At 44.1% G+C, this 55,203-nt stretch overlaps 1 protein-coding gene across 1 annotated transcript; it reads left to right on the top strand.

Annotated features, from left to right (window-relative positions):
• Window positions 1-14,754: 14,754 nt before the first annotated feature.
• Window positions 14,755-44,661, top strand: TFCP2L1 (transcription factor CP2 like 1). Its single transcript, XM_058028115.1, has 15 exons — window positions 14,755-14,816; window positions 18,990-19,141; window positions 31,691-31,767; window positions 33,337-33,442; window positions 33,690-33,796; window positions 34,377-34,529; window positions 35,278-35,388; window positions 37,109-37,200; window positions 38,537-38,585; window positions 38,682-38,775; window positions 39,640-39,730; window positions 40,314-40,414; window positions 41,385-41,527; window positions 43,908-43,959; window positions 44,398-44,661. The coding sequence occupies exons 1-15, from the start codon at window positions 14,755-14,757 to the stop codon at window positions 44,433-44,435; spliced, it is 1,428 nt and encodes a 475-aa protein (XP_057884098.1). The 3' UTR covers window positions 44,436-44,661.
• The last annotated feature ends 10,542 nt before the right edge of the window (window positions 44,662-55,203 follow it).

Below are 55,203 nucleotides of genomic sequence, written 5' to 3'. Positions count from 1 at the left end.
TGTGACTCACTGAAATGGAAATGTTCTCCCAAAAACTGCTGAGTTTGATAAAATTGCTAAGGGATCCTGCTGGCTTCCCTGACAGCTTGGCTCCCTGCCCTGCATTTGGAGTAGCTGCTGGGAGGGAGGTCAGTCTTGGCAGCCAAAGGAATGCGATGCTCAGGGCTCCCAGGGTGAAGGCTCTGCACAGGCTGTGCCAAGCCAGGGCACCCTGGTGGCACCTTCAGCCTCCTGTCCCCCAGCACTCTGCCTTGCAGCTGCCCCTGGTGCTCCATGGGGTGTCCTCCACGGAACATATCTGGTTTCAGACACCAAACTAACCTTTTTCTCCTCACACATTTTGCACCCCACCTGCAACCCAGCACCTCTTTCCCTGGGAGGATGGAGAACACCCACCCAGAGTGGCAGGGGTAGTAATTTATTCCTCTCTTGCAAAAGTCCAGCTCTTCTGGCCAACAATAAGAAATAAGTGGAGGTGGGTATTTGCCCTGAGGAGCCAACCCAGGTAAGCAGAAAGCTCCAGTTGCTTTTGCATTCCACTGATGATGGAGAAGCACCTCCAGTCCGACCCAGTTTGGCTCCCAGCAGCACCAGCCTGAACTGTGCTCACCTGAGCCCTCAGGCTCCCAGAGATGGGGCCCTCACCTTCCTCCTCACTCAGCTGTGCCCTCTTAGCTGTCATGGGCGCTCCCCATGAAGCCCAGAAAGGGCTCCTTTTGCTGCTCACTCCTTTTGCTGCTCACTCCTTTTGCTGCTCACTCCTTTTGCTGCTCACTCCATTTGCTGTTCACCACTTCTTGCTGCAGCTCCCTGTTTTATACCTGCCTGCAGATGGTCCCTGCTAAAGGACCATGGTGGGATCTGTCTCTGAAAGTTTAATGCAACTTTTAAGAAGTCCCTGGAGGTTTTCCTTCCCAATGAGTTTCTTCACCATGCTGGTAAGCCCAAGCTGCTCCTGTCAGCTGTGGGCTGGGAGCCAGGAGGTGGCATCGCTGACTTCTGCTGCTGAGAGGAGCCTGTGCCCTACCCTTGGCTATGCCTTGGTGGTCAGCCATGGGTGACAGATCCAGGGTTTCCTCTGGGACACACTCTGCTTGGTGGGAGGTGGAGACAGGACAGCCCTTTTCTTTCTGAGCTAGAAGTTGATATCAGCCTGCTCCAAAATAATGCTTGGAGCAACTGGAAGTGCTGAAAAGGAAACCTTGAAAGGGATCTTGGAATAATCTGTGATACCTCTGCAGCCAGGGCAGGGGTCCTTGGCTCTCCTGAGAGCCATCAGGGTGGGGAAGGGATGCAAGCTTCACTGCAACAGGCTTCAAAAAGGCAAATCCCTGTGATTGCCCAGCTCCTGCCATGCAGCATGGGTGCCAGAGGCCCCCTGCATCCCTCTGGGACATGTCCCCAGCCTGGAGCACTCCCTGGAGGGCAGCACTGCCAGGATGTGGGAATGTCCTCTCAGTGGCATTTTCCCTGCAGTCATTACCAGCGTGTGTATCCTCACTCTGTTTTGGCTTTTGGCAATCACTGTGTTTTGGGCAAGTGCTAAACATTAACTTAGATTTGTACTTAATAACTTGGTGGTGTGTTTGGAACTCAGTGCAGAGGGAGTTCAACCCCTTCTCCTGGCCTTGCCAAAGGTTTAGGGATGCCAGAGCAAGAGAGTCACTGAGTGCACACCATCATTCCCTGAGCACACACCTATGCCTGGCTGACAGCAGTCAGGTATCCACCAAGCCTTGTTTTCATCCATCAAAAATCTTTGGTTTCCATGATGATCATAATCAGGAGGACCTCACTGATTTGAGAGCAGGGTGAAAAACCTTCTCAGCAGAAATCAGAGCCCTGGAGGGGACCGGTATGTACAGGAATGGCATTAACAACTAATCCCCTCTAATCCAAGATGACATCCTTATCACATGAGGGCATAAAATGCAATTAGACTTATATAGTGCTATCTCCAGAGCACTAAGCAAATATTAACTAATCCATCTTCCCAGTGCTCCTGTGGTGACAGCCCAGTTGCCCTGGATGTGCAGATGGAGAAACAGCAGCATGGGATGCTGCACTAACCAGGTCCCTTTCAGGAGAAGACCCCTTGCAAACTCTGCATCTAGAAAAAAATTAGCAAAGCAGTATACAGTCACGGGGAGATCTTGTGGGGACATGGGGCACATCTTCCTTCAGGGCTCCTATTATCAAGGGGATGGTGAGTTTCTGCTTTTTTGCTGTTTCTCAGCACTTCAGGATCCCTCCACAGCTATTACATATCTGTAGGGAGTTAAAACACTTGTTCAGTCATGGGCTTCCACCATTGCTGAAACACATTCAAATTTTATCCAACCATCCCTTCAGCTCTGTTTGTGTTAGGGTTTGTTTCTAACCTTATGTCCTGGATTCCCCCATTTCATGGATGCTGCAGAAGGCACCTTTGCCAGGGGGAGCTCCCCTCCCTTGGCTCTCCCAGGGTAACTGGCCCCAAGGTGGGAAATGCAGCTGATGGTCCCTGCCTGTGTAGGGTGATGCCACTTCCCTTGGGACTAAAGCCAGCATGCAGGCTTTGCACCCCGAACCAAGCACTGCCACCCTTGGTGCCAAGGGTACCCGGGGGTGGGCAGGGAGCTCTGCCTCAGCCCTGGTGCACCAGGCCTTGCAAGGTTTTTCCTTTAGAGCCTGATTCCCTTGCAGCTGCAGTGGGGGATGTGATCCTCTTATCACTGTTGGTTAGCCTTGGGTGCCCTTGACAAAGAGCTGCTTGTGGTGGAGGAAGACACTTAAAAACAGCCACCACGTTTCTCAAGGCCTTGGGATAAGATTGTATTTCTTGGACTGGCAGTGCTGTGCTTTAAAAGCAATTGGATGCAATTGAGTATGAAGCACAAATTCCTTGACCAGTCTCTAAAATCAAAGACACCCACAAAAAGGCCACTGGCATCTGACGGACAGAAAATTCAATAGGTGCCTCTTTGGTGATGATGTTCCCTTGACTTGAGGACATCACTTTTGAAGCTCAACGCACATTTACTAGAGGGCCTGGAAGAGCTGTGTAGTGCAGGGTGAGAAGACACAGTGTGTGTCCTTCAGGTGTTCCCCAGCTCTGGGTCTCCTCTGCCTGCTGAGAGCTGCTCCCACACCCTTCAGGAACCACTCAGTGAATGTTGTGTTTTACTTTCCCTTGGGTTCTTGGGACTGAATGAAACAAAACAGTGAAGGTTAAGACTCATGGGTTTGTTTGCTTTATTAATAAGGTCCCAGATTTTCTGGAATAGAAAAGAAGACGCTATATGCAGAAAATGTCTGCAAACTTTGTCAGGAGGGAAAAAGTGCCATCAAGGCAGGAAGATGTGGAAGTAGTTCATGGAAACCTGTTCAGGCACTGGTCTCTTTGGAGTTGAGACTATGCTGTACCCTCTGTGATATTCACACCTCACTAGGCTGAGAGCAGAATCCATCCCAAGCCCTCCCTTGGCTTCTTCTCTCCCTGCTCTCCACACTGTGCTGGCACCACCGCTCCACACTGAGACTCAGATCCAGGGACTGATCCATCTGAGAAGCAAAATGAAGACCAAAAAAGGTATTTTTTCCTCTCCTGAAGAAAGAACAATTCCCAGAGGGAGCTGCTCACTTCCTGGCACTGCTGGTACAGGTGAGGGAAGAGGGACAGTGTGCCTTGCAGGTGGGTGGAAGCTGCATGGGGAGGCAGTGCAGCTCTCAGGGCAGGGCTGTGTCACCCCAGACCCAACTAGGGACACCTCAGTTGCTGAGAATTGGGTGCCAGAGCAGGCTTCTGTCTGCTAAGGAGCTTCTGCTGACTCTGTTTAGGGTGGCCAAAAATCTCTGTGCTAAGAGGTTGCCTTCAAACCATGATGCAGTTAAAACCCACAAATGTGCAAATGTTAGCATGCTCCAGAGTAGGGAGCAATCTTTGCCCTTTTAGAAAGCTCACCTGACACTTCTTTTCTAGCTTTATAGTGCTGCCAGTGAACTGCTGGAACATGCATGACTTGGCCAACGTGTCCTCTAAAAGCCATTGAAAATGTTCCCTTTCCTTGCCTGGGGGCCCTGGCTCCAGAGTGGAAGGGTTTCCTCCCTCTGCTTCTGGAGCTCAGGCTGCCCAGATTAAATCATGTATTGAAAAATTCCATAGCAGCTTCCGACCTCAATGAATAGCATATTCAAGGCCACTGGAAGGCTCTTGCATTTGTGTAGCTCAATGATTTTCAACCATTATTTTTATTTCCAGTAGAGATGGGAATCCCCCAAAAGTCCCATGTATAGCCAGCTGGCCTGTGGAGTGCAGTCACTCTCCACTGGAGGGGAAATGACACGAGGAGCAACCTGGGCCCTTGCAGGGTTGAACCTGCTGCAGCATCACCCCCTCATCCAGCAGGAGCCAGGGGATTGCTCTGCAGCTGCTGGCATCTAAATCCCCACAGGTGAGGGGCTGCAGAGGAAAACCCCTCTGGTCACATTCATCCACACCCAGCTGTGCTGGGCTGGAGCTGGCAGAGATGCACCATCACGCTGGAGCCAGCAAACAAGGGATGGTCTGCAGCAAAGGAATCCCACAGGTGAAACAGAGCCTCAGACCACCCCAGGGGGGACAGCAGGAGAAGAAGTTACCTTTACTAAAAGCACATTTCTTTTCACTCCAGGGTCACTGTCTGATTGTTCCCAACTCCTGCTGCTGAGCTGGGATAACACCAGGTGTGCCACCCACAGCCTCTACCAAGAGACATCTCTCCATATCATCGTGTTCCTCACTGCTTGATTCCTACAGCTGGGCAGTTAGCAAGCTGCTCAAGGAGGCCATCCCTCCCCTTTTGTAAATATTATTACAATCTGGCCTTTTCTCTGGAATTCCCCATGGACTCCCTGTCATGCTGTACACTGGCACCAATGGTTCAGCCAGTTCTTCAATGCAGCTTATGTTTGCATGGCTGGATTAAAACTTTGTAAGTTTACTCACTGCTAAGGTTAGAACAGGCCAAACAATAAACCTGCAGAATAATGTATTTTATGCTTTTGAAGAAAAAAAGCACAAGAGGCAGGTATAATGATAAAATCAAAATGCCAGCCACTGCAAATAAATGGAAACTATTGAAAAGCAGCTATGATGATTAGATATAAATCTGACTGCTTGACACTACTAAGTAGATGATGTCACTTTGGGTTTATTCTATTTATTTATCATCTAAAAAACGGTCCTGTCTCGCCATTAATAATCCCCATGACTGCTACTGCCCACACCAGGTGTTATGAGCTGGCCATTGCTGGATGCACTCAGCTTCCCCTTCAGTGTTACCACCTCTTCTTCTGTCAAGAAGAGACCCTTCCCAAAAGAGATTTATAAATTGTGACCAGGTTCCTTATCCTTGTTTTGATAAATGAAACCAGATGTTTAGAAGGATTCATCTGATTCATCTTCAGTGTTTATAGCAATGGGATCACACTGACACAATCCAGGGAACTCAGGGTGCTCTGCACCCTATACTAAAAATATATTTATAATAACTCAAATAAGGAAGGCAGAGCTACAGTGAAACTACTACAACCTTAGCCTATTTCACACTAGTATTTATATTTTTCACGTCTTCAGTCTATCCACAATAATCTGTCTTCAAGCCCACAAATTTCTTTTACAATGGGCAACATGCATCTATAGCATAAGGCCCTTGATTGAATTATTCTGTGGTAACACAGCTGTTTAGCTGATACCTTATAAACAGACATGTCAGGAGGGATTATTCCATTCCCTGCTCAGGGTCAGCTAAGAGCAAATCCACGTTGAATTTCAGTGTCAGAGGGACCCCTGCCCTGAGATGAACCAGCAACACTGTTTTATGGACAGAGTAAGGCTGCATTTATACGAACACATGCAGAGGTTGGGCAGTAACTTTGTGTCATCCTGGTTCTAGAGAGGGGAATGAAGATGGTTTGTGTGTTAGACTTTTTAATCTCAGTTAATTGATTGCTGATTCATTTGAGGCAGTTAATGATTTGGAGAAGTTGATGGGATGTTTGTCTCAGGACATAATTATTTCTGTCATTCCTTCCTCAAGCTGAAACTAAATGTTGGTTAATTGGCACTGATTGATTAAAGTGGAACAATAGAAAAAATTCCCTCTGAAAGTCTGCGCTTGTCTTTGCTATGAAATACGGGAGTGCTTCTAGCCTGAGACAAAATCCTACTGAAGTCAGCAGTTTCTGCTCTGTACAGTAAGCTTTAATTTTATCCTTGGTATCTGTTGTCCCTTTAGTCCGGCTGCTGTGGGACAGTCAGACCTAGAGGAGGCAAGAACTGGGTTATTTTTGCCGTGCTGTAGCCAGCAGTACTGAATATTGTGCATCTGAACTGCTGCTGACCTCCACCAACTACACCATGGGAAAAGCTGCAGTGATGGCCCCCAGGAGGGCTGTGCAGTGAGGCTGGCTATTGCACTGTGAAAACAAACCCACAGGCCCTCTTTGGCAAGTGCAGGTGCAGCAGTTCTGTGCTTTGGTCACTGGGATTGTCTTATTTGAGGGTATTCATTCAAATAGTCTGTTTGTGCCCTCAGATGCTATCCCATTCCTTTCTGGGAAGTCTTTATCCACAGCACAAGTGGGCAGATGATTTGTGTATTAGAGACTTGAAATTGGTGATTTCAAGTCTTAAAAAATTTGGAAAGTACAGTACCTTAAACCATTGCCCTGGGTTATGTGGGAAGTTGCTGAAATTGTCACATTTCTATTGGTCCCATTCAGGTTATTGTAAAGTCACATCAATGTGCCCACTGTTATGTGGAAAATAAAGTCTCCAAGTTAGATATTAAGATATCAGGAAAAGGTTCTTCCCCTAGAGGGTGAGTGGACACTGGAACTGGCTTCCTGGGGAAGTGGTCACAACACTGAGCCTGCCAGAGCCCATGAAGTGTTTGGACAATGTCCTCGAGCACATGGTGAGAGTCTTGGGATGTCTTCTGCAGGAACAGGAGCTGCACTCGATGATCCTTGTGCTTCCCTTCCAACTCAGGATACTCTGTGTTTCTATGATTCTTCTTCCACGTGCACACTTTTGAGATTCCTGTAACTCCACTACTTTTTGTCAGACAATTCTTAAGTTTACCCCTGGAGGCATAAGAAGAAAGTGAAATCACAGACGTCAGTACTGCATGTCCCACCTTGAAAGGGATGGCTTCTCCATGGCCCTACTGTATGGCTGCTGAGGAGAGCTAGACTGGGCCTCATCACCCTGGGATTTATTCACACATCCACCTCTGTTCTTGGTGATGTCAGCTTGTCCTTAATTTTCCTGCAGTGTGAGGTGACTTGGTCATTACCTAATGGTGATGGGATATTTGCAGGTGTAAGGTGCATCCACACTCTGTGCCATCATATGAAGTTAATACAAATGTATTAACTCATTAATACAATACATGTGTTAACTTGCCCCACAGGACTTGCAGAGACAAGAGAGGACACCTTGTATAAGCAGGAAATCTGGGATATCCTGGGGGAGAAAGGAATATTGAGGAAATAAATGCATTTTTAACTAGCAGTAGAGGTCAGTCTCCACTTACCTCACCTTACCTTACCTTTCAGGGAACTTGGGAGGCCTCATTATTTGACTTGGGAATTGCTCTGCAAACACAATAAAAAAGAGTCATAGAATTTGTTTATAAAAATTAAGGGAATAACATGTTATTAGAATAATTGTACAAATTACTGCCATTGCAAAATTGCTTTTATGTACAAATATTCCAGTTGGGAATAATTACAGTCACACTACATGTAGCTAATAAAAGAAAACCACACTGCCTTTTCCAGTCTATCTTCTTAGTTATGAATTTGTTGTGTGAATCATCCAACTAGAGCATTTCTATAAAAAAACCCTAATTTGATGGGAGCTTTACTTTGAAGCAAAGAACAAATATTACTATAATAGTAATGATAATAATTGCCAATGTATTCTTGTATTTTGAGTTTTTAAACATAGTGTTTGTGAAGGACTATGAGATTCTGCTGAGGTACTAAGCATTCTCTGAAGGACTATTGAAAGGTGTTTTGAGTACATGAAGCATCTTGAACTGTTTTCCTCTCAAGGAATTTAAAATGTCTCTAAAGTGTTTCAGGGGAAATGAGAGACTGTAATGTATTTCATACTTAGTGCTGTCCTATAACAGATAAATGTCCTGGAGTGGAGCATTTGAGTTCTTTCTACGTGTTCAACTGTGTCCAGCAATTATCCTGAAATTATTTCATGTCTGAAGAGTTTACATTGGAGAGGATGTGGCTACTTGACACTGTAACTTTGCCAACTCCAGATTACAATAAAGCCTTTCCTCCAGAGTTAAAAATAACCACTTTTCAGCTGGCTTTTGCATAGAAGTCTCACTGGGGCAGGACAGCACATGCAGTAGAGCAGTCTGCAGACCTTTTGCCATGAGTCTCTTCAGGAAGTAGGAAGCTGTGAACATCCCATTACACGTTTGGTAAAGACCTGGACATTGCCTTGAGCAGGAAGGAGATTATGGAAGATGTAGACTAAAACCTGGGTCAGGACCACAGTACTCCGTGCAGGATTTCATAGACTTGTTGAAATGTTGGTGGGAAGTGACCTCTGAATGTCTCTAACTCCACCTCCAAACAGGGCTGGAGCCTCCTCTGGACTGCATCAACCATGGCTCAGCTGCTGTCGTTGTGAGCACCTGCAAGGATGGAGATGCCACAGCCTGTCTGGCAGCCTGTTCCAGCCCTCTGGTGAAGAAGTTGTTGTTAATGCTCAGTCTAATCTCCAAGTGACAGCTTGTGGACATTGCCTTCACTGCTGCTAATGAGAAGTGCTTGACTTCACCTTTTTTAATGCCTTTGCACAGTGGGCTGCTATTAGGACCTGTCTTGACCTCATCATCCTCAGACCCAGCAAGCCTAATGCCTTCAAGTTCTCCTCACAGGAGAAGTGGTCTGTGGCCTACTGAGTGTTTCAGCAGTTCACCTGCTGGATCTGTCCAAACTGTCCACCTTGAACAGGAGGCTCAAACAGGTGCAGTTCCACCAGCACCAAGGAGAAGGGGTGACAGCTTTCCTTGATCTCACGCATTATGAGGAATGGTTTGCTCATTTGTGGCAAGGGGGAACTGCTGTTTTGTACTTAATCTTTCAAGACAACACTTGGGTCCTCCTCATCAGGGCTGCTCTGCAGTCAGCTGGTTCCCAGCCTGAACTGGTGCATGGGGTTATTCCAGTGTGGTGCAGTGCTTTGCATGGCTCTGCAAAACTCACTGAGGTTTCTCATGGCCTCAAGTCTCCCGAGGTCCTGCTGATCAAAGCATGGGTGCTCAGAATGCCAACCACCCCACCCAGTTTGGTGGTGCCTGCCAATCTCCAGAGGGAGTCTTCTGCCTCTTGTTCAGGCTTTTAGGACTCCCTTTCCATGAGTAGAGAGGACACAGCCTTGGTCTGTGGGATCTATGGACTAGACATCTTCTGGCACCTCTTCTGCTTTCCCACAGCCACCCTGGGCAAAGCTGGCTGAAGCAGTCAGTTCCTGCTGCAGCCTGGCTCCTGGCCTCTCCTTTCCCTGCTCTCCTCTCCCTGCAAGTGCTGACACCAGTGCTTGGGGCAGGGTGGCAGACCAGGCTGCTGGGCGGATGTGGGATACACTCAGCCATCACAGATATTTTTGGCCCAGCTACAGTTTTTCAGCTATGAAGCAAAGCTTCCTCTGGCAGCAGAGCTGTGAGCAGAGCTGGGCTGTTGTCAGCTCTGAGTGACGATGCTTCACCTCCTGCATGGCTCCCCACAAAGCTCCGGGCAGTGTCAGTCCCCCATCTGCCACCCTGGTGTGTGAGGTGTGATGCATTCACGCTGCTCCAGCCAGGACAGGAGCGCAGCACAGACGGTGACCTCAGCCAGAAGGACCAGAACTAAAACCCAGCAAAGTTCTGGGCACAGCTGTTTGCAGAGTCAGTGTCTGCTGCTGGCCAAAAAATACATGATTTTTTTTTTTCCTGCTGTTGTTAGTTTTTTAAATTTTTTTCTTTTAATCATGTGCTGCTTTCCTACTTGTGCTGCTGGCTCCAGAGGTCCCTCTGGCAGCAATGTAAACACAGCTACTGTGTGTCCCCACGATTGCAGCCTGTAGCTCACAATGAGACAGCCAATGCCAATAGATGTATAATGAGCATTTAAAAAGCACTTATTTTGTCATCCAATCATCCATCTCCCTCATTGTGTAAATATTTTGTTTCCACGACAAAATGACTTTAAAAGAAATGTTCACCAGGAAGAAAGAAAATTTTGATTCTGGTGATAAAATCAGGACAGTCAAAATGATTAATATGACATTGGGGAGAGCTTGCAAATGAGGCTTAATTTCTGTGGCAAAAAGACCTCGTGGATACATCAGTGCTATGTTGTGCCTGGAAATTTAGTGGCAGCTGGAAATTTGATGGTGACCTCTGATAAGTAAGAAAATGGTGAAGGTTTTAATGAATGACTTGAATAAGAAAATAAGCCAGTCTGTGTGGTATTCTTCCTGATATTTGTTTTGCTATTAAGTTCAGTTAATGTGGTTCTCATTGTGTCAGGATGACTGTGTTGACAGCACATCACAACATATGAGCACGGGGCAGTTTCACTGTCAGAGAAGGGGACACATTGCTCCACACTCACGAGGTAGAGCAGGGAGGTGACTTTAATGGCTTTTGGAAACCTTTGGCGGGAGACATCAGAGATTGTAATGACAGAAAGAGTCCTGGTGAGCTTCTTTGCTCTCCTCTCTCAAACTGGCCATAGGACCTAAATGAATTACTTTCTGTTAAACTTTTTTTTCTTTTCTTTTCTTTTTTTTTTTTTGTGTGTGTGTGTGTGTATGTGTGAAAAAAATTAGTCTGTAGTTATATCTAGAAAATAGGGGTGGCAGGAGGTGGCTTTAACCACAAAGTTCGGGAAAGTTACACTCATGGTGGATTACATTCACTGCAGTATGTTCTTAGCCTCACTTTATTAACTTGCAGTGTTTATTCTGTGGCTCTTGTATCTTTGTTCTGAGGTTCAGGAGCATATTTTGTAAAATGTTGATTTTCCATGGGAGTATTTATAGACTATGTTTGAGTCACCTGTTAATCTTCCTCTTGTAAAACCAAAATAAGCTCTGTGTTTCTGTCAGTATAATGCACACTTTCAAGACCTCGTTCATTCTCAGTTTTTCCAGTTCAGTGTCCTCCTTCTTGGCTGTTATACCATCACTGCATTCATACTGCTGGTGGTAGCCACTGCCCAGAGCTTCTGCTCAGCAGAGGGCAATGGGAACCCATCTGGGCTGGTTTCCATCTGAAAAGTGGGCCAGCATGGAATAGATGAGAAGAACTTGAGGGTCAGTACCTGTGAAAGCCTGTACTTGCCACTGGAAGCAGTCCCAAACTCTGTCAAAGCCAAAGCAATGTTTTTTTCTAATTTAAAGCAATAAGGGCTGTGTAAAAGCTGCTCCTTTCTTCATTCATAATATTGCTGTTGATTAAAACCTCAGGTTTGGAGTCCTTTCTATTTTCTGGTGCCTTCAGTATTTTCCAGGGAAAGTTGAGCAAATTTAGTCAGTCATAGCCCAGTCACATTTCTTGGTTATCTTGGAGAGCCTCCTTCAATATTACTCCCCCAAGGATCCCCAAGCCAAAGGCTGGAAACCTGTGAGCTAAAGTACACAGAGAGGCAACACAAAGGCACATGCTGACTATTTTTCATAAGAGCATACTCAGTGCTTGGGCGACCATCTCAATAAGTCTCTGCAGCTCATTTCAGATACCTGCAGTCCATCCAGATTCCATGGTCTGTGCATCAGGAGGGAGGTGGAGTAATCCCTGAATAACTGGTTGCTTTTGGGAGCTATTGGGTACCCTATAATGTTCACCCTTGATCCTTTAAGTTTATCGGGGGCTTGTGAACACAAAATTGCTAAACTGATATAGAACATCCTGTTAGACTTCCCAGAAGCAACTCAGATATTTGTGATGGAAGTCATAAAGGTATGGAGATGTTCTGTTTCTTTTCAGTTTCATGCAAGTGAAGTGTTTCAATCCCTTTACAGACCTGTAGCCATCTCTACAGTGTTACAATGCTCAAGTCCATTTAGACCCTTGGCTAATGGGAACATTGTTCTTCCAGAGCAGAAAAGGAACTGAATATGTGAATATCTCAGTCAATTCATTGCAAATTCTGCTAGTTTGGTTCCAGGTGTTGAAAAGCTGATCAAAACCTCTCGACTCTCCCGTGAAGCAGATGAAAGATGTTTCCCACTCAGTGCTTAGCTAAAGAGACTGCAACGAACAGTGAAGCAGCAGAATGAACTTTTGGACTGAACTCACTGGCACACTACTTGAGTTTCCAGGTACAAAGATCCACAGGAAAAGACACTTGTTTTTTTAAATACCTTTTTTCAACACAAAAAGTATCCCAAGGTCCCTTCATAGCATTACCTCAAGTAGAAAAATCCATCAAACAAAATATTCAATCAATCTCTTTTAATCATATGATCAAAGTATTTTACCATGGCAAATTGAACAGGCATCTAAAACGGGAGATGAAAAGCAATCAGCACAGCAAAGAAATTACTTTAATCTGGGAGGAAGTAGGAGAGTACATGGAAGTTTGGGTGACAAAGCCGTGGTGGACAAGACTTCTTCAGTGAGGGGTTGTGTTAAGATAAGAGGAGGAGCAGATGCTGGAGCCCCACAGATAGAGGGGCAGAGGATGATTTGGCCTATGTGATGTGGTGGGTTCTGAAGGCCAGGAGAAGGTATTTGATGTTGTGGCGCAAACTTCCACACGGGGAAGAGCAGCAGTTAGACCAGAAAATGGCTGAGATTTCTTTCAGGAGAGGTAGACAAAGAACAAAGTTTTTCTTCATCAGATTTGGCTTAGAAAGGAATGGGAAGGACGGGAACATTTAGAAGACAGAGCTGCTGCCAGAGTCTCTGTAAAATTAATTAGTAGACTTTATTTTCTACATTCATCAACAGGCTGGAGAGGAAATGAGTGGAATAATTTTGAAGTAATTTTCATTCCAACATATGTATTTTCTAGAAGGATAGTAAAGAAAATATATCACACCAGACTTGATGGGGTCCTTTGTTTCACACAGTGTGGCAAGTTACTTTTACACTGGACTTCATATTTCCCCAGTAGGCGCAGCTAACTACTTAAACTGTGGAAGGATATTTACTATTTAGAGAAGTCCTTGGACAGCTCTGCAAACTTTGCCTTGTTTCTCTGTCCAAGAGCTACATATAGTCTTTGCTTAATCAAGGTCTCAGATGTTGTGTGAGCAGAGCTAAATATTTTCGAGAGTATATAAAAGATAACTCCAGCCATTTTGCTTTGCTAGAGCCAGTGTTTGTCTAAATTTGTAGTGACCGAGGGTACTGTAAAGGCTCACTGATTCGTGCAATTTCTTACTCTGAAATTAACAAGCAGATATAAAAAATGCATCCTAAAAACTTTTAGACTCATAACATCTCTGTAAAGCTGCTTAGTTGTTTTTCAGGCTACCTTGTTCTTTATCTCAAGATACGAAACACCAATGACCATCATTATATTGCATCTGACTCTAATGGGCTTGACATAACTATGATCTATAAATCCTATCACAATATCAATATTCTATAATCATGGCAGGAGAATAGAAAATTCATCTATCTGAAAAAACTCACCCGACAGTGAAATCTGACAGCCAGTGCTGACAAGTACCCTGAGGGAAGTGCCTTTTTCTCAGCTGAAATTTGACCAGAAACCTCAGGGGTAGGAAGCCCTCTCCTGAAAAATTAACTGAAAGATTTAGTTTAGTGACTCAGAGTAACTAAGGATCTGTTCCCATTTCTGCTGGTAGACAGACAGTATGAAATGACTAAACAGGGAATCCCTCTCCCCTGTTGTTCCATCCTGTCCAAACTATCAGACCAGAGAAGGACTGGTAGGACATGAAGGTGCCCTGAGAGCAGGGACTTAGGAAAATGACAGCTATGTGCAGCTTTGTGGGTGAGGATCGGGATCTGCAATTTGACATGGAAAAGAAACAGACTTCTCTGTATTGTGTGGGGGAGCTGAGGTAGAAAGTACAGGAGTGTTTCCAATGGGATAGGGGTGAGTTCAGTCTCTGACACCGTTCTCTTCATCCACCTCCTCTGGCAAACTTTGCCTCTTGCTCTCTCAGTGGGAAAACACCCCCTGACACAAAGGTCGCATTAACCTGAGGCACAGGGCAGAGTAAGAGACAGCACGGGCCTAATGCCATCAGCTGTCGTTCATTTAAAGAAAACAGGGACCTCCGAGGAGCCTGAGCAGCACTTTCACACTGCTGTAGGATGGAGTGGCCCGGTTTAAATCACAGCCCAGAGCGCAGGCGGCAGCCCCAGCACAGCGGGTATCGCCCGGGGCCGCCCTGGGGCTGCCATGCCCGTCCCGCCCCGGCCCCCCAGGACCCTCACACCCCGCTCCGCGCCAGGCCCGTCCCTCGGGGCCGGCGCTCCGCCCCGGGGCTGCGCGGCCCGTGCCCGCCGGGGGCCGGGGCTGGCGCTGGGGCGGGCCGGGGGAGGGCTCGCCGGGCTGCGGCGCCCCGGCCCGGCCAACCCGCGCCCGCCGGGGCTGGGCCATAAAAGCGCTGGGAGGCGGCGGGGCCGCAGCTCCCGTTGGCGGCAGGAGTGCCGGGCACCCGTGGGGCGGGCAGGGCAGCGCGGCCGCCGCCGCTCCGCAGCGCAGGGACCGCCGCCGGCCGCCCCCAAGATGCTGTTTTGGCACACGCAGCCGGAGCATTACAACCAGCACTCGACCGGCAGTTACCTGCGGTGAGTCCCGGGCGGCGGCAGCCCTGGTACCGGGTGCGTGTTCGGTCGGGTGCCCCCTTCCCGCGGCCGCCCGCCCGCCGCCTTCCCTCCCGGTGCCCCGCCGCGCCGCTCCCTCTGCCCGAGAGACCGTTTTCCCTTTTTGCTTTCTCTTTTCCCTTCTTTATTTTTTAGCGCCTGGTTAGGCAGCTCTCTGCAGCGTTGCTTTCTTGCTTGTGCCGGGTTCCCTCCTCTCCGGGCTGGGGTAGCGCGGCTCCGAGGGAGGAGGTGCGGCGGCGGCGGAGCGCTGTCAGAGGTCTGAGGAAAACGCCTGCTGGCAAATTGAGAAGGCACCCACTTTTCTTGGGATGGGATTTCTTTCTCTGCGTTTTAGGACGATGTGTGAAAAGCGCAGAATTTCACTTTCTGAACTTGCCTAAACCAGCTTTTTCCTGCCTCCGCACAGTTGCGTTTAATTAAATGTGCCTAATTTAAGTACAAGGGCTGCTAAACAATAGTCTGTGACATGTGTAGCACAAACCCGTGTTTCCTCCCTCCAAACGATGTCAAAGCAGGCAACTTTGGGAGTTCGCCTTTTGCTGGGTGCTTGTGAATTATTTGCCTTCTGAAGATGTAAAGCCCAGCCGTCAGCTGGTGGCGATTGCCGGAGTGGGATTTTGCTGAATTGTGGCAGTGGAGAGCCTGGCTGTGGCCCAAGAACCCTGAGTTTCCAATGTACCCCCAAATAACCACTCTTGAGAGAGCATTGAGTTTGTCTGGGGAAGCACTTCGAATGCAGATAATGCTTCTCTTTCAGGGAGACACGCTATCTTGACTATTCCTGCTGCCTATCAGTATACTTGCAAAGGAATTTTATTTTGGACTAAATAATAATTCCCTGTTATCCAATTATACAATATTGGGAGATTCTTGCCTTCTGGCAGCTTTTCCGTTTCTTCGTACAAGATTCTCCATCTCCTCTCTATGTCAATAAGTCAGTTTCACAACATGAGTGTGGCAAAAATCTTGTTCTCTCTTGCTTTGCACTTGCAAATCTGATTAATTTAGGACAGTGAAAATGGTACTAGCAGAGAAGCATCAGCATATTCTCCATTAGAGAGTGTTTACGGTGGTCAGGCTGCTGCACTAACTCCATGGATTTGTAGCAGGAGTGCTAGAAGATCATCAGGTCTGGGTCAGGCTTTACTCCACAATTTAAATTCCGTTTAATGGGCCAGAAAACATATTAGCTTATTTTTGTTGGCTTGATGCTAGCTGGGGGATAAAGGATATCTGTTCTGTCAGGAACGCTGTTGGTATGGAGGTGACCTGTTGGTGTTTTAGGACCAAACTTCAGCTTTAATGAGTACCTGTCTCTCTTAAGTGGTACGTTTGATTTGGGATTAAAATCCTTATAGCCACTTTGATGGCAACAATGCCCTCAGATGTTTCAGGGGAGGTTGGTTGAACAAAACCCTTGTTTTTTTTTATGTAGAGATGGCTAATTCTGGCCAATTCACTTTCCATGAGAATGTGTCAGGACATGCATTTCTAACAGGGGCATTTTTTCTGCTGAGCAATGCCCTTCTGAAGGCTTTCCATACCGCCTTGTAGTGACTACAAGAAACTGAAATAGTACAATATTTGAAATTGCTGTAAGAAAAGTTTGTATAAGTTATATTTTGCAGAGATCGAGAGCTTTCTGTGTGTTTGAGACATTCGTGTAAGTTCTGCTGTGCTTCAGTGGTATTTGTAGCTGGAGCAAGATAATGCTACAGAAGAATTCTTATAAATTTTCATTCATTTTTTATGAAAACGCAGTACATGTTTTACCCTCTGTTCTGTCAGATGACTGAACTCTCAATTAACTTTCTCTCCTTCTAGTTATGCAAATTAATTGTTATTTAAATCCAGAACTGTAAATCTGTAGCATAACGGTGAAAATTGGGATAGTTTTAAGGAGTTCAACGTTTCTTTTTCTTTTTAAGGATAGGAACTGTTGTGAAAGCCTGATTTTCCCTAAACTTGATTTGCAGCTCTTGAGTGAAGAGTTGAGTAAGTGTTGTGATGGCTTATATGCTTATAACTTAAAAAATTCTTTTGACCTCATTCTAAGTTCCAAACAGTTACAATAAGGTCGAACTCTTAAGAAGGTCTTGACCCAAAGCAGTTATAGCACAGGCCATTAGTTTAAATGCTCCAGGAGTAAAAATGTGATTAACTTGTGTGGCTTTGTTCAAGCTTAAATATGGTGAAGCTTTCCAGAAAGCAAGTCATGGATTCTTCCATGCTTGCAGAATTCAGTGATCAGACAGCTGGCAGGTGTAGGGGTGCAGAGAACCTGATGTGAAATATGGTATTTAAATTTTGACTTCCCCTTGCCTAAATTTCTCAACTGTTTCAGGTGAGTGTATGTACAAATTCCTCACCCCAACAGTTAAACCCAGGCCAGATTCTGTGATCTGTTTCTGCCACACTGCAGGATTTTTGTGCTGGAGTTTTTGACCTGTTCTCATCTGCAAAGCCACAGGCATTCAGAGAGCATTGTGCAGAGCGGGTTAGGAGCAAATGTTGGCATCCTCCGGAGCAAATGTTGGCATCCAGGCTGGGTGAGATGACTCCGGAGCAGTATCAGATCCTGCATGTGTGTGGAGCAATGCTATCTATTTCAGAAATCTACTGCAGGCATTTCTGTCACTTCATTGCTGTAGTAAATCATCACTAAGGGAAAAAAAAACCCTCTCTGTGGCAGCAGTTAGGCAAGAGCTGTGATTATGTCAGTAATGCCAGGAAGCAAATGGGGCTGGATGCCTTCGAGTCCCTGATAATACTGGGGGCGTGAGGTTGGAAGAGAGAATGGAAACAGAGATGGGTGTTTCTTTTCTTCTGTCTGCATCTGAAATGGCACAATTTGCTCTCTGGCATTGTTTTCTATTAAACAGGAGTACCTGTGTTTGAACCAGGCACTTGAGCAGTTTATTCTGAACTGCTGCACCGTTTCACTAATGACCTAGGTAGCCTTCAAGGTTGTGAGTGCTATAAGTGGATCATTAACTGAACCGGCAAGGAAAAAATTCTTAATGCCCTTTCAGGTTGCGTGCCTGTACGTGCTGGATGGTTTTTCTTGGAGCATTTTTTGTATGGGGTTGTCAAAAGGAGCAGAGCTACAGCCTGTGTAAAGAGAATCTGGAAGAAACAGAGGAGAAGAAAAATCACTTGTTCTGAATTGTCACTGTGTTCAGTATAATTCTCCTAATTTGGAAGGGTATTAATGTTTTAAGCAGGTGGACACAGTGATCAGCAGTGTTAGTGGCATGGGAAGGCTAATGTGGTTCTTCAGAGTCAGATAGGCTGAGATAAGGATGCTTATTCCTGACATCTCATTTTGTACTAATCAACTCATCATTTGTTGAGCTCTCAGCCTTGCTAATACCAGTTCTGCTTGGGGATTAGTGTGGGTTGGGATCAGCCTGGGACTAAAGCAGCAGGCAGGTCACTATCAGCATTTTGTGAAGAAGTGGGAGCTGGGGCTGTGTGCAGGTCCTAGTGAAGCTGCTCCCACACATGTGAGTGTGCATTTACAAAGCTAGCCCAGTGCTGACTTAAGAGCTGTGTGATTCCTTGGGACCAGGTTTACTAGAATGCAAGGAGATACTATGAATAAATTAATCCAGCTGTTCATGCCATCATTTACCTGAATATCTCCTTTATACACCAGAGTTGTGTCTGCTTCCCACCCATGGCTGCTACTTGAAGACATTTTACTGATCTGACTTTTGCCTGTCAAAGTGCCCTTTCTTGCCTTTTTTTTTTTCTGAAAGGCTTTTGTCTGAGAACCTGAGAACTCTTAATCAAGTATGTCCACAAGGATGAAGGATCTATTTTGATACAGTTTTTCTTTGTCAAGAAGACTGCTTAACTGAAAAGTGAATCTGATTTATTTCTTAAAAACTTGCATTAATTCTCAGGCATACTCTGTTTTGCCAGCGCTACGTTCTTTTGCACGCAGTGCTGATATCTTAGATGCAGAAGTTGCCTGGTTATGTTGAACAGGCCAAACTCTTCCTCTTTTAGCCATTTTAACCCGGTGTTTCTCCAGGGACCATCCTGTTATCTCAGATCATGGGAAGCAGATGCAGACGGAGGCTAGGATAGCCCATAAACTCCTTCTGACTGTGTGTAACTTGTGCGTTGCAGAGATGTGCTTGCGCTGCCCATCTTCAAGCAGGAGGAGCCGCAGCTGTCTCCTGAGAACGATGCCAAGCTGCCCCCCTTTCAGTACGTCCTCTGCACAGCCACCTCCCCCGCCGTGAAACTGCACGAGGAGACTCTGACCTACCTCAACCAAGGTAGGGTCTGCAGTACACTGAAGGAGAGGATGTTTCCTGGGAACAGTTCATGAGATGTGATCCCATAATTTGCCTTACTGGGAGGGCAGCGGGATGGGAAAAGAGGGGTAGAAGTGGGGAGGGGGGTGGAGGAAAGGAGAAATATTTAATTTTCCACATTTATGTACCAGATTATCAACTATTTTAAAATAAAGAAATACCACTGATTAACTGTTGGCTTAAGGCAGTGTTACAGCATGCACAGTTCCCTGTGGCAAAATACTGGCTTGATCTCAGACACCTTAAGCTGCAGTCTCCTGCCTTCATATCACAAGGCCAGTTTGATGATGGACTGGGGAGGGCTCGTACCACTGCAAGTCCCCTGGCACTGCTGGAGGGCATAGCCAGGGAATGATTTAGCAGGTATCCAAGGGCCGCTCTGAGGTCTGGGCAGTGACATCTCTCCAACAGGCTGCTGGTGGCTCTGCTCAGTGTCTAACTTGACAAGTTGCAGCAAGGTCCTCTATAGCCGACCTCACAGACTGGTTCATACTCCTGGATAAACACTTTGTTTCTCTGTGTTCTTTTCTTTTCCCCCCTTTGGCAGCATTTGTGCAGACACATCTGTGGTTGGTGTTTGGCTGTTGCTTTGTGGCACCTCCTGTGCGTGGGTCTTGAGGGGATCAGACCTCTCCATGCACAGATTATGCTAAAACACGTTTTCACTCAGTTTCTGCCAGGCTGTAAAAAAGGCCTCCCTGGATAGATTTCTCTTAATGCTGGTAGAAATCAAAACCCTGACCTCCCTTGGTCTCTGAGCTCAGGTGCAGCTGGCTGCTGGCTCTGTGTTGACAGCTGGTAGACCCATAGAACCCCCACAGAAAGATCAGGCTCTACCCAAGGAACGAGGTATTTCCTGTCATGTAAGCTGGCACTGCTCTGTCTCTCAGGATCAAAAGATGCTTGGGATATGTGACTCTGTCATCTCAATTTAGTCATCTAAACACAGCAGATTCCAGGGGGTTATAATAGGACATATCAATTGAGAGATTGAGATCAGTCTTCCTATGAAACGCAATTCTTTCCTATTGGAATAAAAGATTTTTTAAAATTAAAATCTGTTGACAGCCAAATATTTTAGCATACTTGAAGCAGTGCCTACTTTTTTTACCTTGACAGGGAAAAAGTTAGACAACTCTTAATGCAATACCGTGAGTTTTTTAAAAAACTGCATGACTGGAGCAATCCATGTTTTCCTTTGTAAAGTGAGACTGTTACTGCCTTTTATATAGACCATGTTGTGTTAGGCTTTGTCCTGCTTACTATTGCAAGGAGTTGTCTACTGTTACATCTTGACAGTGCTTCCTGCTTTGTTGTCATTTCTTGGACATCATCTATCTTTCACCCCTCGAGGTGGGATGTGTATTTGCAGAATACAGAAGAGCATGGATGTGGGCAGGCCTGGAGGAGCAAAGCAGGGATGGGGCTGGCAGGAGCTGTGCAGAGGGGCTGAACTGGGCTGTCTAGTTTCTGTTAGTGGGCTATTGGTGAGAACATTGCCATGGGTTAAAAAGGGGTGAGGATTAAAAGGCTCTGTCAGAAAATGAATCCCCTTAGTAGAGTTATGTTCTATGAGCTTGAGGAGGTGTGTGAAGGGGACCTCGAGGCAGCTGAAGTTTCTGGCAGCAATGCTTGTGGCATGGGAGAAGAACTGGCTGACTACAAAGCACTGTGACCCAGCTGCAGTGCCACATCTCATGAAGCAATTCAGGACCATTCCTTGTACCTTATCACCTTGTGCTGGCTGTAAGCAAAGGGACACCTCTTGCACCTTAACCTCCCTCTGTGTTTATCATGGATTGGCCAAGCACTGTTACATAAGACTTCCCTTCTTGAGTGTTGTGATGGATTACTTTAGCAAATGGGTAACTTCATTAATGAATGTCCCTCTGCCCTGCCTGTGTGTCAGTCATGGCTGGCTTGTAGTAAGGTAGGTACAAAGACTGTGGCTGTCCCAGCAGCCCCAACAAAGCAATTCACATCCAGTGTTCTTGCTTTCTCAAACTGTGAGTAAGGGCTTTGGGGTTTTCTGCTTGCCAGGTGATTCTTGCTGTTCAAATGTTCCTTCTCAGCTTTAGCTCTTCACCATTCAGTTATGACCTTTTGTCACTGTGAAGCAGCTCTGCTTCCTGCCCTGGAACACATTCTCCACATGTGACAGGTTCCAGTGGTGGTGGGTGGACCAGCTCAGGAATGTCCATATGCAGAAGTGCATGGAAGAAAGCTCTGACCAACCTGACCTATGGGCTGTGGAAAGCTGGAAGTACTGGGTAGCAAACTGAAGGCCATGTTGAGTAGAGAGATGGAAGAGGAATCAGTGGAGAGTTCCATGTGGGGTCTGAAAAGACTTCATATTGGCTAGGAAGGAGGACTGTCCTGTGGCCGTGTTTGTGTGCAGGTGGGAGAGGGCTCCAGACTTGTGAAGCATAATGGCTTCTCTTGAGCCTTGCTTTGTGCAGGATAGACCTAGAGGGATGGTCAGTGGTGTTGAGGAGGAAGAGATCTTTGGTCTGGACTCTCCCCAAGGAGGGAGGCTGAGAGGACTGGAAACCAGAGTGCAGTGTTTGCACAAAGGGGCAGGGGAAGGATTTGTGAGGGAGCATAACGAAGTGAGCTTAGCTGTTAAGTTGACTTGGGGACATTCAGCAGTGGCAGAGTCCCAAGTTTGTCTGCTCCGGTTTGAAACCATGAGTGCTCTCTGGCCACAACTCTAGAACCAGCCTGTAAATGAGGTAACTAGAGTTAGATCTGTAGCTTGGTTTCCAAAGACTGACTCATTACACTTGTCAGTCCCAATCTCTTTCCTCTCCTGCCTTCCCACATTCCTTGGGAGACTGGAGCCAAATTGAACTCAGTATTAGTTTGTTGATCCTTAGGGCAGTTCCTTCATTAAGAGGTCTTTACTGGATCTCAGGAGGATTACTCATCTGATGGGACAAAGTACAGGCTTATTAGTAAGGTGTCTCAATACCACTCCACCTTCAGTCCATGAGACTGGTAAAGGTGCTGTCCTTGCACTGGAAACTGCTGCTGGCATTTCTCCTTTGGTCGAGGATCACATCTGTCAACAGAACTACATTGTCCAGAAGTCTGCAGCACAAACATCCTAATGTTTCTGGAACTAGCCTGCCTTTTAGCACTGTTTCAGTGTCTCTTGTGGATAGGAATTTTCAAGCAAACAATCAACCAGCAACCATATTACAAACCACTGCTTCAGCAAGATGGCTTGATGCAGTGCATATTCCATGGTCATATGGGGTGTGGTTTCACCATGGCTGGCTGAAACCAGTTTCAAACATGGACAGAATTGGGTGCAACGAAAGGTGGTTCCAGAAATTGCCGCAGAAGGAATGTGGAGGAAACAAGCACTGTGTACAGTAGATCTGAATGCTAATAAAGTTGAGGAATAAAGTCATTATTGTGAAAAACAAAATGTGAAAAATCACAAAAACCTGAAAGTCATTGCCCAGGGGAATCAGCTTGTAGTGCCAGAACCACATGTGGACTGTGAGCTGTTCAAGTCATGATTTTATTTCATGACCAGTGTTGGGCTGGCTCAGAACTTCAGATGGTAATTACTTCAAATAGAGGGAGGCTAAGTTTGGTGGCAGAAGGTCACTGAGAGCTGTGTGAGAGATCCAGCCCGGAGTCCCAGAGGTATTTCACAGTAACTTTGCCGTCATCTGCCTGTAAAGTTTCCTTGGGCTCCGTTCAGCTCTCCCGATCTGCAGTGTGTGACTTGTGGCTCTTGGCTCTGCAAAGACTTTAGTGTACAGCTGGCTAGGGTTTGGAAGGCTGGACTGCCCTCCATTATGGTGTCTACCAGGAGTCAGCCTTAGTGCCAGTCCTACATAGTTCAGAAGACAAACAAGCCAAAAACCCAGGCCATGAGGGAAGCCCACTAATATCTGAGAGAACCTGTGATTTTGGGAGTGTTGCTGTAGAGGTGCATTAGCAAATGATGCCTCATAAACCTCATGATGGACTTGAGTCTGGGTCACACCTAAACAAAAGCCCAAATTTCACCCCCAGGGTGCCAAGGCATATATCCGGGTTCAAGATGTGTGTGCATAAATTGATACATTTTAAATGGTGCTGCATTTAAATCTGTTACGTGTTGTCCTGCCTCAGCTCAACTGCAGATGTGCTCAGGTTACTTCTTCAAAGAAAGGTGCAGGAAGCACTGGGCAAGAGGATACTTTGGAGTAGATGCCTGATTGTTTGAGTAGGAGATGAAATTGCTTACAGCAGGAGGAAGAAGAGAACCTTTGCCTCCTTTAGAAAGTCTAAAGCTCAAATTTGGTTGCTTAATCTACAGCAAGAGAACCCAGTTTGAAACACTGAGCTTTACAGTAAATTAAAAAAGCTGTTTTATATTGACGTTAACTCCTACGTAATTGAGTTTTTATGGGGTCGCAACTGCCTGGATGTTTATACTTTTCCTGGAATGGTTCTTTACTTGCCTAAATGTAGTATAGAGAAAGCTGAGTGACCAGCTCTGGCTGGGTGTGCTTCTGGTTTAATTATAGCTCTGTTTATGGGGATATTTTTGCTTTGTCCCGTGCTAGGACTACCTCTTTTCCTAACAGTGACTGCCATCACTGAGCAGGCCCTGGGCTTGTGTAGGAGCTCTGCTGCTGGTGGCTTCTCCCATGTGGACAAACATTCCACCGTTGCCTGAGATCACAGGCACAACAGTGACTTTGTGCCATTGAGACTGTGAGTACCAGGTGCTCCTGGTTCCTGCCCACCCACCCATGCATCCTTTTTCCTAATTGTTATGGGATGCCGTACTGCTCCTTGACCCCTTTCCACTCTGTTCTGGGGTTTGGATGGCTTAAAAAATGAAATGGCTAACAATGCTAATTTGTCTTTCCCATTTCTGAAAGTGGCTTTTGGTGTTTTTGGTTCTTGTGGTGCACTTCATCTTTGGAGAAGGAATTTGTCTCCTGCCTGACTTTGAAGACAGCTCTGAGTAGGTTCTGGTGTCTCAGCTGAAGCCATTAATTGTGCTAGAAGCAATTTCCCCATATGTTTGGCAGCTCTGTCTTCACTTGGCAGCCCAGGATAAACAACCCTGTCTCCAAACCACACCATCCCAAAGCTCACCATGAATCTTGCTTCAGATGACAGGGCACCTCTGTGTAAGTAGAGCATCTGACTTCTGTTGTCCCGAGGAAGCTAGAATCTCAGTTGTCTTTTAACCAAGAGGCTGTTTTCCATTCTTTTTGTAATCCTTTCTTCTGTTGCTAACATCTGGATGAAATTCAAACGGGATTGTGAGCTTGCTGGATTGTAGCCTGTGCACAAATCCTACTGGAAGCCCCTAGACTGCATTTTGTTCCCCCATAAATCTTCAATATCTGTGAAAAAAGGGAGTGCTCAGAAGTTCCTCAGAGTGGAGTAAGAAGTATGAAAATATTGGGAAGATTTTTGCCTGATATTCCACATGATTTTTTTACTTTACCTCATTATCCATATCTATTTGAGATTCCTTTAATTATGACAAAGAATTTTTTGCCTCTGATTTTACAGGATTTGATGTTTGTGTGAATGTTACTGTCAATGTGAGGTGATATAGAAGTTTTCCAATTAACGTCCTCTAATTTGTGCCCTAAAAGTTCACATTTTAGGTAGTAGTAAGAAGCTTGAGAAATACTGTAGGTTTGACCTGATTAGCTGTTTTTGTAGAAATAATATACATTTTTATAACAGACCATACCTTTTTTTCCATAAGACGTAGGGGGAAAAAAAGCACCTTTTTTTTTTTTTTTTTTTCCCTCCTATTTGCTTCCTATGAAGCATTTATTATGTGTCCCTGAAACTAGACAGCAAGCAGTGAAATTCCTCCTGTCCCAGCTTGGTGCCATGTTTGTGTGGAAGGTACATTCAGCTTTGACCCCATGCCCTTCCCTGCCTTGTGGTGGCAGCCTGATTGAGCAGCCATGGGTGGGAGTGGGACTGGCTTCTCCCAGTTTCCTATTGCAGAAATGTGGTGGAGGAAGGGACTTAACCTGGGGGCATCTGAGGGAGCTGCTAGGTGGGGTCAGGAGTCATCCTCAGCTCCTCTGCATCCCTCGTCAGCACCCTCACCCAGGACCATTCATTTTAGTTATCTGAAACGCAAGTAAATATTACACACAAAGCTACTCCTTCAAAGCTATAAAACCTGTTGTCCAAATTTACTTAAAACAGGTTGAAACCAGAAAAAGCCTGTATTTTTTACTTACACAGAGAGGGTTGAGGTTTTCTGAGCTGGACAGATGTGACTAAGATAATCCTGGGTGTTTCAAGTACATGCTAAAGAAGTGGAAATACAGGAAGAAATGATTTTCACAGGGTAGGTATTTTTTCAGCCTTCCACTGGAGGTCCGTAATTTTTTCACTTTGTATTAAATTTGTATTAAAAATCAAAGTTTATAACATGGTTTAGCTAAGGTGAGATCAAGTGGAAGTCTAGGCAAAAGAAGCCCAAGTGCACACAGTGAAGTTAGCAACTAGAAGAGTTTTTGTGTCCACTGGCTTGTTTTGTGTCCTTGATTCAAAGTGAGACTTTGGGGATTTAAATGCACCTCCCTCTCTTGAGTGGAAACCATTGTAAATGAGGAGTGTTTCTGTTAGTGCCTGTTAGCTATGAAGTGTCACCACTGTAAAATAGACCATCTTCAAAAGTCTGTGGAGAGTAGGACTCAGAAAAATGTTCATATAGTAAATGAGCAGTGAAATTTTCCTGCAGCAAACTTGGCTCCCAGGCAGCTCTTTGGCTTTCCCACAAGAAAGAGGTAGGGAAGTAGAAAGAGGGGGCAAGAAAAACCCCCTTGAGTTGGGGGCACATTGTAAAAGGAGGAAAAACATAAAAGGGACATAATGAGGGTGAAGCTCTGTGGCGTGGTGGTAGAATTAGGAGTTGAATTGCTGTGCTGTGTTCCTGTAGCACTGCTGCCCTGATGGTAGGGGCAAGCAGAGCAGGAATCCTCAGTGTTGAACTCCTGGGTACCAAAACATGGTGGAGCTAAGGGAGCTTTGTGCAAGGGGAGAGGCAGGAGGCAGGTGAAGGCCCACACTGTCAGTGCTAAAGCAAGGCATGTGGAAATTGTGGTTCTGATGGCCACAGTACAAGCAAATTCAGAAGGAGACCACACAAAAGAGTTAATGAGCATTGGTCATGGCTGGGCAGCTCAATGTAGATGCAATCTGGACTCTGAATACCAGAAGCTGAGAAGATATGGCAAGGAAGAAAAGGCTGGCTTTATTGACCCTGCTCCATCTCTGGCTGCTGTGTTGAAGATGGGATGTGGGGCAAGATGGGCCTGCAGTGTTAGAAGGACTCTGGTGTTCCTTTTGCATTTCTTGGCCCACAGCTTGTCCTCCTTTGCAGGATTTCCATGTTCCTAGCATAGTGGGAACTTCCAGGGTGGCCTATTGTGTAGCTGGTGAATTCAAAATATCCACTGGATAAATATCTACAGCATCTTGTCAAATGAGGCTACAGCAAGCAACTGCAGAATATCTCACTGTCATTGTGGTTCAGGGATTGAGGGTTCTGCTTTTGCTTCTTGTCCTGCAGAGTGTCCACACATGGGACACTTGAGCAAGTCTTATGCTAATTTTTATTTTAGCTTGTGACTGGCTAAAAAGGTGTGTGTCATCAAGCATGCAAGTTCACATGCCAGCTCTGCCACTCTTGTGTGATTACCCTGAGGGTTCATTAATCTTTCTTGTCAGAAAAATCTCTGTGTGTGCCTGATGCCCTGAATAGTTGTGTTTTGCTGTTTCAAAGGTGATCCTCCGGCCTGCTGGATATTCTTTGGTTTGGTATGATAAATGCTTGGGGTTTTTCTTCCCTCCCCCTCCTTCTGCATGGTGCATTTGACTGTCAGCATTCCTTTGCCTTTATCTGTGCGCTCTTTAGGATGTCCATATAAAGTTGCTAAATGGAATTTTTATTGGCTTGGCTTAATAATCAAACAGTTTCCAGGCTGGTTTTGTCTAGTGCTATGTGGATGCGTTCTGAGAAAGAGGACACTGTTGTTTTTTGGGGCTTTTTTTCCCTTTTCTGCAGACTTTTGTTGGGGATATTGCTGATTCAAAGGTTAGGGTTTAATTAATTTCTGGAAAGGCTACTTTGTTAGATTAAGTAAGGCCTGAGTCATATCAGCCTGGAACATCAGCATCCTAATTGGAAATGAGTGCATTGTATCGGTGTATTGTGCAGAAAACCACAAAATGCATAGTGCAAGTGGCCCTTGAAATGTAACACCAAAGCAAAGAAAAGCAAACAGGATATTGTGGTTGTGTAGTAAAATGACATTTGAACAAAATGTAACTTTGAGCTTGAAATAGTGATAATCTTTTGTATTCAGAAATTGCCTAAAATTTCTGTGGCTGTCTAAATTCCATGGAAATCAGTAAGCTGTTAGACTTGTACCTTTTGAGCAGGTGATATCATTCCTGTGTTGAACTGAATTATTTTTCATCTGTAGTAAGTGCTTGACTTTAAATTCTACTGGCCCCGCATTAAGTGGCCATGCCCACATTTAATGTGTATTAATTATCAAAGACAATGCAAGTTTGAAAAAGTAAACAGTCTATAAATCCTCCTTCAGATAGGTAGAATTGCTTCATAAATTATGAACCAGGAACTCTCTGGACCTGGGTGGTTACTATTTTACTGGGTACTACTTAGTTTGTAAAGTGAGTTGCTCAAACTCTAGCCTAGGAGGAGATTACATGAATTTCCTTTTGCCCAGAAAATGTCTATTTAAAATAGAAATTACAGTGTATTGTCACTTGCCCGGGTTTTTATTGGTGCCCCTGAAGCTTTCAGTGAAGTTGGGAGACAAACAGCATCTCAGGAATGTGTTGTGGTTTTCTGAGTATTATTACTGTCCTGTTCTCTGCCTGAGGTAGGGGAGAAGGATTGTGGTGAGTGAGGGGAGCACAGGGTCACACAGTTGTGCAGGAGGCTGCTGCAGCATCAGCTGTGCTGGGGATTGCTTGCAAAGTGTCCCCTTCATTTCAGGTGGTGACAGAAGTGCTTTAGGTGCCCCTGTGCATGTGCCCAGTATTACACCTGGCCTGGGCTGTTCAATCAAATCACTGTTAGTCTCAGCGCTGGTATTAATCAGTGTTTCCCTCTGAGACACATGGAAAAACTCAGTATAGGGGAACTCTGCATTTCAGCTTTGTTTTGGGCTTAGCTAGTTGTATTTTAACTTGGGAGCTGGAAGTGCAGATTGTTTAATCACACTTTCAGACATGTTTCTTTACAGATTTGGACACCTGACTAAGAATGATCTGTTACAGATTTCATTTTAGCAGAAAACTGTCAGTGTCTGCCAGCTCGTTCTGGTGAGTCAGCGGTGCAGGATTTATAAATGATCTATCAGAGCCTTGTGTGACTTCTTTGCCCTCTTAGACGCCAGGGGGAGTTCAGCTTCCTTCAGGTTAGATTGCTATTATTTGCTTTATTTTACAAAGGGATTTTGTTTTCCAGCATCCAAGTGGTCATTCTTTAGAGCCTTTTTTCTTTACAGTAATAATTGCAGGGCTGAGATTGTAATTCACCATTTCACTAGTTTTGCTGGTAGCAATGGTGGAAAATACAGGGTGAACAAGGTTTGGAAGGTATTTTCCTAGGAAAAAGTATAATCCAAGCAGTTTGGTGCTATAAAAGTACAAGTATCTGAATGCTGTCCATGCTAATAAATTCTGGGTACCATAAGCCACAAAGCAATGAATTTGCTAGAAAGCTTTAAGGAGAATAAATTAAAAACCACTACCAGAAGATGGATAGATAAGGGAACTTTGAGGAATTGGGACCAAATTCTCACTGACAGTGTTTCACAGAGAGGGGGAAATACCCTCATGTTTTCTGAAGCTTGGCTGGGAGCAGTCTTGTTTGATAATCATGTAGTAACTCAAGTTAAACATTCAGAGTTCAAGGGGAAAGCAGTTAGCATAAAATACCATTTTGATTGAGGCTTTTCATGGCAGAAACTGCATTCCAGGGCTTCCATCAGATGACCCATATATCTTTGATCAAAGCATGTTATTTCCTCTTTGGCTTTCTGTTTAATATTAACTCTGTCTACACTGCAGTTTCTATTTCACTGGTCTGCAGGATCTGTTTCTGACTCTCTCCAAGGTGAATCACTCCTGTCAGGTGGAGATGTGTGGTGCCTACTGCATTCCAGGCTGCAATTCTGCCCCTATCCCTGCAAGGGGGTCAGAGATGGCATGCTGCAGAGTTTTTGAGTGCTTGATGCTAGTTTGAAAGGAATATGGATGATGCTTTTATACCCGTTCTTTTCTTTTGTCTCACTGTAACTGAAGAGAAGCAGATCAGGCTGACCAAAGAGCGAGAGTGTATCAGTGCACAAGGGTGTCCCAAAAACCTGCTCATTCCTGAGATACTTGCTGAATGGCTGACAATGCTTCTGGTTTCACCACTGCCTTCCTCCATAGCACAGCTCATACCACTGCATTTCACTGTCCTTGTTACCCCTGAGTACAGTCACAGATGTCTTTTACTGTCGCTTGCTTTCAAAACCTAAATTAATATTCTGTAATGATTAATTAGCCTCATATCTGCATGGGAATGAACTGTAAGTGCAAGGGATACTTGGCTGTGAGAATGGGTTCAAGATGATGAACTGTATCACTCTGTAGCTGAAGTGTATCTCCAGAGTGAACCACTGAGCAGCCAACATAGATAAACATGTGCAGCACATACAAGTACATAGCCCAGCAGATGTGGCACTTGGGGACATGTTTTAGTGGTGAACCTGGCATTCCTAGGTTAATGGTTAGACTTGATGGTCTAAAGGGTCTTTTCTATGATTCTGAGAGAAACCCATTTTTTTTAACCTGACCTTGATGTTTTTTATGCTAGTATAACAGAATTGATGCTGTACATATCTCTAAAATTTGCCGGGTGAACAATATTAACATGTATCAATGGGAGCATTGGAAAGTCTTGTGAGTTTAAGTGTGGAAGACCTCAATTTCAGGACTGTGGTTTACAAAATCCACTTTTGTTGTCTAGCAGTCTTCAGAGGCAGGTCGCTGTTGTAATTTGTTTTACTCATGTGCCAGGAGATGGGTAAAGATCGGTCCATGTTGCCTTGGTTATTTTGGTACTTCATGTGGTTTATTCTCTGCTCTCCCCATGCCCTCAGTCACTTGCTGGATTCAGGGATCATCTCCTGTTTGCAGAACTCCTACTAACATCAGTAGGGCTGTTGTGCAAACATTTGGGGCTTCAGTATGGCCTCTTTTGTCCTTCCTTTTTTTTCTTTTTGCTATCTGCCAGCCAGCTGAATAAGCACAATTATCTCTGTGCTCTGTGGATATAGTCTGTGCCCATGCAGGTGGGATTCTCAAAAGGCAGTCTGCCTTTCTGACGCATCTGCTGTCATAAGTTTCCCATTTCTAAATCCAGATCTGAAAATTCAGCATTTTTGTCTCTGCTGGTAGAAGCTGCTTAGAGGGAGATAGATCTGCTTTGCAGTTTTCTGCAGGGCCAGTTCTGCAGAGATACTGGTTGAGCCAGAAAAACCAAACTGGTCTGCTCCTTGGTGCCTGCCTTGTCCTACCCTGTGCATTTTTCAGGAAAAGGGAGGATAGCAAGATGAACAAGAAAAGCTAGCCATAAGGTACACATATGCTCCATTAATCCTAATGATCCTAGCCTGCCTTGGTACTGGTTGCAGGCTTATTGTAAAGACTTGGTGTAGTACAGTGAGCATTTGTACTGTCTTAGTCATTTCTGTGTGTAAGGTGTTGAGACATCAGCCTCCTTTGTCTGCTGTCAGCCTTGAAGAGATGTTATTTCATAAACCAGTTAGCTGAATTCTGTTGAATTGACTAAATTCCTTATGTGAGGGTGGTGGTGGGTCGATGGGAGTGTGTATTCCCTTCCTGGAACTGGTCCTTGCACATGCTGTAATACCAATTGCTGCCTCCACACCAGTCTGGAGGAATATTTATGCCCTTGGCAGCGACTTTCCAGGCCTTATGAAACTTTTTTTTTGTGATTCACCAAAACACTTACAGGCCTGACTGCTCCGAGGATTGCAGGATTTTCCCCAGTTGCCATCCTCTGCAGAACTGTTCCTGGACCTGTTGTGCCAGCACCTCTTCACACAACCATTGCTTTGGCAGAAGGGACAGGCAGAGGCAGTGCTGTTACAGCCATGTGGCACGGTGGGACAACTGCCTCAAGCACCCCGGTGACATTCTGGAGGGTGACCAGAAAACCACAGCAGCCTCGAGAGACAGCTATAATTGATGCCCTAATGGAGAGCTTTTAGCTGCCAAAAGGCAAACCTTCCCCTCAGATTTCTGCTGTGCTTTAGTGCCTGTCGATTACTGGGGCAAATGCATTATGTTAGCAAAAATAAGCTTTCCCTGATCAAACGTTTGCTTTATCAGCCACATAAATGCCAGCATGACTCTCTCATTGCTACAACATATTAAACACCTTGGAAATGTTTCCTTAAACTCTAGGTCAGTCTTATGAAATCCGTCTACTTGAGAATAGGAAATTGGGAGAGTTTCAAGATTTAAACACAAAATATGTAAAGGTAAGGAGAAACATAGATTTCTTTTCTTCCTGCTACTACATACAGCCTTTAATGAAGGGCCTGACCTTGCTCCCACTGAGACAATGGAAAGCACTTTGCCATTGTTTTTAATGGAAGCAGGGGTGATGGAGTTGTTGAGTGCTAGTTTCATGGGACTATGCAGCTTGGCTTTGCAGGGCTTCAGGGTGACCTTTATTCTATTTGTGATCATGACCCCAGAGTTTCACTATGAATATTGGGTTCAGGGGAATCCCAAAGTTCAGTGGTGAACACGGTCAAAGCTGTGGAGAGGCAGACTTGTCTCCCAGCTGAATCACAGCAGCATGCCTGGGTTGTTACGTGACAAATGGAGGGCCCAGGTGTTTACATAGTTCTGCCAGGCTGATTCTGTATAGGTCCAGTTTACTTTGGTAATGAGCATAATGATGAACATATAGAACTTGATCATTTGGTTTGGGGAACTTTTTCCTGTTGTTTCCTCCACTGCCAAAACAGTTCAAATTCAAAAACATTGGTCTGGACCCTGGTTCTGGATCCAACCTTCAATTCTTGACTTTCTGCCTCAAGATTTCCTTTGAGAAGTGGGAACTAGTTGCAAAATTAGTATTCCAATTTGGATTTGTTGTCCAAGTTTAGGCCATTCTCTATTTGTCTTTTGGCCCATTCCAGGTAGTATGTGGATTGGGATTCCAATTTTGCAGGTGTTCCCACTGTGGCATGTTTGCATCTTGAAGCTAGGGTTTGATTTAGGCATTTCTCAGGTTCACTGGCAAAAATTTCTCACTCACTTGATACAGAAGTGCCCAGCAAGAGTGTGGGCTTGAGAAACTGGGATGTTAGGGGTCATTAACTCATATAAGTATAGCACTGTGAATATACAAAAGAATGCTTCAGTTAGGAGTACTTAGGACTTGTCTGTCCTGGGGATTGCCTTTATTCCAGCCTTTTTTCTCCAGTGATTGGCATGGCTGCACCATTGCAGACCAACCTGCTGTTACAGATGCTTTCCTACTCTACCTACCCTTGTTTCACTACTCTGGGGCAAATCCTATGACTGGCTCCTAATGGCTGGAATAAGGTTTAATTCCCACTGACAAGGTGTCTGGACATGTCAGCTCCGCTGGGACAGGTGAGCTGACTTCCACATTTGCATATCACAATGGGATATACTGGGGTTGGGACATGGTACAGACTCATTAAATATTACCCCCATATGAGCCTTTTTTGGTGTTGAGGCAAAATAGTGATGTTTACATGCCATGACACCTAAGATTAGGTGGACATTGCTATAGTGAATTCCAGAGTGAATCCCAGAAAGCTGTACAGGGCTGTGTTACTCCTGTAAGATATGCCCTGTGAAGGGGGAAGTGTGTTTCTCTCTCAGGGGTCCCTTAGGAATTTGATACCCTACCCACGATGATGGGTCTCTTAGGGGGACCCTTCTACTCTCCTCATCAATGGGGGTGAGAAGCATAACAGATCAGCTTTTGCTTCTACTCTGGAAAACCAAAGTCATCTTGAGAGAGGGTTCTGGATGCCATTGCTCATGCTGCTGCCTTTTTTTAACAGAGCATAATTCGTGTGGTTTTCCACGACCGCCGCCTGCAGTACACGGAGCATCAGCAGCTCGAGGGCTGGAGGTGGAGTCGGCCTGGGGACCGCATCCTTGATATAGGTGAGGCTATTTCATTGTGGCACCTCTGCTCTGCTGGGGACACGAGTGGTGCATGCAGCGTTTGCATGAGTGTTTAGGTTTCCTAAGAATCCTGTATGTCTTTGGGAGGGAAAGAGATCTAGCACTATTGGTCCCAAGCAGAGCTGTCTGTGATGGATTTGCTTTCACTTGCATGTTCTGATGGTATGGAAATGCTTTCTCTTCTTCAATTTAATATTTTTAAAATTTTAGGGGTTTTCTTCTACAGATATCCCGCTGTCAGTTGGTATCTTGGATCCCAGGGCTAGCCCGACCCAGTTGAACACTGTTGAATTTCTCTGGGATCCATCAAAGAGGGCTTCAGCATTCATTCAGGTAAGAGATAAGTCAATATTCTGCTAAATACAGTGGTTAGATATCTTTTAAAGACCTGGGGAGACAAAATAGCCAGTACATGAACAATAGAGAAGAGTGGTAATGATAATTACTAACTTGTGATAATCATGTGTAATTAATTTGTAGGATACTCACTAAATCAGTTTGCTGGCTACCTGTTAATGTTGGAGTACTACCTGCTACTGCCAGGATTTTTTTAAAAAAGTACTCAGACACGGATATTGCTTTCTAAGCATAGGTTTTGTTTTGAGAAAACTGTTCATAGCCTGTTTTCCTATCTTTCCTCTTTCATGACTGTTTCTCATTCTGAGCATCAACAATCTGTTTTTAATCTAAATGAGGGCTTTAATGAAAGGATGCTTTTCCTGATGCCCTGTTTCTTTCTGAACTGCTTGTTCTGATTATTTTGTCGAAAGGAACAGAAATGAAAACATACAAGCTCTTCTGCCTCTTAGGTTTTTGTGAGGAGCCAAAACTTCATGTTCAGGCAGTATCTGAAATTCAGATGAGCACAGGTTCCAGCTGTCTCCAGAGATGAGCACAGTTTCTGTTTTGCCAGGTACATTGCATCAGCACAGAGTTTACTCCACGGAAACATGGAGGAGAGAAGGGGGTGCCCTTCCGGGTGCAAATCGACACCTTTAAGCAGAATGAAAATGGTGAATACACAGAACACTTGCATTCTGCAAGCTGCCAGATCAAAGTGTTCAAGGTATGAGGTAGTTTACTCCTGTGCACATTTTGCTTTAAACACTGACCTACACAGTAATTCTAGTTGAAATGTTGCACCAAGACTTGTGCCAGTCTGTTGCACCTCAAACACTACAAAAATATTGACATATTTGGGGTATCCAGTGTGTTTTGATGCTCCTAGGCAATCAAGGCATTAGGGCATCTTCAGTTTCTTTGTTTGAACCTTCCATGAACAATAAAATTTTATTGTGGAGATCTTAAATACCTTTTTGTTGTTGTTGGAGCACAGTTTGTCTCTGTGGTACCTGGAGGAGAAAAAGGTTCAGAGAACAAGCATCTGTGAAGCTCCTAATCCAGGCATGGCAGACCTATAGCTACTTAACCACAAACTCTCCATAGGCCTGTTTGCTCAAGGGATCTGCTGCTCCAGTTTGTTCCTGTGAGCAGTGTCTTTCCTGTTTCTGGAAAGATGCTACAAATGCCAGTTGAGGTGCATAACTTACGGACTGAAGTTGTTGGAATCACATCTCAGGGCTGTGGTCAGTCTATTTCAGAATTGCAATAGGCATCAGTGGTGGATGTACAGAAACAGTAGGGATGCTTGATTAATTCTTTTGTCTAGAAAATGCAGATCTGATCTTGTTTCATATGTAGAATGCATGTAAATCTTAAGGAGGCTTTTGTGAACAGATTAGATAAATCTGTTGGCCTCTGTCTCCAAACTAGTAATGCTTGGCATAAGGGAGAGCCTGTGCTTGTACTTATAGCCTAAAGGAGCAGACAGAAAACAGAAGACTGACAGGGAAAAAATGGAAAAGAAGACCACCCAAGAGAAGGAGAAGTATCAGCCTTCCTATGAGACAACTATTCTCACAGAGGTAAAGTGTTTTAGACACATCATACTACATCATGTTGGGAGATAAATTTAAAAGAAAACAGCATCTGAGCCCTGGAGATTGTCTTGTGGAGACATGTGTGCTCAGATCTGAGTGAAACTGAGAGTGAAGCAAAATTATAAAATGACTCACTGCTGAAATTTATGAAAGGTGCCAAAGTTTGTCTTGGGGTATAAACTGTAACCCTTAGGAGCCTGGCTTTAAAAAAAAACCGAAACAACACTTTCTCAGTTTTCACCACTGTGCTCCTGGGCACTTGTCATGGTCCTCAGGTGCCCATTGTATGAAAAAACAGTTGTCTGTCTTTTTTTCAGAACTGCTTGGCAAAAGCTCATGTTGAAGATGGGACACTTGAGCAGATGAATAGGCTGTCTGATTAAATTATTAATCTATTTTTCTGTGAGTGTGCCTATGAAGCTGTTGTTACATGCAAGATTTTGGGTTGTACTCTAGGAATATCTTGTCTTATGTTCTGATGCATCTGGTGTAGACTTGTGTGTGTTTCTGCCCCTCCCTGTCATTATTAAGATGTTTGTATAAACTTACCATAGGCTGTAGAATTAGTCAGCAACAGGACTCAAGAGATTTAGAAGTGTTGTTCAGCCTCCCTATGGGATTGACTTGTTATTTGATTTAGTTCTTCTTTTTTTTGGAGCAGCTTGCTGGACTTCCAAAAATGACATTATTTATTCTTAATTTTAAATCAACTTCCTTTTTGTGAGAGCCAATCTCTCCCACTCCATTTTCCTCATGTTGCCAGGAGCAACCAGCATGTTTTTTGATTGACAGACCTAATTCTACTGAGTTGGCAGATCCCAGACTCTCCCTGTGAGCTCTGATGCACTTTGACATATTGCATGGGGAAATGTGGGTTGCCAAAGAGTTAAATATTTGCCAGTGCTTGTGGAGATTATAAAACATTTGCTAATGTTTGTGGAGATGATAAAGCTCCAAAGCTACACTTGCTGTCTTTTCATCATTGCAAACAAGGCCACTACAGAGCATTTTCTTGAGCTCTTGGTGGTGGGGGGTTCAACAGGGCTAGATTTCTCCTGCTGATTACTGTGGCTTAAATTCAGGACAGAGTCACCAATTCTAGCTGGGTTACTCTGGTTTTATACTACTGTCATGGAATGTGGAGTCTGACCTATATTTGTGAAGGCTTTTAGTAGCTTTGTGTCTGTCTGTCTATCTTAAATTTTCTCCACTTAGTACCCATTTATGACTGGAGCTGTTTGGCTAATAGCCAGAGGTTTCAGCAGGCTGGTTCAGATTCTGCTCTTTTGCTGGTATAAACCTGAAGCAATGCCACAGGAGCATTTTTGTCACTCTTGCCTGGATTTAATTAGGGATTTATAATTGAGACCAGGGGTATTTCTGTATCATTGCTGCCTTCAGTCTGAGTTGACTTACTGGCGTTGCTCTGACTTACAGCTGTGCACGCTTTGGCCCAGTGTTATTTGGGGACAGGCTTTGTGAAATGGGAGAAAGAAATGTGGAATGCACAACTGGAATCAATCTTGGCCCCCTGACAGCCCACTTGGAGAGCAGTGTAGAAAATCCATGGCCCGTCTCCTCCTCCCAGCAGGAGTGATGAGCTGAAGCTAGTGGCGTGGCAACAGCATGAATGTGGTATTAGAGGAGAATCAAATCCTTTATTTCCATCCTTATGAAAGTTTCCCCACTGCCTTTCTTCCAACAGTGCTCTCCCTGGCCAGATGTGCCTTATCAAATGAACAATGCTCCATCTCCAAGCTACAACAGCTCTCCCAACAGCTTCAACCTTGGAGATGGGTATGTAACAAATACATGCTTTATCTTCCCTCTTGATATGGTAGCCTTTGTGTGTCCATGCATTTCTTACCCTGCAAGATGATGTTAAGAACCTCCCCCCTTTCTGGCAAGCAGAAAGTATTTTCCAAAAGCCTTTAAGACCTTCCATCCAGGAATTCCCTGTAGTGCAGAGTACTGTTTGTACATGTTTATGTGGTGGCTGGAAGGGGAGCATCAGAGGGCCTCAGGCAACCCCTGGTGAGAACACACCATGCCCTGTACCACCAACCCCAGTATCTTCTCACAAGTGTGTAAAGGCTTTCAGCGCCTCTTCAGAGCAGGTGTTTCTTCCCTAATTTCTGTCTTGAGGTAGTTTAGGGTGCTGAATTCCTAGGTGAATGACACGTAAAGAAATCCTGTTTGGGGCAAAACAGCCTGGCTTTTGAGATGCCATTTCAGAACAAAGGACTAATGAAGACATGTTTAATTCATTAAAAAGCCGTCATAATGAGACAACGCTAGTGATTCTGAAATGCTGAAGATGGTAACTGGTGTCAGAAGGGTACAGAATTGTCCCTCAGTACTTATCAGTCCTCCCTGCTACATGCTTCCCCTTAGGAATTTGGTATAGGCTTTTACTTTTGGTAGGACTCTGCCATCTTACTGCCTTCCCACACAACTTAATTACCATGTTGTATTCATCCATGTTGTATCACTAATTTTCAATGAATCCCCTCAGACTATGAAAAAGAACAAACACTGAAATTACAAAATTTTGTGTTAGTAGAGAGATCTGCTGAGTATTTTTTTCCTTTGGCAAAATCCCTGATATGTTTAGGAGTCCTGTCTGTGTTTAGGAGAATTTACTAGAAATGTGGTTTTGCATGATTTATGCCACTTGACTATGTTTAAGATAACACCAGGGTTGAATTATAAGGTCCTTTATTCAATTTTTAAAAAGAATTATTATTAGACAATGGATTTAGGATATTTCTGGCTCATAGAAATTTCAAATTCAGACACCCTGTAGGTTACAATTTTCTTCCTTAGATGATGTCACATTAGTGAGTCAACTGTATGGAAAAGCTTGATTGAGGTCAGTAAACCTGAGGTTTTTCTCTCAGTTTTGAGAACCTCAACTGACCAAAAAAAGACTCAGGTAGAGAGTGTTTTTTTTAAATTCTTGTTCCAACTTTTGAACACCTTTTTAAAGATCTGATAGACAAAAAAAAGCCAAGTTGGATGTAACTTGTGAAAATTGAGTCAAATAGAGGAGGGGGAAGAGGATGGACACTGCAATGTAAAACTTAAAATAATGTGTTTTTTTTCTCTTCCAACTTTATATAATTTCTTTTAGCAACAGTTCTCCAACCCACCAAATGGAGCTCCTGCCTCCCACCAATGATGTAAGTACTTGAGATCATGTTAATGTGGTGCTTTTCTCTTTTAGGACACTGGTGAACAGTTCATTTCAAGACCTTCTTATTCTTTTTGCAATGTAGCATCTCCTTCCTTCTGCTTCTATTCAAGATGCCCAGCAGTGGCTTCATCGTAATAGGTTCTCTCCATTCTGTAGACTCTTCTCAAGTTTTTCGGGTGAGTTTTAACAGTCCAAATATTCTGGGTTTTTTCTCTTCTGTAAGTGCTGCTCATGTAGCATCTGCTGCTGGCCACATTTGATGGGATCCTTGGTCTGATCCAGTGTGGTTGTTCTTTGGTTCTTAGATTAGTTACCAGTTATCAAAACTGTTTGTAGACCTACAGAGTGAGTAAAAATGGAAGGAAATAAGTTAAGATTGAAGGGACTTCCTAAGTTCAGGAAGTGCAACTTCAAAGCAAGTCCAGGGCCTTCTGCAGTTGCCTTTGAACATCTCCAAGGCTGGAAATTCCACAGTCTCTCTAAACAACTTCTTCAAATACTTAACTATTCTGACAGTGAAAATGTTTATTCTTATGTCTAATCAGCACTTCATCTTCTGTCTGCTGCCTCCCATCCTGTCCATGTGCACATTTAAGAAGCATCTGGCACCTTCACTGTGCCCTCCATTCAGTAGTTGTACACACCAGTAAGATGGTGGAAGGGGCAGCTGTTAGAGGTGTTGAAACCATGAGGAGACTCTCTCTGACTTGCAGCACGATGAAATAACTCAGTGAATGTGACAGTTACAGAAGACCAGGTCATTTAATGGCCAGTTTGAAATATCTGGCTTGTTTATGAGTTGGCTGGAATATTTTCCAATGCAGCACTGTTCTTTTGGCAGCTTCCAGCTTTCAGTTTCACAGTGATTGATTTAAAGTGCACACCTCTCTGAATTTGCAACTTCTCTATATAAATCGATCTGGTTTAGCTTTGTGGATTCTCTGTGCCCTCTACCCCTGCCCTTTTCTGCTGCCCATACATACTATTTGGAAGCTGAGATTTGCTTAACTTCTGAAGAAAAATCAATTTGAAATATGTAGGTGCCGACTTACTGAAGATGTCCAAAGAAGATTTTGTTCAAATCTGTGGGCCTGCTGATGGAATTCGGCTCTTTAATGCAATTAAAGGAAGGTTTGTACTATTTCCTTCCTATTTTTTTATGATCTCTTGATAATTTCAGTGTTAACTAGAAGTTAGTCCTGGAGTTGTAGCATTTAAAGTTCCTTTTAATACTTCAGAGATGTTCTCTCAGGGACTGGAGATCACAATGATATTCAAATCCAAGCACAGCTCAGAAATGTTGCCAAAACAAAGTAACATAATGTGGATCTCTAGTGGTTTATTTGCTACCAGCTGATAGCTCGCATCCATTTCATGAGATACACAGCCTACACTACCCTATGCTGCTCATGAATTCTACAGCTGAGCAGGATTTAACTCAGTAGAGGCAGGTATGATGAACTGCTTAGCAAGTGCTGTAAACTGTTTATCCTTATCTGATGTTGAAATGATTAAGATGCTCTGCATCACCTCCCAGGAGTCTCTTGCTAGACATCCTGGCTGTCTAGTCACCAGCATCAAGACTATCCCTTAGTTTGTTACTTATGCACGGCAGGAATGATTCCATCTCTTATTGTCTGATAGCTGACTTGGAACTTCCAGATCTATTTCAGATCTACTCAATAACTTACTACTGTCTTTGATTAATCCATAGAAGTGTGAGGCCCAAGATGACAATTTATGTCTGTCAAGAACCAGAGCAAAACAGGTCCCATCTCCACCAAAAACGAGAAAATGGAGATGGCAGTCTTTGTGGTAAGTTCTTATGGATGGATTTTGTTAAACACTTACCTGGTAAGAATGCTGCTTTCTGCCTGAGCTCCTGTGCAGGACAGCTTGGTGTCCTTAGTGTTTGAAGGGATCCTGTTTATCCCAGTTTTGCCACTTTGGTTGTGGTTTCACAGCTACAGATTCCAAATGACACTGTCTGCCTGGGGGACAGACCCAGCTTACAAATTATCTGCAGAATGCCACAGCAAAATCTCTATTCAGTTCTTAGTAGGCACAACAGCATTAAAAACCACCCTTCCATCCACAGTTTGCTTTAGATTATGTCTTCTTGTTTGAAAAAATTCAGGGAAATTAAAAGTCAGTATGTCTTAAAGTAATGTTATAATTCTTGCAAGTTCAAAGCTTTTGGGAATTTTTCATCCCTCATGACACAGTGTGCAATCAAATGAGAACAAAGATTATCCTTAAATCTTGCATTTAGTAATAAACAGGCACAGCTTTCCTACCTGGTAGCTATAATTTGGCTTTCTAAAGCAATACTGTCATCCATGGTGTTACCTTATACATTGTATGTTTTAGTTTATGCCTATGGAATCAGTGAATGGTGTCTAATAAAACACTGCTTTTGTGTGACACAGCATGTGTTTTACTATTTGATTGAATTATTTTTTTTTTAACTTCAATAATCAGTAAAAGAGGATTATCTAAAAATATGAGCAGCTTTATGAGAAGGCTGTTTTAGTGCCTCATGATGCAAGTTGTAATTAGTCCCCATGTTTTCCTCTGGGTAAAAGCGATGTTTTAATTGCCTGCTGCATAGGAATAGTGGGTATTTTTCTGCAAATCATCAAGTCAGATATTTGGAGGATCCTTTAAAATACTAAGCTTGTTTATTCCACTTGAACCTTCATCTTAAACCCATTTGGTTGTTGATGCTGAGTGTCTTGGTGCCATCTGTGTTTGCTATTCTGTAGCTGCTTTCCACTTGTTGCAGTGTATCATGCAATCTTCTTAGAGGAGCTGACCACGCTGGAGTTGCTGGAGAAGATTGCAAACCTGTACAGCATTTCTCCACAGCAGATCAACCGCATCTACCGGCAGGGACCCACGGGCATCCACGTCCTAGTGAGCAATGAGGTGAGGGGCTGAGGGCTGCAGCTTGGTCAGGGGTGCAACAGTTGTCCGACTGCTTGGAGTTAGAATGAACTTTAAAATTATGGAGTGTGTCTTCAAGGGAGAAATTGTAAAGCCATTAATCCCAACAAGTTAAAGTAGCGAATCAGCATGCACAACACTGATTTTGGTTTCAAGACCTTTGCTTTGTAGAAGATGTTGGGGGTTTTGTTTGTTTTTTTTAAAGTAAAAAAAAACCCAAAATTGGTCATTTATTGCGCTCTATCTGAAAAGAGGTTGTGGCAGTGTGGGGCTCTGTCTCTGCTCCCAAATAACAAGTGTCAGGATGAGAGGAAATGGCCTCAAGTTGTACCAGGGAAAGTTTAGATTGGGTATTAGGAAAAAATTGTTTATTGAAAGGGTTACCAAGCATTGGAACAGGCTGATCAGGGAAGTGGTTGAGTTAGCATCCCTGGAGGCGTTTAAAAGTTGTGTAGCTGTGGCACTTGGGGATGTGGTTTAGAGTTGGACTTGCTAGTGCCAGGTCAATGTTTGTGCATGGTGATCTTAGAGGTTTTTTCCAACCTAAATGATTCTATGAATTTCTTTTCATTTGGCTACTTACACACATTGTGAAGTAAGGATCTAAAGAACTTTTAAAATTCAATAGGTAAGTTCCTCAAAGAAGGTAAGTTTTAAAATCTGTAGGGCAATTCGTTTTACATCTTGGCCCATGTTTCCAGGCACTGGGTCTGTCACTATATGCATACTATAATTTATGGACCTCCGATACCGTTTGTGTCCCATTATATGATGCCTTAATTTAGTCCATTCCATTAACTTACAGGTTAATAGTGAGTTGCCCTTCTTCCTCTTTTTCCTCTACTAAATTACTTACTCATTCATGCACCAGAAACACTTAAGGAGCTTCATTTAAAGAAGCATTGTTAAAACAAATGAAGCAGAGCATGGTCTCAACTGGAGCCTAAATGGAAGGCTGTAATGCTTATTCCTGAAGTCTCCTTGCTATTCCAGCCTGATTAAATCTGAAACTTCAATGCTTTATGGATGCAAAGTGCTTGGAGGCAGCTCTTGGTAGGGGAATTGCATGAACCAGCCTGGCTTTAAGGCTTTAAGTATTTGCTTAAGTCAATTATTAACAAGTTCTATTGCTTTTCTAATATTTTTTTCTTGTTCTAGTACTACAGTGGCAAGAGTGTGGCACTCTGTGAATGTACTTCATGCATCATTAGGCAAAGACACACAAACTGGCCAGAGAAGCTTGATTTGGAGGAGTAGGGGCTGGATGTTAAATCCAAAAGAGTATAGGGAGATCAGTCCAAGTTGAAAAGGGTGTTTTGATGTGAGAATTTACAGCTGAAAAATGCATTTCTTGAATGATACTCAGTAGCTAGGAGAAGGCTTTTTCAGAAAGCTGGATTTCATGAAATGATCAGAGAGGTTCAGGTCACACCTCCCTTCTCTGGAATTGTGTCCAGCATTTGCCTCAACTGTATGAGACACCTCCTGAAGGTAATTTACCTCTTTTGTCCCACATAACTACTCTAAGATGGGAGGAAGCATTGACTAAGGATGAGGCTTAAATGGGCTTTTCATATCGCAACTGAAATAATCTTTATCTCCTTATTTAAGGCTGTCACTAGAATCTGCACCTCTTCTGAAAATCTAGTTGCCTCTCATGAATAGCTCAGTAGCTTTAGGTCCTAGTCTTTCTTCCCATGATTTGCCTTGCTTCTTATAACAGTTTCATTACAATTCTTCTTCCTTGACAAAATACAAAAAGGTAAATGAATCCTGCAAGCACAGCATCTGTACTTAATGTCTGATCAAAATAGCCAGATGGATGCTGCTGAGGTGGCTTTTCAGTAGCAATTCCTTTATTCAGCAGGGAGTCCATTTCTTGGGGTTTACCATTTCCAGGTTTTCATTAAATGCTGATGTAAGTTCAGCTGAGCTCCATTGTTTAGCTGAATATGTAATTACCACTGTTGGATTTTTAGGAAAGGGACTACCTTGATCCTATCTAAAGTAAGCTTCACTGAATGCAGCAAAGGATGTGATCTTTAATAAAATAATTGGAGTGGTATAGGAACCTTCAGGATCAAGAGCTGCTAAGAGGATGGTAAAATGCTGAATAAGCTAGATCAGTTTCAGGCAAGAACATTTAGTGTGAGCTTCCCTTAAACACAGTAGCCATTGCAAGGACCTTAATTGATCAGTCATGTACATTAATAATCTCGTGGGCAGGGTTACTCAGGACTGGGCAGGACTAGACACCAAATGCTGTTTAACACCTCTCCTCTAAGTCTATACTGGCTCTGAAAGAATTGTGAATTTGAGTGCTAAAAATGTATTGTGTTGGCTTTTTTCTTCTGCCCTTCAGATGGTGCAAAACTTCCAAGACGAGTCCTGTTTTGTTATCAGTACATTGAAAGGTGTGTATTGCTGCTGCTACTACCTGTTTCTCTAAAGATAATTCCTCCTTTCAATTGCACTAAATGTTATCACAAACTCACTGCTGTTATCCTGAAAAGATAAGTAATCTCATCTAGTGTAAGTCAAGCTGTTGACTACACTATGATAGACTGTTCAATGCTTTACTTTCAGTTACAGTGCTACAAAAATTCCATAAATGCATTGACACCACTGACATAAATGAGCAGGAAGCCTTTGAGTAAAACAATAAAATATGATCGTATGTAGAAGTTTTTAATGTAAATTATTTGACTGAGCTGTTCAACATTGGTTTTCATGAGTGGGTTGTGAAACAAGTGCAGGAACTATTGCAAACTGCCTAGAAAGAAAATCTGAAGTTCTGTATCTGTGGTGTTTCTTCAAAGCAATGAAAACGTGTTTTGCATTTCTTTTTATAGCTGAAAGCAATGATGGGTACCACATCATTTTAAAATGACCGTGCTGCACAGAGAGACTTTAACGGCCTAAAACTTAGTGCCTCACTGAGATTGCTACAACCTAGACTGGAAACACAAAGAACCTTCTGGATAAATGCTCCTGTGAACTAAGAATTACCAAACAGCTTAAGAAAAAACTTGCTTTTACAGATAGAAATTTTTGGTGGGGTGTGATTTTGGTGGGTTTGGTTTCATTTTTGTTTTGGTTCTTTTGGTTTTTTTAAGCTGGAGCTGAGAACATCCTCAAAGCTTGTACATGTTTTTTCCTCCCTCCCTTCCTCTTCAGTCTTGAAAATTGTAGAGGTTTCTGCTTATTACTTAGAAACATCTGCCTTGTACTAAAGGGAAATGAAAGATAAACAAATCCCAATTCTCTTCACCCCTCATGTTCAGATGAATTGATTTACTTACAGTTCTGAGTGCTCTCTTGCTTTCAACACACACCCTGATGCTGATGGATGTGGACTCCCCAGGGTTCCTCTTGTACTCTTTGAGGTGGAAGGCTTGGGGCTACTCCCAGAACAGACTGGGCAGTGCAGAGGATGGGTTTGGTGCCCAGCTGTCACTGAAGTGTCTGCTCTGGAAGCCCCCCACACTTTGCTGTTCTGCACCTGCAGATGTGCTCCCAGTCCAGAGACCCTGGTCCCTCCTGACAGATCTCCTGTAGTACCAATCCAGCAGAGCAGTTCTGGGGGGTTCAGTGCAGGACAGACAACTTGTGGTGAGCAGTTGAGTACCTTATTATCTGTGGCTTAAGAGTAGTGTCCCTGAATGGAGCATATGAAGGTTTTCTGAGGAACTCTTTTGAGCGTTGGAAGCTATAGTGCTTGTGACAAATTCATACTATGGATTTATTCTACTCTACAAATTAGTGATTAACTGCTATCTTTACTGTAACTGGGAATTAGAAGTTATAATCATAATGGATTTTCATGCTGTTACTGAAGTAAAACTGTTTTGATCAAGACCAGGTAACAGATCATCTTAGTTGCTGCTTCTTATATTCTTGCTCTTTCACCTTTGACCCCTGTTGCCCAGATCTGTAACTGTGATCAGCTCCACCCTCCCTTGGTCTTTTGGGACTCCATCCAAGCTCCATTGAGCTAAAAAGGTGGCTTCTACTGAAGTGAAAGGCAAACTGCATTACACCTTTCTTGCATGGATGAAACCATTTCACTTTTGACAGCTAACTAATGTGGCTGTTTCTCCAAACTGAGTGTCCATTTTACCATCAAAATCTGATTCTTGAACATTTCATTTCATCCTGAACTGACATGGAAAGCTGAAATACCAAACATTTTCCTGGAATGGAAATTTTTCAAAAAATGAGAAATTGTCAACTGGAAAACACTGAATAAAATGTTCCAGCCTTTTGAAATGGAAACGTTTAATTAAATCCATTTGGCCCTTAAAGCAGCATCAGTTTGAGCTACTGTTGCAGCCCTCAGAAATTGTCATTCAAGTGCCTTGTGCGCCATGTCTCCCTTGGGGCCGAGCTCTTTGGCTGAATCACAGATCCCATGATGCTCCTACCCTGGGTTAGCAAACAGGGAATGCGTCATGAGGGCTGGAGAGGTGCCCAGGGAGAGAGGGGGCCGTGGAGCCCTTGAGTTACAGCTCCCAGCTGACACTGGAGGAATTCGGACAGACACGGACTGATATTTCTCTGACAAAAGTTATGTGTTTCAAGTGTTCCCAACAGAAATAAACAGCAAAATATTGAGAAAAGCAACCTTTTTTTCATTAAAGCATCAAGTTTTGCGCAAAAAACCCCACCCATCTCCACTGAATTTTTATTTTTTTTTAACACTGAAAATAATACTAGAATAGAAAACTTGTGTTACAATGGGAAAACCTTCAGCCAACTCAGCTAATTGAGCAGCAATGCCTCCTTAGGCACGATCTTGGCTCAACTGACTGTCCTGGATGCTCCATGAGTTGTAGGCATGCAAAAAGGATGTTTAGGCTTTGGGACGTGGTGGTTCCCCCTTCTGTAATGAAGACATTGAGGCTCCTTGGTTGAGAACCAAGCTGTGTGGGCAAGGAGGAGCTCCTGGCCATGGAAGCCAGGTTGTGGCCACGCACAGCTGCCTTCCAAAACAGTGAATGAATTCCAGATGCCTTTGTGAGCAGGTGGGACCAGTGTGCCCTTGTGCACCAGGAGCTGCTTGATTTATTTTCTAGAAGGTGCTTTGGAAGATGGATGTTGGCTGTGGTTTTTCATCCTGCTCTCTAATACTGGCTGTCATGGGCATGCAGCTCAGGTGAATCTGACCTTGTGAGAAGGGTTCTAAATAGACCTTGAATTTGCCAGGAGTGTAGCCTGTGTCATATCCTATCCACTTGGATGTGATAGCTCTCTAACTGAGGGGACACAGCATGACTGATACAGTAGAGTGAAGGAAGGATAGAGGTGGCTTTGCTGCCAGAGTTAGGGACTGAGAGCTGTTTGTTGTTTTGTTATAAAATGCCGAACTTCTTGATTCTTTTAAAAACCAACACTTGCCTGTAAGGAATTATCTGCCAGAGTCCTCATAGTGTTTCAATAGCACTTGCTTGATGAATTTTGAACAAAAAGAAGTCTTTTAGGGCCTTCTTGTATTTAGATTTTTTAAAATAAATAAAACAATTTTAGGATTAATTTGACAATATATCTTGCTCTCATGCTCTAAAAAGATATACCAGAGTAAACAATCCCATAGCCTATGTATATTTTCCTATGGGTTGGCTCTGTGTGAGCCTGTTGTAAAGCTGTATGGCTTAGGGGTGTGTGTAATACCTATCCTTATTTGACAGAGTAGTTGTAGTCCTTGTTTAGCCTCCGTAGCCCCATCAGGAATTTGGAGGTTTGTGGTTAAGTGACATACATGTCCATGAAGACACAGCATGGCTGGTTTGGTGTCCAGGAGACTGCTGAGTTACTTCAGCTCAGAATCACACACTGTCTTGCGTTGAAAGGGACCTGAAGGGTCACAGAGCCCAATGCCCTGGTCCTTACAGAAGTACCTAAAACTGATCTCTGTTACTATGAGCGTCATCCAGAGCAGCCCAGGGGCTCCTTGAACTCTGGCAGGCTTGGTGCCATGGCCAGGGGCAAGGGAGGTCCCTGGGCAGCCTGTCCCAGTGACGAGCCACCCTCCCAGTGAAGAACCTTCTCCAGTGTCCAGTCTGAACTTGCCCTGATTCAGCTTCACTCCCTTCCCTTGCTTCTGCTGCTGGTCACCAGAGAGGGGAGAGCAGCGCCTCCCTCCCCTGCTGCCCTTGAGGAAAGTGCAGAGGGATAAAGAGAGAAGGAAAGACTTGTCTCACCTGTGTGTCAGGTAATCCTTGACTGTCCTTGGATCTGCCATCCCTGGAGGGACTTGTTTGACCCGTTTGTGGAAGTGACAGCCTCCAGAAGGAAACTTTTGTTTCCTCAAGAGTGGAGGAAGCACAAATGTTTTGTCTGAGATAGATATCTAAACTCTAGATAGACTAAAGGCAAGGGAGGTGAGTAGCTCCCACTCATCTAAATAACATTTAGTTTTTTTTATTAAGTGCCTGTTACATTTATTTTTACTCTTTTTTTATAGTTGTTGCTTCTACTTCTTTCTTAAAAAGTAAGAAAACCTACTCAGTGATTTAACTGGAACTTCTTACAGCTATATGTGAAATTTGTGCAGCAGAACTTTATAAGGACTGGGGCTTAGGATAACAGTGAGTAACACTGTTTATCAAGCTGTCCAGCTCTTCAGTCGTATGTATGATGACAGCCACTATGAGTAAAAGGGCTTGCTGGGGATGAAAAGGCAGGATCATTATGTGATTAATACCAATATGACTCTAGCCAGTACTGCAGAGTATAAACTTGCATTCTTGTCGGATCTGTACTGTCTGTTTGAAATTTCATAAATTGTGGCACTTTCTCTATCAACGGAGTAAAATGATAGAGATCAATTAATATCACTCTGATGATGTCTGGAAAACTCTCAGTAATGCCCGTGATACACACCTGCAGGGCAGGGAGAGGGCAAACGATCTGGTGATGAAATCTTGGCCATCTGATTGAGGTGGCAGGACTGGTGCTATTAAAATTAAAGCTCCCGTTCTTTCTGCTGGCCCTGCATGGTTAATTGGCTAAAGTAGAAATAATCATTCAATATGGAAAATACTGGAGTTCTCATTGTCTTAGTGTGAAATTTAATGGGCTGAAATTTCAAGACTTTGAGGTGGTAAAAGGATTCTTGCATTTGAGAAGCCCTGAATGGCACTCTCCTTATAATGTAACATATACATATATATGCATATATATATACATATATATCCACATACATACTGTACTGTATCAACACATATTTGTGCTGAGTACATGTGTTCTTTGGCTTTAACTGGTACTCTGCTTTGTTTAGTTGCAGTTCAGTGTAAAAGACTCTGGTTGATCAAGCTTCAAAACCCAGCCATTCCTTGGGTGGAAATGTAAAAGTCCATAGTAGCAACTAGGTGATTTGGACATGGTACACTTGGAGTGATGTAAGTTTGATAAATTTCTGCAATACAAATCCCAGGCCTTGGTGAAGATGAGCATATCCTTTCACTAACACTGCAGTTCTACATTGCAGCTTCTGAAAATTAGTTAGAGTAACAGAGAAATAGATTGCCCAATGCTTAGTGAACTAGTAAGGCTACTCCATAAGCAGAACAACCATACGATGACTTTTCCTAGCTCAATGTTGTATTGCTTAAGCATTGGCTGTAATTCTAACAATCATCTGGTGGATGACTCAAATAGGTTTTTTTGTCTCTTATCTGTTGGGATTTTCTTTACTTTTCAAAGAAATGCTTATAGTCAGAGTGTAGCTTCTCTTTCTCCTCCAGTTATGAAATGGTTTAACTTTATGCTAGTAATGGAAATATTTTCATTAGATTATAATCTCTTTGACAGCACAGGGTATACTCAGAGTGGGGAGTGTTTGGCTTTGATCATCACTACTGTGGGTGAATATGAGAAGGCAGACTGGAGGTGTATCTAACATCCTTGGCTCTCTCTAACAAATGGGTTAAGCTAGTGCCTAATTTTTTGTGCATTTTTGATTTGTACCTTTTTTTTTCCCATTCCCTCAAAATTCTGCTCCCTGGCAGGGGGTGCATTGGTGACCAGATGGTGTGCCCAACTTTTTAAAGTAGCCTGCTGTCCTGGTTTGCTTGGGGTGAGTGTTTATCTTTCAAAAGGAGTTACCACTCTTCAATGACAATGCAGCTGTTAGAGGCAGGCAGTGCTGGCCACAAAGCTGGCATGATGGGCAAGGGTGGGTGGAGGTGGGTCGATGGGAGGCTGAGGCGTACCAGTTGTGAGTAAATACTGCCACACTCTTCGTCTTTTCCTTTGTTGGTTTTTGGGGTTTTTTGTACATGAATAAATAATAAAAAAGCATATTTTGCACTGGCTCTTGTACTGTTGTGCAGAAGAAATCTGTATCTAGAATCTGTGCTCCAGTCAAAATGCAAATAAATCTGTTTGTAAGAAGCACGGCTTTGGTCTCTGGTTTATTTGGTGCGGTTGGGCACAGGAGCGCCTCGGCATCGGCTGCTGCTCAACAAGGGGCTGGGCACCACCTCGGGGTGAGGGGGAGCAGAGGGTGCAGAGTGCTGGGCAGAGAATGTCAGCTGCAGCCAAACGTCCTGCAGCGATTTCCTCGAGTTGGGACTGCCTGCATTTCCCCACAGTGCAGTGCCCAGCTCGTGTTTGATCCGGCCACGGCACGAGGAGAAGCCTCGTCCCTGCAGGGGTGTTACCATGGGCATGTGCTGTACTGGGGGCACCAGCTGTGTCAGATGGCAGCTGGCTTTGGTCTTGCAGTGCTCAGAAGGCACAGCTATTTCAGACATCAGAGATGAGCAGAGTCCCTCCTCACGGCAATGCTCTGTGCCATTCAGCAGCTGTGAGACACATGCCGGCAGTGAGGATTGGACTGTGCAGCATTCACAGTGGTTTGGCTGGAAGAACTCCAGTATCCTCTAAGGTTTAAACCATAGATCTAGTAACTTACAGAGTCAGGAAATGAGCAGATGTTCAGAGTCATTTTCCAGTCAGAGAAGATGGAGCCCAGTTTGGAGATAGCATACTCTTCCAGCAGCCAAACTTCATGTCAAGGCAAAATAGTGAGAATGGCTGTACAATCAGTGTAAGGGTGCTCCTTAATCTGAATTGACCTCAAACCATTTCAGCTCCTTTCCTCTGCTGAAGAAGTATTTGAATCTCAAAATTAGAAAACACATCTTGGGCCTTGGGTGCGAATAGAAGTTCATATGCAAAGTATAAGAGCACAGACAATGTTCCTAGGTAGAGGTTCAAGAGAATTTAATATCTTTTCCTACCAGTGACTCATGCATCCCTGAGAGGAGGAAAGGGACTGTCTACCCCAGTTTCTGTTAGCTTAAAGATCCTCTGGAAGCAGAAGTCCAGCCATCTGAGGACTGGTACTGTATTCAGCTGCTCCATGCATGGTGAGGCAGTGCTGTGTCCCACAGGGCTCCTCACACAGCTTCAGTGCAGCTTCAAATCCACATCCGGGCAGCAACAGGGGATTTGAGGGGATTTGGGTGGGGTGTTCCCTGAGGGCAGGATGCTGGTAGGCACTCCAGGGTCCAAGGCTGGCATCTGGGCTCTTCAGGGCTGGCTGGAGGGCGCAGAGTGTGGGGGGTCACTGGCAGCAAATCCTTGGTGCCTTGGGGGGTGTATGAGCCCTGCAGGGGCCATCCCTGGGGCTCTTGGGAGCTGGGGGTGAATCCCTCCCTGATCCTGCAAGGTGGGGTGCCAAGGGAGTGCCATGTGCATGGAGAGTTCCCACCAAACTCCACACACAACTATCCCTCTCCTGTAAGCTTGACCCATGTGCTGGCAAGGGTTGTTCAATGTGGAAAGGAACACTAGGAAGGTTTTTACCTAATAAAAAGTGTTCAAGGACTGGGAAAGTGGTAATTCTGCACAATAGAATTTCTGTGGGAAACACATGTAAACAACCTAGAATAGATCCAGAAGTTAGCAGCAGCTATAGGACTGGACAGGAATTCTTAAGAGCTTTTAATGAGTGAGGAGAAACAAGACTTAGGACTGGAGCTGTTTAGTCAAAGCACTGACATAGTATCATCTAAATCCTCAACATTTTGTAAAGTAAACATTTTGAAATTAATTTTCTAATTCCCAAAACAATGCAGTCTTTCAGCTAGATTAGTCACAACTATAGAGCAGACAGGGAAATACCGCCTGTCATACTCCTCCTGTAAAGAAGCTAAATGCTTCCAGGCTTACCTGAACAGGAATGATTTGATCCTGCAATAAATTGCTGAAGGTTTTTTTAGTATATTACAGCAGAGGCTGGTTGTCCTGATCAAACTGGAGTTTCAGACAAGTGTTGACTCCACTGCTCCCCAGAGATGTGTGGCCCAGGGAGGCAGGACTGTCTCATCCTATCCCATCCTAAATCTTCTATTTTTGGCTGTTGCAAACAGTGCCACTGTCCATTTTGCTGTCTAGAAAAGCCTCAGTTCTGATTTATCTGATATTAAGTAATAAGCAAGTATGATGCAGCTGGAAAAAAGTTTGATTAGCAAGAATCCAAAATTAGCTGAGCACATTAGTGCACTGAGAAATAGTTTTTCCAATGGTGAAAATTTAAATGCTGAAGACTTTGATGTAGAGAAGAGACGTGCTACAAATATTATGTTGGATACACTTAAAAAAAAAAAAAAGGCAATGCTGAGAGGAATTCCTCCTTGAAAATATTTTCAAAGCCTACTATCTCCCAGAAGAACGTTCCTGGATGGGTTGGCACCACTTGGGGAATTAAGATCTCCATGACATCACCTAATGGTTTAACCTGCGATAGTAAAATAAGGGAAAAGTTAAGTAAAAAGATGAACACATGACAGTGCAGGTAGGAAATCCTGGCTGAGGGTGCATGGCCAAGCACCCTGGAGAGCAAACCCAGCACAAAGGCTTGAGGCCACATGCATTGAGCCAAGGGTGCTCAGCTGTCCTGAGGACAAAAACATCGGCCCAGACAAAATCATTCCAGAGCAGCCCACAATTTCCCTTTTCCATCAGATTCACTTCATTTCACAGCAGTGCCTATGGGGCCACAACTCTTGTTCCTCCAGCAGCCATAGTTATTTACTGTCACATGCATGGCTTGAAAGAAATGAAGAAAGAAATGTATCCCCAAATGAAAACATGGGGATAATTTTGGTGATTGTTGAAGCGATTACTGGGGGAAGAAAGGGAGAGACATTCTTTTTTTCCTAAAGCTTCGGCTCCCTTTTGGTTCTTTCAGCCCCTGCCAATGGTTTTGCACTTTTCAATTCTCCAACAGTTGAATTTTTGATCCAGTTATGGTGATAGTTTGGTCACTGCTGGCCAGCTACACAAGCAAAGTAATTGAGAAAATGAACCTTTGGATTCTTGGAGACTCCCACTTTAAAACAATGAAACAATTTTTTCTCTCTCATGAATGTCACAAAGTGGTGTTAATCTGTCACCTTTCAGGCTCCCATGCCCACAGGTGATGACCCTGTGTCTCCCTGTGTGAAAATGTCCTTAAAATTATATTTTAGTGCAAAGCACCTGAGCCCCAGTGGTGCAAAGAGCATGACCAAGAGCCCAAACTCAGACCCTGGGTCAAAGAGATGGATGAGTTTATCAGGGCTTGGGGCTGTGGAGAAAAACTAGCATGACACTTGCTTATAAAATTAAATTCTTATGACATTACAGTGCTGTGAAACTCAGAAACCCCCAAACCACCAGACTCTTGGTACATTCCTGACTGGTGGCCACCACTCTTGGTTGAAAAAATATGGGAAATGTAGGGAGGTGATTTCAGGTTTGAGAAGGGAATAAATAAAAGACATATACATTTTAAAAAAGGAATTCCATTCTATACACCCACTAAGCACAGGAAGAATGGTAAGAATTTAAATACCATGGGAGCACTCTGCCACATGTTTTGTCTGCAGTGTCTGATTTTTAGCTTAATTCTTCCTGTGGAGATTTATAGCTGAAGCATGGGTCAGACATTAGGTAAAACATTAACAGGCCATTTTGATAGTCAGGAGTAGAAGACACTAAGCCCCATCCCAACAGTGTCACAACCAGGGTCCTTCTTTAGGTGTTTCCTTGTCACCTTAGCAGGTGCCAGGTGGATGGAGGGCAAGGAAGCTGACAAGGAGGTGTTGGGGAAGGAATTGATGGCCCTGAATTAAGAGTGACACTTTTTCACCCACATTTGACTTTTTAGAGGTCTTACAAGGAAGCCAGGGCTGAAAATACCCTTTTTGTTAAAGCTGGGAGGATATCCTGGGAGGTGCAGATGAGCCAGCAGGTGTTCCTGGGAGTGTTAATTTCCCAAATTGGCCCACGGTGGGGTCAGCATTACTAGCTTGGAGACAAGGAGCCCTCCTTGCACCTACTCAGGAGACCTGGCTTTATAAACCACAGGCTGCCCTCCCTTGGTGGTGGAGTTGAGGGCAGGGCAGGGCAGGGCAGGGCAGGGCAGGGCAGGGCAGGGCAGGGCAGGGCAGGGCAGGGCAGGGCAGGGCAGGGGAGGGGAGGGGAGGGGAGGGGAGGGCAGGGGTGGCATCTCAGGTGAGTGGTTAAAATATTTTACTATTAAAATAAATTTTAATTTTAAAATTTATGTGGGTCATAAATTTTAAAGCCATTATTGTGGGTCTTTAGGTTTAAAGCCATGATCCCTTGTCCCATTTCATAAGTCTTGCTAAAATGTTTGCCCTTTGAGTATGGAAAGCTGCAATAAAGCTCCCTAAGTGTCTGTACCAGGTCCCACAGCATGAAAATCCCTAATGCTTTCCCCACCCTTACAGTATTTTCCCCACTTCTCTGTTTGTCTCTCATTTCATCAGGGACTGGCAGCGCATGGTTCGTGCCAGCTGTGATACAAGGTTTTGCTGTTAAATGAAGCTATGGCATAGTCTGGAAAAGTTTTGTGATGGGAGCACCTAGTGATGGTTTTTTAGTGAGTGGTGCTGCATTGCTCTTTCTGCTGGGTTCCTTAAGGATCTGTATGACTCCAGGTTTTGCCTTTCTGGGTGTGTAAATGAGACAAATCCTGAGCAATTCAGAGCAAAACTCATCACATCTCAGCTGTCCAGAGCATAAAAATGGTCACATGGGCAAGTCACTTTCTGTGCCCAGATTCTAGGGCCAAACCTTGGTACAGCCAGCAGCATCCCCTGCAGCTGTGACCTGTCCTGGTCCCTCCTGCTGGGGCTCACACCTCCCTCACCTGGGGCTGCTCAAGGAATTGCCAGCCCAGGGCTGGCTGTGCAGTGCTCGGCACTGCTGGAGCTGGAGAAGGATGCAATTAAGTCAATTACAGGCTGGTGATTTTGCATTCAATGGAATAATTACTCTTGAAAGCTGGCAGTATGGGTGAAACTTGCTCCCAGCCTTAATATCAGGTTTCACTGTCTTGCCAGAAAGTGTGATTGACGTCAACCTGTTATTGTGATAAAGGCTATAAACTCACAGGCTCATAAAGTAATTTAGTGTGGAAGGAGTCTTCAAAAGTCATCTGGGCTAGGCCAAAGGCTGCCTGTTGTGCAGGGTCAGCAGGGGAAGCCCATGGTCAGTGCTAGCCAGGCAATCCAACCAGAAATTATAATATCCCATTCTTGCCTCAGAGAATTTATGAATCACTAAAAACCGATTTTTGTCTTTCCAGTGTTGGGTGGGAGAGAAGTAAAACAACATAGGTGTGCTAAGCCATAATTATC

This window comes from Melospiza georgiana, chromosome 7 (assembly GCF_028018845.1).
Source record: "Melospiza georgiana isolate bMelGeo1 chromosome 7, bMelGeo1.pri, whole genome shotgun sequence".
Lineage (NCBI taxonomy): Eukaryota > Metazoa > Chordata > Aves > Passeriformes > Passerellidae > Melospiza > Melospiza georgiana.
This window is presented reverse-complemented; position numbering and strand designations above follow the sequence as displayed.

What these genes read in the sequence shown, in the direction of transcription:
- TFCP2L1 (XM_058028115.1), top strand. Translation starts at nt 14,755, where the DNA reads ATGCTGTTTTGGCACACGCAGCCGGAGCATTACAACCAGCACTCGACC. An exon ending in GCCAGATCAAAGTGTTCAAG is followed by an intron (nt 34,530 to 35,277) that starts GTATGAGGTAGT and finishes TTGTACTTATAG; the next exon opens with CCTAAAGGAGCAGACAGAAA. An exon ending in AGACAACTATTCTCACAGAG is followed by an intron (nt 35,389 to 37,108) that starts GTAAAGTGTTTT and finishes TTCTTCCAACAG; the next exon opens with TGCTCTCCCTGGCCAGATGT.